The 72,089-nt window shown below is 42.7% G+C and overlaps 1 protein-coding gene and 1 long non-coding RNA gene across 2 annotated transcripts; one reads left to right on the top strand and one right to left on the bottom strand.

Moving 5' to 3' along the window:
- Positions 1 to 27,748: 27,748 nt before the first annotated feature.
- LOC140735388 (uncharacterized) lies at positions 27,749 to 67,752 on the bottom strand. The gene is made up of 3 exons (XR_012100742.1): positions 67,581 to 67,752; positions 28,368 to 28,410; positions 27,749 to 28,128 (listed from the first exon to the last, which is right to left on the bottom strand). It is a non-coding gene; the product is annotated as an uncharacterized lncRNA (long non-coding RNA).
- LOC140735377 (interleukin-1 beta-like) lies at positions 63,397 to 67,752 on the top strand. The gene is made up of 6 exons (XM_073060361.1): positions 63,397 to 63,517; positions 64,302 to 64,368; positions 64,662 to 64,926; positions 65,552 to 65,716; positions 66,398 to 66,531; positions 67,539 to 67,752. The coding sequence occupies exons 1-6, from the start codon at positions 63,402 to 63,404 to the stop codon at positions 67,749 to 67,751; spliced, it is 960 nt and encodes a 319-aa protein (XP_072916462.1). The 5' UTR covers positions 63,397 to 63,401; the 3' UTR covers position 67,752.
- Positions 67,753 to 72,089: the final 4,337 nt, after the last annotated feature.

Raw genomic sequence — 72,089 nt, 5'->3', positions numbered from 1 at the left:
GAGTACAGTCAACATTTCAGGCCAAGACCCATCATCAGGACTGGAAGGAAAACAGATGAGGAGTCAGAGTAAGAAGGTGGGGGAGGGAGGAAGAAACAGAAGGTGATAGGTGAAACTGGGGGGGGGGTGGATGGTGGGGTGAAGTAAAGAGCTAGGAAGTTGATTGGTGAAAGAGCAGGGCTGCAGAAGGGGGAATCTGATAGGGGCGACAGAAGGTCATGGAAGAAAGAAAAGGGAGGGGAGCACCAGAGGGAGGTGATGGACAGGTAAGGAGATAAGGTAAGGGAGGGAAATGGTAACTATCAGACAACTATGCACAATTCAGCTGCTCAGAATTCAAAGATGCCACCAGTGTACAACGTTCCCTCGGTCGACATCTTCCAGATAGCCTATGAAAATGTACTTTACTTCTTTTACCTCTGTTTTTCACCTTAAATGTGTTTCAGGGACGGTTAGGGCCAATGATTTACAGTTTGGAAATCAATTGCGTGATCCAATGCTTTGCTGTCTCCAAGAAGATTCTGGGAAGCCAGTGCATACTCGGATGGCCTTGATGTGAAAAAACTTCGAGATGGCTGCAAGCTGATGTTTGCCTCCATTTTTCTGGTTAAAGTATCCATTAATTGCTGATTAAAGTAGTGAGGGGAAGATTGAGACTTTGAGGCAAATACATAAGGCGAGCAAGAGTTCTGTGCTGACTGCCTTCCTTTTGGTCGCTGCTAGAGAACCTGTGAGCGGCCTATCGCTGTGTGGCTCACTGTGGCAGGCGGGTAGGCCCCTCTGCCCCATATGGTGTCCCTCTCTTTCGATAAACATTGATGATATCAGAGGATGGTACCATGGTTCTGTGTTTATGGATTGGACTATTGCGTTTATGGACTGTTGACTCTTTTAGACTGATGGTTTTTATATCCTGTGTTTTTTATCGCCCGTTCCCTTTCCATTTTGTTGTGTGAGGGGAGAATCTTTTGGGGGTTGATGTTCCATTGTGTTCTATTAGTTTTTTTGTGTGGGGAAGGGATTGTATTGGAGGGGGTCTATGTTCCTGTTTCATTTTGTGCAGGGGGGAAGGGAGGTTTTGGGGGCCGTTTTTTTTGTGTGTTAGGTTTGATGTTTCTCACTGAACAACTTTCATGTTCTTGCTTTGTTTTGTGGCTACCTGGGGAAGACAAATTTCCAAATTGTATATGGATGCATGCTTTGGTAATAAATGAACCCTTGAACCTTTTGAAAGTCTTTGCTGGAGACTATAAGTTCAAACATCGGCAAACAATCCACAGTACCCACTGATAAATGGAGAAGTGGAAAGAGCAGTGCAAACTGTTAAGAGTCTCCTACTGAAGGCAAAATACCCCTATGAAGCACTGCTAGCTTATTGTTCCATACCTCTTGCAAATGGCTACAGTCCATCAGCGCTGTCAATGAACTGGAGACCAAGAACAAGCCTGCCTGTTCGTCCTTCCCTTCTCCAAACTCACTTACCTGACTTAAACAAAGAGAGAAATTTTGAGACAACACAGCGTGAGAAAACAAAGAGCGTGCATGATATCAGACAGACAGGCATACTTTATTGATCCCGAGGGAAATTGGGTTTCGTTACAGTCGCACCAACCAAGTATAGTGTAGAGATATAGCAATATAAAACCATAAATAACTAAATAATGATAGGTAAATTATGCCAAGTGGAAATAAGTCCAGGACCAGCCTATTGGTCAGCAAACATGATAGTACTGGCTACCACAGACTCGTAGAACATCCTCAGCATCATCCAGCAGATGTTAAAGGACCTCAGCCTCCTCAGGAAGTACAGACGGCTCTGACCCTTCTTGTAGAATACACAAAGCAAAATCTTTGTCACTGCTCAGGATTGGTGAAGCTGTCTGGTTTTCAGACCAATCCACCAAAGGACCAATAGTCCCACAGCATGCACTATGAATGTTTGTGATCAGAAAGTCACAAGGTGAAATCAGGTGGGACAGGTATGTGCTCGTGTGCCTTCAAAGTCCACGAAAGGTAGAGGAAGAAATACAGTGGCCTGATCCCCACAGCAAGGGACACAGCTGTTCAAGAGTCTCCACCCCCTCCAACACTTCTAGGAATGCATACTCCATAACCTAAAAGCTTAGTGCAAATGACTGAAGAGGCAGAACAATCCTTTCACTTTGCCAGAATGTTCCAGTAGTCTATTCTACCTCCATCAGATTTAGTGTCTCTTTTTCAAAGAGTTCTAATGTTGAAAAAACATTTCACAAAATGACACTTCGAAAAAAAAAGAAATTGATGAAAAAAGAAGGAAAACAAAGAGAGTGGTAGACCATTTAAAATGAAGAGAAAAACAATTATAGCTTTGGCAATTCTTTTTTATGGTTATGTAAGGAGCATAAGTTATGTGCTTTGGGTAAAATTAACTGAATCACTCAATTTCACTGACTATAACTTCAATGCAGTTCTATAGACAAGAAGTACATACCTAGCTTTTTTTCAAGAAGAGGAAATGTTGTAGTAGTTAATGAATTAATCCTATGCCGCTTAGTTAGGAACTCCCACGTGGGAGAAGTTCACATATTGTACAAGCATGTTGTATCAATAAGGTTCAGTTCAACATCCTCCAGCTAGCCTCAGGGTTTCTTTCTGCACTCTCCCTCATCAAGAACACAACAACCAAGAAAGTTACAAGAAGCACAGGTAAGATATCTGGAAAGCAAGAGGAAATTCTGGACTAAACTTGAATCAACAAAGGATGCTCATCTATTGTGGCAGGGCTTCAATGTTATCACCTCTTCTAAAGTAAAATTAAGTGACATAGGCAACAACAGGGCTTCGATTCCAGAATAGCTCAATGCCTTCTTTGCTCGCTTTGACTGCCAAAACATGGAGGAAGTATCACAAACTCCCACAGCCCCTGATGATCCTGTAATTTCATTCTCTGAGGCCAACGTGTGAGCAGCCTTCAGGAAGGTGAAGCCAAGACAGCAGTGGGCCTAGACAGGATACCTGGCCAAGGACTAAAGACCTGCATGGATCAACTGGCTGGAGTGTTCACTGAGATCTTTAACTCCTGCTTTGGCAGTCTGAGGTACCCACCTGCTTCAAGCAAGCTTCACTTAAACCAGTGCCTAAGAAGAACATGGTAACCTGCCTTAATGACTATCATCCAGTGGCACTTACAATCACAATGATGAAGTGTTTTGAGAGGTGATGAATCATATCAACTGCTGCCCAAGAATTGACTTATATCTGTTCCAATTTGCCTACTGTCACCCCCTCAAAACTAATCAATAAACTTCAAGACCTTGGCCTCAATACCTCCTTGTGCAATTAGATCCTTGATTTCCTCACTGTGGATTGGCAACAACTCTCCACAATCCCCAACAGCACAGATGTGCCACAAGGCTGTGTGCTTAGACCCCTGCTCTACTCACTTTACACTTATGACTGTGTGACTAAGCACAGCTCCAATGCCATATTCAAGTTTGCTGTTGACATTACTGTCGTAGGCCGAATCAAAGGTGGTGATCAATCAATGTATAGGAGGAAGACTGAAAATCTGGTTGAATGGTACCACAACAACATCCAGAACAACTCTATTTCAGCAAGACCAAGGTGCTGATTATTGACTTCAGGAGGAGGAAACTAGAGGTCTATGAGCCAGTCCTCATTGAAGGATCATAGGTGGAGATGGTCATCATCCTCAAATTCCCCAGTGTTATTTTCCTGGAGGATCCATCCTGGGCCCAGCACGTAAGTGCAATTATGAAGAAAGCATGGCAGTGCCTCCACTTAGGAATTTGCGAAGATTTGGTATGATATCTAAAACTTTGATAAACTTCTACAGATATGTGATGGAGAGTATACTGACTGGTTGCGTCACAATCTGGTAGGGAAACATCGATGCCATCAAACATAAAATTCTACAAAACGTAGTAGATATGGCCCAATCCAATACTGGTCAAGCCCACCCACCACTGACCACATATAATGATGTATTGTTGCTGGAAACAGCATCGATCATCAGGGACCCCAAGCACCCAGGCCATGCTCTCCTCTTACTGCTGCCATCAGGAAGAAGGAACAGGAGACTCAGGACTTACACCACCAGGTTCATGACAGTTAGTACCTTCAACCATCAGGCTTTTCAACCAAAGGGGATAATTTCACTCGCCCCATCACTGAGATGTTCCTACAACCTATGGACTTACTTTCAAGGTTTTCTCATCTCATGTTCTTGATATTTACTGCTTTTTATTAATTATTATTATTATTATTATTTCTTTCTTGATATATTTATCAATTTCTTGATATATATATATATTCAGCAGCACAGGAGCGCCGCAGGGGACCGTGCTCTCTCCGGTCCTGTTCACCCTGTACACATCAGACTTCCAATATAACTCGGAGTCCTGCCACGTGCAGAAGTTCGCTGATGACACGGCCATAGTAGGGTGTGTCAGGAATGGACAGGAGGAAGAGTATAGGAAACTGATACAGGACTTTGTGATATGGTGCAACTCAAACTACCTGTGTCTCAATATCACCAAGACCAAGGAGATGGTGGTGGACTTTAGGAGATCTAGGCCTCATATGGAGCCAGTGATCATTAATGGAGAATGTGTGGAACAGGTTAAGACCTACAAGTATCTGGGAGTGCAGTTAGACGAGAAGCTAGACTGGACTGCCAACACAGATGCCTTGTGCAGGAAGGCACAGAGTCGACTGTACTTCCTTAGAAGGTTGGCGTCATTCAATGTTTGTAGTGAGATGCTGAAGATGTTCTATAGGTCAGTTGTGGAGAGCGCCCTCTTCTTTGTGGTGGCGTGTTGGGGAGGCAGCATTAAGAAGAGGGATGCCTCACGTCTTAATAAGCTGGTAAGGAAGGCGGGCTCTGTCGTGGGCAAAGTACTGGAGAGTTTAACATCGGTAGCTGAGCGAAGGGCGCTGAGTAGGCTACGGTCAATTATGGATAACTCTGAACATCCTCTACATAGCACCATCCAGAGACAGAGAAGCAGCTTCAGCGGCAGGTTGCTATCGATGCAATGCTCCTCAGACAGGATGAAGAGATCATTACTCTCCAATGCCATTCGGCTTTACAATTCAACCGCCAGGGGAAAGATATGTTAAAGTGCCGGGGTTATGACTGAGCTTCAGTTACCATTCAATGTATTTTAGTAAACTATTTAAGAACTTTTTAAAAGCTATTTGTTAATGCTTTTTTTTTTGAGAGGGTGATTTTAGATGCATATCATATTTAAACTGAGTTAAGTATTGTATGTAATTAGTTTTTGATACAATAAGTGTATGGGACATTGGAAAAATGTTGAATTTTCCCATGGGGATGAATAAAGTATCTATCTATCTATCTATCTATCTATCTATCTATCTATCTATCTATTTATCTATCTATCTATCTATCTATCCATAGAATGTGGGCTGTTGCACACTAGGTAAATGCCCAAGTTGGTGTGATCTTTCATTGATTCTAATATGGTTATTATTCTATTATGGATTGAGTATGCCCACAAGAAAATGAATCTCAGGGTTGTACATGGTGAGATATATGTACTTTGATAGTAAATTTACTTTGAAGTTTCACCCTTAATCTATGCCTTCTAGTGCTACTTTCACCCAAACTCAGTGGAAAAAGCCTGCTATCCATACCCCTCATCATTTTGTATATCTATCAAATCTTGCCTCATTTTCCTATGTTCCAGGCAGTAAAGACCTAACATATTCAACCTTTCCCTATAACTCCTCAGTCCTGGCGATATCTTTGTAAATTTTATCTGTACTCATTCAATCATATTCATATCGTTCCTGTAGTTATACCATTTGGCCCAACCAGTCTGCACTGCCATTCCCTCATGGCTGATTTATTATCCCTCTCAATCCCATTCTCCTGCCTTCTCCCTGAAACATTTGATGCCCTGACAAATGAAGAAACTATCAACTGTCACTTTGAACATACTTAATGACTTGGTCTCCACAGCTGTCTGATGCAATGAATTTTACAGATTCACCACTCTCTGGCTGATGAAATTCCTTCTCATCTCTGTTCTAAATGGATGTCCCTCTATTCTGAGGCTGGGCCCTCTGGTCCTGAGCTCACCCACTATAGAAAACATTCACTCCACATACACACTCTATACAGACATTTCAATACTTGATAGGTTTCAATGAGATCTCATTCTTCTAAACTCGAGCAAGTACAGGCCCAGAGCTATCAAACGTTCCTCATATGTTAAACTTTTCATTCCAGGAATTATTGTTGTGAACCTCTATATCCATGATGCAACTTTCAAGGAATTAGGAACTTATATTCTCAGCTCCCTCTGTTCTACCACACTGTTCACTGTGCAAAGCCTACCTTGGTTTGTGTTCCCAAAGTGCAACATCTCACACTAATCTGATCCTTCTAATTGAAGGGTAACTATTGATTCTTCATAATGTATCCTCTAAACTCCGTAGTGTCCTTCATTACCATCTCAGTCAAACCTATTGCCCTCTGAACTCTAGATGCCCCTAGAGACATCTCAAACTGCTGCAAGTGCATTTGGCTTCAACACTTAATAACAGTATAAAGTTCAAAGTAAATTTATATCAAGGTACATTTATGTCAGCATATACACCTTGAGATTCATCTTCTTGTACGCATGCTCAATATATCCAGAACAGTATAATAACCTAAATAGAATCAAAGGAAGATTGCACCAACTTGGGTATTCAACCAGTGTGCAAAATAGAACAAACTGCGTAAATACAAAAAGAAAGAAAGAATAAGTAAATAAGCAATAAATATAGAGAACATGAATGAGATGAAGAATCCTTCAATGTGAGTCCATAGGTTGTGGGAACACTTAAATGATGGACAAGTGAAGTTGAGTGAAGTTATCTCTTTTGGTTCAAGAACCTGATATTGAGGGGCAATAACTGTTCCTGAAACTAGTGGTATGAGACCTGAGATTCCTGTATCGCCTTCCTGGTAGCAACAGTGAGAAGAGAGCATAACCTAGGTGGTGGGGGCCCCTGATGATGAATGCTGCTTTCCCGCGACGTTTCATGTAGATGTACTTGATGATGGGGAAGGCTTTACCCATAGAACCATAGAACATTACAGCACAGAAACAGGCCTTGTGGCCCTTCTTGGCTGTGCCGAACCATTTTTCTGCCTCGTCCCATTGACTTGCACCTGGACCCTCCATACCCCTCTCATCCATGTACCTGTCCAAGTTTTTCTTAAATGTTAAAAGTGAGCCTGCATTCACCACTTCAATTGGCAGCTCATTCCACAGTTCCACTACTCTCTGTCTGAAGAAGCTCCCCCTGATGTTCCCTTTAAACTTCTCCCTTTTCACCCTTAACCCATGTCCTCTGTTTTTTTTCTCCCCTAGCCTCAGTGGAAAAAGCCTGCTTGCATTCACTCTATCTATACCCATCATAATTTTATACACCTCTATCAAATCTCCCCTCATTCTTCTATGCTTCAGGGAATAAAGTCCTAACCTATTCAATCTTTCTCTATAACTCAGTTTCTCAAGTCTCAGCAATATCCTTGTAAACCTTCTCTGCACTCTTTCAATCTTATTAATATCCTTCCTGTCATTAGGTGACCAAAACTGCACACAATGCTCCAAATTCGGCCTCACCAATGTCTTATACAACCTCACCATAACATTCCAACTCTTCTACTCAATACTTTGATTTATAAAGGCCAATGTAACAAAAGCTCTCTTTATGACCCTATCTACCTGTGACGCCACTTTTAGGGAATTATGTATCTGTATTCCCAGATCCCTCTGTTCTACCGCACTCCTCAGTGTCCTACTATTTATCTTGTATGTTCTACCTTGGTTTGATACACGTGATGGATTGGGCCTATGCAGTACTTTTTGAAGGATTTTCCATTCAACGGCATTGGTATTTCCATACCAGGCTGTGATGCAGCCAGTCAATATACTCTCCAATACACATCTATCAAAGTTTGTCAAAATTTTAGATGTCATGCCAAATCTTCGCAAACTCCTGAGAAAGTAGAGTCGCTGCTGTGCTTTCTCTCTAATTGATCTCAGCAGTTTTGGGACATCAGGGCAGCTTCTTTGTGCAAAGGATGGCGTGGGTTTGCAATGCAATGCCAGAAATATTGGTTGAGGTGGGCACATTACCAATGTTCGAAAGTTATTAGATTAATACATGAAAAACACAAGAGATTTTGCAGATGCTGGAAATCCAGAGTAACACACACAGAATGCTGGAAGAACTCAACAGGTCTGTTTCAGGCTGATGATGAGTCTTGATGAAGAGTTTTGGCCTGAAACATTGTCTCTTTATTCCTCTCCATAGATGCTGCCCTGATGCTGAGACTCTTCATCAGGACTCCAAGGAAGAGAGTGTGGTGAACTACATATACCTGTCTGGACACGCCCCTCTGGGGACTGCTCCTGTGGCTCCTCCCACAGACCCCTGTATAAAGGCGATTGGAGGCACTGCTCCTCCCTCAGTCTCCAGGATGTCGTATGGTGATCTCTTGCTGCTGACTGCTCTCTTCCAGCGAATAAAAGCTTATATCTCGCCTCACGTCTCCGAGAGTTATTGATGGTGCATCAGGGAGAAGAAGCCAGAATAAAGTGGTGTGGTTTTAGTAATGAGAAGGGCTATAGGCCACATGCAGATACAGAGGACTCACTCACTGGACAACACTGTCAGTATGGTGAGTAAGGCATGCTATGTGACCTAATTACTTTATTAGGTTTAAAGCTGGAGCAGTCTTTATGGGCCGAATGGCCTAATTCTGCTCCTATGTTTTATGATCTTATGGTGAAAGTACTGATGGATTTCTAGGCATCATCAAACATAGAAAATAGAGCAGTACAGCACAGGAACAGGCCCTTCAGCCCACAACGTTGTGCCAAACCAAAACTAATCCCTCCAACCTACACAACATCCATATCCTTCCATCTTCTTCATATTCATGTACCTATCTAAACATTTCTTAAAAGCTTCTTATGAATTTGCCTCTACCATCATACCAGGCAGTGTATTCCAGGCATCCGCCACTCTGAGTGAAAAACTTACCCCTCACATTCCCTTTGAACCTACCCCCTCTCACCTTCAATACCTCTGGTATTAGACATTTCTACCCTTGGAAAAAGATACTCCCTGTCTACTCCATCTATGCCTCTCATAATCTTATAAACCTCTATCAGATCTTCCCTCAGCCTCCACAGCTCCAGAGAAAACAACCCAAGTGTATCCAGCATATCACGATAGTATATGCCCTCTGAACCAGGCATCATCCTGGTAAACCACTTTTGCACCTCTTCAAAGCCTCAACATCTTTCTTATAGTGGGGCAACCAGAACTCTATGCAATACTCCAGATGTGGCCTAACCAGAGTTCTATAAAGTTCTATAACCTTTTGACTTTTGAACTCAAAGCCCCAACTAATAAAGGCAATCATTCCATAAGCTTTCTTAACCACCCTATCGATCTGTCATGGAACTATGAACTTGTACCCCAAGAACTCTCTGCTCAGCAGCAAGGTCTTGCCCTTAACAGTGTACTGTCCTTGTATTTATCCTACCAAGGCGAAACACCTCACATTTATCTGGATTAAACACCATCTGCCATTTCTCTGGCCATATCTGCAACTAATTAATATTGTGCTGCTTTCTTTGCCAGTTTCCTAAATCCATAACTCCACCAATCTTGATACTAACTAATCCACCCATCTACATTTTCATCCTGGTAATTTATATACATCTCAAATAGTAGAGGTCCAAGCATAGATCCCTGTGGAACACCACTAATTACAGACCTCCAGCTCAAATAAGTCCCTTCAACGACTACCCTCTGTTGTCTATGTGCAAGCCAGTTCTGAATCCAGAAGTGAATTCTGAATCCAGAATCCTCATGTGCTCCTTTTGATTTTAACCTCTGAAACATTACATACCTTTCCTTTTTCTTCTTGACTAAATTCATCACCTCTCTGGACATCCAAGGTTCTCTTATCTTTCCATCCCTGTCCTTCCTTCTAACGGGAACATATCTTAACTTTCCTCTGTGCAGTTGATCTTTAAACACCCTTCAGATGTCTGATGTGGACTTGCCAGAAAAAAAGCGTTCCCAATTAACTCTTCTTAGTTCCTGCCTAATGCCCTTGTAATTTGCCCTGCTCCAATTAAGACTCTCCCGCAAGGGCCATACCTATCCTTATCTATAGCTATCCTGAAAGTTAAGAAGTTGTGGTCACTGTTCCCTAACTGCTCACCCACTGAAAGGTCAGTGGCCAAGCTCATTACCCAACACCAGGTCCAGTACAGCCCCTTGTCTTGTTGGACTGTTTACATATTGATTTAAGAAGCCTTCCTGGATATATTTAACAAATTATGCCCCATCTAAACTTCTTGCAATAAGAAGGTCCCAGTTATATTAAGGAAGTTGAAATCCCTGGTATATTAATTACCCATTCCTGACCCCCCTCTCAACAAGGTCTCTGCAATGACCACAATCCATGCTCTAAGTTCATAAATTTTATCCATTTTTTCGTCACCCTAGCTATATAGTAAAATGCAAAGTTCTGAGGCACACACACACATCTATCTATCTATCTATATATATGTGTGTATATATATATATAGATAGATAGATAGCTAGGGTACCTAAGACTTTTGCACAGTATTGCAGTAATTTTATGTATTGCACTGTTCTGCTGCCACACAAAAAAAGAAATTTCATGACATACGTGAGTGATGATAAACCTGATTTTGATATGGGTCTCTGTAGTGGACTGAGTGGGAAGGGGGCAGGGAGAGGGGAATCGTGACTGAGAAGAGGGGAAAGGAGGAAGGGACAGGGAACAGAGTGGGAAGCACCAGGGAGACATTCTGTAATGATCAATAAATCAATTGTTTGGAATCAATTTACCTTGCTTTGTGTCTCAGGGCTGGGTGTGTCTGAACATGTATCAGACCCCACCTGTAGGCACTGCTTCTCTGCCACCCGTTTCTCACCATTCCCAACATTCTTTGTTCCTGCCATATTTACAAACTCACTCTTTGCTCCACATTGACAAAAACACTACTGTACAAAGCTCTTAGGCATCCTGTCATATATGAGTCTAAGACTTTTGCACACTACTGTATCAAATTTATGTGGGCTAGCTATTTGTGTGGTTTGTGGACTTTGAAAACTTGTTTATCTACTACAGCTGTGTGGTGAGGTATTAGGGCCAACATGCTATCTCTTATGACTTCCCCGCAATTACACAAGGTTGATTTAGTCAGCAAAATGTGAATTTTTGGGCGGATGGCCAAAGCAAGTTGGAAGGATAACACATGCTGCAAGTGACGTATTTCCACAGGATGTGGAGAAAACAGGATATTAGAATAACACAACATAAAGAAATGTGGAAAACTCTTTGATTGTGAAACACAGCCACAATAAAGAAAAGCTGTATCTATCATTGTTCTAATTTTCTTTTGAATTTAGTGAATATTACAATTTCACAGGCTCAACTAATAATAAAAGCATGTATATCTCACAGTCACAGAGTTCACAGCACAGAAAAAGGCCCCTTGGCCTATTGGTTCATGCCAACCAAGATGCCAAGATAATCTCATCCTATTTGGCCTATAACCTACTAAACCATTCCAATCCACGTACCTGTCCTTTAAACGTTCTTACTATACCTGTTTCAATCACATCCTCTAACAGCTGATTCCACATAGAAGACCATAAGACATAGAAGCAGAAATAGGCTATTCAGCCCATCAGGTTTTGCTCCACCATTCCATCATGGCATATCAAAGAAATTCCCCCTCATCTTTGTTCTAAAAAGACATTTTTGTATTCTGAGGCTGTGTCCTCATGACCTAGACTCTCCCACAATAGGAAACATCATTTCATGTCCACTCTATCTAGGCCTTTCAATATTCAATAGGTTTCAATGAATTCCCCCCCCCCCCCCGCCATTCTTCTAAACTCCAATGAGTACATGCCCAGTGCCATCAAACATTGCTCATATTTTAACCCTTTCATTCCAGGGATCATTCTTGTGAACCTCCACTGGACCCTCTCCAATGCCAGCACATCCGTTCTTAGATAAAGGGCCCAAAATTCCTGAGAATACTCCAAGTGTGGTCTAAACAATGCCTTCTAAAGCCTCATCATTACATCCTTGTTTTTATATTCCAGGCAACACACACACACAAAGTGCTGGGGGAACTCAGCAAGTCAGGTAACATCTATGGAAATGAATGAACAAGTCAATGATGAGACTCTTCAGGACAGAAAAGGGAGGAGGAAGATGCCAGTATCAAAAGGTAGGGAAGGGGAAGAAGACTAGTTGGAAGGTGATAGGTCAAGCCAGGTGGGTCAAAAAGGTAAAGGGCTATCCACTTCTAGTCCACTTGAAATGAATGCTAACATTATATTTGCCTTTCTTGCCACCTAATCAACCTTCAAGCTAATCTTTATCTTTAAAAGGATAGATTGTGAAGTCAAGAGTTTGTCATTAACATACAACTGGCCCATTTAAGAGTCTTATAACAGTGTAAATAGAAGCTATCCTTGAGACTGGTAGTGTGCATTTTCAAGCTTATGTATCTTCCATCACATTTATGATTTATTTATTTATCCATCTATTGATTTATCTATCTATCTATCTATCTGTCTGTCTATCTATTTTTCTAGAGATACAGTGTGGAATAGGCCTTTTTGGGGGTTTTGAGCCACGCTGCCTAGCAACCCCCAAAACCATCCCCCCACCTCCCTGATTAACCCTAATCTAATCATGGGACAATTTACAATGATTAATTAATCTCTTAACCACTATGTCTTTTTGAAAGGGTAAAAAGACAGATTGCCTAGGATAAGAGGGGTCTTTGATTATACTCTCTGGTTTTCCAAGGCAGTGAGAAATGTAGGCAGAATCCATGGAAGTGAGGCTGGATCTCATGATGGACTGAGCTGTGTCCATTGCACTCCGCAATTACTTACAGTCTCAGGCACACTAGTTGCCGTATCAATCTGCAATGCATCTGCATAGGATACTTTATGTAAAGATTGGTGAGGATCAATAGGAACAAGCTGAATTTCCTTAGCTTCTTGAAGAATTTGGGACACTCACAGATGTGTGATTCCCAGTTGCGTTGGCCTGTATGATCCAGTGCTCTGCAGGAAGCCGTTATTTATCAACAATAACTTCAGCTGTCTCTACAGCAGTCTCTAGAGTTTACAGAGAATGATGTGAAAAACAAAAAAAAACATCCAGTGAAGAGTAATTACAAGGGCGAAAATGCCTTGTTAATGAGAGAGGTCAGAGAAGAATGGCTAGACTAGTTCAAGCTGACAGGAAGGTGACAGTGACTCAAATAACCAGACTTACAACAGTGCTGTGCAGAAGAGCATCTCTGAACACACAACACATTGAACCATGAAGTTGATGGGCTACAGCAACAGAAGACCATGAATATACACAGTAGCCATTTTGTTAGGTACAGGAGGTACTTAACAAAGTGGCCACTGAGAGTAAGTCTGTTGATACCCTTAATGGCAGCATGAGTAGAAAGGGTGGTGATGAAGGCATTTGGGATGCTTGCCTTATCAGACATGACAGAATCAAGCATCTCTTCTCCAGAATTCCATGACTATGACAATTTCTGTTTATGGAAACAGCAGACATAAGGGGGAATGCATCAAATGCGAAAAGTTGTCATGGTATTGCAAGCAGGTCATTTCAGTCCACAGGTTCTCTTCCTCTTTTAAATATTTCACAAGATGTTGGTGCTCTGTCATGACCAACAATTTTTACCCATCACCGACTGTCCTTGAGAAATGATTTCCTTATAATTACACTTTTGTGCTGTCTTGGGCTCAGCATGTAAGTACAATTGTGAAGAAAGCACAGTGGTACCTCTACTTCCTTAGATTAAGTTGCGAGGATTTGGCATGACGTCTAAAACTTCGACAAACTTCTATATATGTGTAATGGTCAGACTGGCTGCATTACGTCCGGTATGGAAACACCAATGCCCTTGAATGGAAAGTCTTACAAAAAGTCGTGAATATGGTTAAGTCCATCATGAGTAAAGCCCTCCCTATCTCTGAGCACATCTATACAAAATGTTGTCACAGGAAAGCAGCATCCATTATCAGGGGCCCCTCCACCACCCAGGACATGCTCTCATCTTGCTGTTGCCAACAGGAAGAAGGAACAAGAGCCTCAGGACTCACACCACCAGATTCAGGAACAGATATTTCCCACTTGCCCATCATAGAAATGCTCCCACAACCAATACAGATGTTCGTAAAATGTTTTTAATTGAAGATGGCCTAGATTTCAAACTCTGAAATATAATCTCTATGCCAACTCAGAGTTGTTTTCATCAATAAGTGGTTTTCATCAATAAGCTTTCAGAAGCAGAGATGACATTATGTTTTGAAAGTGCACAGCACCATTTACAAATCCTTGGATGATGAGGCAAAGCATGTCTGCCAAAACCCATACTGGAATTTTATAGTAATAGTGCTTTAATTTTGATGAAGTGGGAAGCTTAATACTTTGGAAGTGATTTTATGGATGAATGGATATTATTCTTATCAATATCTCAACATAGTTTTAATTCCTTTTTGCAGATGTTGTGAGTTTAAAAGGGGCATGTGAAGTGGGGCCTTGGTCACATTAAAGGGAGCAATGGGAACAGGGCCTTGATGAGCTTTAAGGGAGCTCAGGAAATGGGTTTTCAATGAGTTTAAAGAGATTTTGGAAATGGGTCCCCAATGAGTTTAAAGGGAGCTCAGGAAACAGGACTCCAATAAGTTTAAAGGGAGCCGGTAAACAGGACTCCAATAAGTTTAAAGGGAGCTCGGTAAACAGGATTCCAATGAGTTTAAAGGAAATTCGGGAAATGGGACTCCAATGAGTTTAAAGGGAGTTTGGAAATGGGTTCCCAATGAGTTTAAAGGGAACTTGGGAAATAGGTTCCAAATGATTTTATCGGAAGCTCAAGAAACAGGACCCAATGAGTTTAAAAAGAGCTTGGGGAATGGGTTCACAATGAGATTAAAGGAAGCTTGTGTAATAGGACCTAATGAGTTCCTAAACAACCAGTCCTGATGAAGGGTCTTGGCCCAAAATGTCAACTCAGCCTAAAACCTTGTTGCTGGGTAGAATTAAGATGATGCCAAAAGACTGCCTCTTCGAGCTCATCTGTGGAAACAGCTTAAATTCCTGTCTTTAATGTCTCTTTCCTCCTTTTCAAGGTGGATGGGGTTCTATAGAGGTTCCTGCCATGCAATGGCACTCAAAACTGCATTTTTTTCCTCATGGTAATGAGTTCCTGTTCTTGGAGCTCTGTGACTGACTGGCTTTTTCTGACATTTTCCAGGTGCAGCATAGAAGATGCCAGGGTGTGGCCCTATGCTGCCCCGTAGATGACCGATTCCAGGCCAGTGCTACTGACTGGGATTTCACTGAGGCGGATGTGCCGATGGAAGTCTCTGAGGTTGGGTGACTGCTCTCTCTCGATGGTGAAGAGAGCTTGCTGCTGATTCTCGAGTTAGAGAATCTTGGAATAAAAAGCAATGCGGCAGACTGTAACATCATTACAGCAACTGATGTTGGTCTCTTCTTTTGTTGTGAAATGGGTGACATCTCTCTATCCCTTGTTAGTGAAAGAGAGATCCTATAGCATGTCAAACTGTCGGGTAAACAATAGGGTTTGTTGACTGCAGATTATGGTCTCTCTTTGGGTGCTTTGCTATTGCTTGGTGGGTGGAAGGCGCTGATGCCTTTTTGCGGAAATGGGTAGTGGGGAGGGGGAAGCTTGATGCCTTGATGTTGCTTGCGCAGGGCAAGAGGGAAGAGGGAGTTTTGTTTTTCTGTCATTCATTCTTTTGGGGTTTTTTGTGGTTTCTCTTTATGGATGTCTCTGAAGACTAAGTATTTCAGGTTGTATACTGTAGACATTCTCTGATAATAAACTGAACTATTTGAACCATTTATACTTACGACTATGAGATTAAGCACAGCTCCAATGCCATACTCAAATTTGCTGATGACACCACCGTCACTGACCGAATCAAAGGTGGTGATGAATCAGCATATAGGATGGCAATCGAAAATCTGGCCAAGAGGTGCCACAACAACAACCTCTCACTCAATGTCAGCAACCAAGGAGCTAATTATTGACTTCAGGAGGAGAAAACTGGAGGTTTATGAGCCAGTCCTCATGGGGGGGAATCAGTGGTAGATCGGGTTAGCAACTTTAAATCCCTTAGTGTTGTAATTTCAGTGGATCTGTCCTGGATCCTGCACCTACATGCAATTACGAAGAAAGCATGGCAGCTCCTCTACTTCTTTAGAAATTTGTGAAGATTCAGCATGATATCTAAAACTTTGTCAAACATCTATGAATACGCGGTGGAGAGAATATTGGCTGGTTGCATCAGTAGTGGATAGGGCCATCACATGAAAAGTCCTCTCCACCATTGAGCACATCTGTTAGGATCACTGTCATGGGAAAACAGCATTCATCATCAATGATCCCCGACACCTAGTCCATGCCTGCTTCTGCCATAATGAAGGTGGTACAGGAGCCTCAAAACCTGAACCACCAGGTTTGGGAGCAGTTATTACACCTCAACTATTAGGCTCTTGACCAGTGGGGGTAACTTCACTCACCCCATCACTGAACTGTTCCCACAACATATGGACTCACTTTCAAGGATTCTTAATCTCATGTTCTTGATATTTATTGTTTATTTATTTATTACTATTACTCTTTTTCTTTCTTTTGCACAGTTTATTGTCTTTTGTACATTGGTAGTTTGTCTGTCCTGTTGGATGTGGTCTTTCATTGATTCTATTACGTTTCTTGGATTTACTGTGTATGCCCACAAGAAAAGAAATCTCATGTTTGTATATGGTAACATATATGTACATTGATAATAAATTTACTTTGAACTTTGACTATTTATTCACTTCCATAGATGCTGCTAACCTGTTGAGTTCCTCCAGCATTTTGTGTGTGTTGTCCCAGTGAGTTTAAAGGGAGCTCAGGAACAGGTCATCAATTAATTTAAAGAGAACTTGGGAAATGGGATCTCAATGAGTTTAACAGGACCCAGAGGAACATTGTCCGGTGAGCCAGATGCCAAAGTATCAGGACACTTGAACATTTAGGCTCCAGACTGGTGTAGTCACAACATAAGTACCATGTAGTGACCGTGTGCAATGTGAGACTAGCCAGTTCCTCTTAATAGTTATTGGCAGTAACATCACCAAACCTACCATCATCAATAGAATTTAACCAGACCACTGACATCAATACTATGATGTACATTCAGTGACCACTTTATTAGGTACCTCCCATATCTAATAAAGTGGCCACTGAGCAATGCACACAAAATGCTGGAGAAATTCAACGGGCCAAGCAGCATCTATGGAAAAGAGTACAGTTGACTCTTCAGGCCGAAACCCTTCAGCAGAAAAAGTTTTTTTTTCTCCAGACCTGCTGAAGGGTTTCGGCCTGAAACATCGATCATAGTCATTTCCATGCTGCCTGGCCTGCTGAGTTCTTCTAGCATTTTGTGTATGTTGCTTGGATTTCCAGCATTTGCAGGTTTTCTCTTGTTTGATAGTGGCAACCGAGTCTATGTCTGTGGCCTTCAGCTGCTGTAGCCCATCCACTTCAAGGTTCAACATGTGTGTTCAGAGATGCTCTTTTGCACACCATTGTTGTAATGTGCGGTTATTTGAGTTACTGTCGACTTCCTGTCAGCTTGAACCAGTCTGGTCATTCTCCTCTGGCCCCTCTCATTAACAGGATGTTTTCCCCCACAGAGCTGCTGCTCGCTTGATGATTTTTTTGTTTTTTTTTCACCATTCTCTGTAAACTCTGGAAACTGTTGTGCATGAAAATCCAGGAGGTCATCAGTTTCTGAGATATTCAAGCCACACTGTTTGGCACCAATAATCATTCCACTTAGATCACATTTCTTCCCCATTCTGATGTTGGTCTGAACAACAATTGAACCTCCTGACCATGTCTGCATGCTTTTATTCACTGTGTTGCTGCTGCATGATTGGCTGATTAGATATCTGCATTAATGAGCAGGTGTACAGGTGTACAACACCTCAATGCTTCAATTTAATATCAGAGAATGTGTACAGTATACAAACCGAAATTTTTACTCTTCACAGACATCCATGAAACAGAAAAAACCCCAAAAAATGAATGGCAGGAACATCAGAACCCCAAAGCACCCCACACACACACACACACACACAAAAGCAGCAGCAAAGGCATCAATGCCTTCCCTCCCCCTCCCACTACTTGCTCCAGCCCACCAGCCCACTCCGGATGTCCACTGAGCAATTTTAATGAACAGAATGGTAACAAGTAAACATCCCTCTCCAGAGCCATACGTCTTTCAAGAGTCATAATATGGTGGAACAACAAGTCTCTCTCCCCTCTCTTATCGGTAGCAGATGTTCTGGCATGTTTTTGTTCCATCTCTTTCTCTCTCATTAGCAGCGTGGTAACAGTAACAGTTTGTAATTCTCCCGGGGGGGGGTGGGGGGGGGGGAACATGGGCAACTCTGTACCCTTCTGCCCATCAGAGTTGTTCATCCTTTGTAACACAGTCTCCTGCCCTGCTTCAGTCAGCAACATCGATGAGGAACTGGGTCGTCCACAGGTCAACACCCCAAAGGTGTGCTTCAATTTAATTGTTTGCTTCAATGGCATTTTGGCCTTTAGCAAATTGTGCACAAAACACATAAAGGTCCCTATGAAAACTACTAATCCCTAATCTCTCAGTCTTTAACAGATATTCTACTTTTCTGCAGTGTGCATCCATGTGGGTGACTTTTCTTTTTTTCCAAATTATATTCGGATCCCCTTGAATTCTCTTTACATCTGCCTCTGTATTATCAATCCCATCTTGTTTAAAAGTACATAAAACATACTAAGAGCAGGATTAGGCCATCTGGCCCATCAAGACTGCTCCATCATTCATTCATGGCTGATCAACCTCGTTCTCCTGCCTTCTCCCTATTAACTTCTGCACCCTTACTAATCAAGAATCTGTCAACCTCCACTTCAAATCTACCCAATGGTGAAAGTTATAAAGAATGATGTTTTCTCTTTGTCCATTCAAAGTTGGAGGAGCTGCATTTCTGATTAGATATGGAACTCTGGCAAAGTCAGAAAATGTTGGAACTGCTCACTAAGCCATCAACCAAAATGATTAACTCTCTGTCTTCAAAGATGCCACCTGATCCACTGAATATATTCAGCATTGTCTTGTTTTTAATTTTACATTTTCTGTACTTGCAATAATTTGTGCTTATATTATTGTTAAATAGGGGATCCCTGTCTTCCTTCAGAAAGTTGGAAGTAATCTTATGACATATTTTAGAAGAACCTCCAAGATTATCACAACCACGTTGTAGGCTTTGGAGTCTTATGTGCCTCAATGACCTGGAGAGCTATGTTGCCTGGAGTCAGGGCCTTGTGCTTTGGCTCTTGGTAGGGTCACCCAAGCCAAACAGGTCAAAGGGGAGAGGCCAAACTAAGAGTGGTCCACCAGTCCTCCAGGTTCAGGGGTTCAGCTCAGAGCTAACAACCCTGACTGATTGATGCACCATCAATAACTCTCGGAGACGGGAGGCAAACGATAGGCTTTTATTAGCTGCAAGAGACCACGATTAGCAGCAAGAGACCACCACACAACATCCTGGAGACTGGGGGAGGAGCAGTGCCTCCAATCGCCTTTATACAGGGGTCTGTGGGAGGAGCCACAGGAGCAGTCAGCAGAGGGGCGTGTCCAGACAGGTATATGTAGTTCACTACACTGATAAAAAAATAAGTTATGGAAACAGCAAAGAAGAATCCTGTATGGACAGACAGAGATGGAGGACGTTCGATACTGTCCTAAACACCAGCATAATGGACAATTGGGAAGAAGGCTCCAGAGGTGCAAAACTGAGTTCCCTAATAGATATTCATCTCAAGTCATCATGGGAAGAGCACTGATTTACTTATCATTACTAAATTGTCATCAACAGGGCATTTCTGAAAACAAATTGGTTTAAGTTGCAATGGTAACTAATTGAAGAATGTTTTCAAGGTCACTGTGAAGTGACTTTGATCAAACCGTAATATCATCAGCAAATTTGGGTATATGACATCTGACCTCTTCAGCCAAATTGTTGATACTGAATTGACCTTATTACTTACATGCTTCATTTACATGAGGAGTAAACATCTTTACATTATGTCTCCATCTAAACATGCAATGTGCAATTATAGTAATTTATAACAAATATTAAGTACAACAGGATCGTCAATATATGATCACATGACCAAGATTGCGGTGCGACGCAGTTTGCAGCAGCCACTCCAGAGCTGATATCTGTTATTTGTCAAGCGGGATGCCGTGCACAATCCTAATCTGATGAAAAACAGACGTGGGAGCATGGAGGAACACCTGGAAATCTCCAGGAAGGCCTTCTTCATTGCTGTTGTGAGGTCCAGGTCTCTGCAGAGTAGAACAGGTCCCCAGTCCTTGGAGTCACGTTGGCGGGGGCGTCGTAGTGCACTTGGCAGAGGATGGTGCTCAGAGAGGCTGTGCCAGAGGGGATGGTCAGAGGCTCAGAGGTTCGATGGACTCAGAGTCTGCTGCAGTCGGGGCGCTGTGTGCTGCTTCTGCGAGGCTGGGTCCGATGGAGCTTTCATTGTGTGCTGCGTCTGCGAGGCTGAGTCCGGTGCCGCAGAAGTTCATAGTGGGGGTACTCCCTTCTGCTGACTGCGTGGGATGACGAGTCTATCGGGACCCTGAGGACATGGAAACTGTGTGGTGGTTTCTTTTGAACTTATAGTCTTTTAACATCTTTGGACTATTTTTACTGTGCCCATGGTCTGTTTTTTTTAATCAATTACCGGTATGCTATTGTCTGCACTGTCGTAACTATATGTTAACTATAACTATATGTAACTATGTGCTTTTGTGTAGGTCTTGTAGGTTTAGTTTTTGGTTTGTTGGGTGGTAGAGTTGGTCTCTTGACCTGGTGTGTCTGGGTGGTCTTGTTTTGTCTGGTGGGTTTGAAACTCCTTTCCGGGGAATGCGCTAAGATGGTAGCGCGATCTTAATACGCAGCAGCCCCTCCAGACTCTGGATTTGGGGATTACCAAACGTTATATGGATTTTCTGGTGTAGTCTGTTTTGTCTAATGCTTTTGTGATATCATTCTGGAGGAACGTTGTTTCATTTTTTAACTGCATTGCATTTGTGGTTTCTAAATGACAATAAACTGAAACTGAACTGAATATAACAGAAATACAGTTGCGTCAGCATGATTTAAGTAGACTGATGTTCTGGGGGCAAAAACTGTCCCGGAGCCTGTTGGTCCTGGATTTTACGCTGCAGTACTGTTTCCTGGATGGCAGCAGCTGGAAACCTTCAACCTAAGCACCAGTCTCTATGGTTCTTAACTAAACACAGTCTGTCAAGACTATCAAGCTAAGAATGATCACTTATTCCTACTATTTTACCCTCTTTATGACAACATATCTCAAACTATATTTACATAACCAACCCAATACCATTGTGACCAACTTCCTATTTCCTGTGTTATTAAAAGTCTTCCAAAAATCCAATTACCTCATATCCATTTATTCATCTTTATGTATTCTGAGTCACACTCGGAGAATTCTAGCAGATTAGTCAAACATGATTCACCTTTCATAAATCCATGTTCAATCCTACTCTTCTTTTCTAAGTGTTCTGCTATTACATCTTTCACTACAAATTCAAGCAACTTAGAATATACTTTGATAATAAATTTACTTTGAACCTCAAACAATTATCTTACCATTTATTTCCAGTAGTTGCATATTTTCTTTCTCTCTTTAAGGTGATGGGGACATGTTTCCACCCCATAGAAGTCTATGATCCACAGAAAGTCTGCATTCTGTTCCTGAACCTCACCCCCTCTAAATGTCCTGATCTTCAGTCTCTCAATCTCTTCATACTAACCCTGGCATTATCATTAACCCCACCAATAAAGGCAGTGCTGTGGTAGTCTGGCACATTGACCTTAACCTTTGCAGAGGCCAGGTGCCAACTTTTGGCCATCTCTTCGGAAATATAACAAGAACTAGTGGCCAATATGATGTCATCTCCCGCACTATTGCCATGGAACATCTGGACAGCGAAGGTGCATTCATCAGGATGCTCTTTATTGATTACAGCTCAGCATTCAAAACCATTATCCCCTTGTGAGGTTGATGTTCTGGAGCATGTTGATACTAAGGGAGAGGAGGTGTTGGAGTTGTTAAAATACATTAGGACGGTTAAGTCCCCGGGGCCTGACGGAATATTCCCCAGGCTGCTCCACGAGGCAAGGGAAGAGATTGCTGGGCCTCTGGCTAGGATCTTTATGTCCTTGTTGCCCACGGGAATGGTACTGGAGGATTGGAGGGTGTCAGGGTCCGATCTGGAAACGCGTTCTGGATTTTGATCCGGTCCGGGGGCTCCGGACTCCGGGTCCTGCAGTTGTCCCTCCCGTCACCCGTGATCTAGTTAGGACCCTCCTGGTTCAAGGAGACACACCTGTAACTCATTGAGCTGCAGGTGTTTATAAGGGGCCTTGGGACTGGGACCAGACGGGTGGTCGTTTTGTTCTGTTTCCCCGCTGGCTTCGAACTCGTCTCTGCATTCTGTTATCCCGCCCGGGCTCAGACCTATTCTTCATCAGGCTTCTCTGCCCGTACCAGTACTGCCAGGTTGCTCCGCTCCCCCACCTTTCTTCCCATGCGCTGGTCCCGCTTCTCCACTCGTTTGTTTTTCGCGCGGTCGCGCTGTCTGCCGGCCGTTTCCGAATTTCCCGTTGTCATGGCTGTTGTGTTGGTTGACCTGGACCTATGCCCGTTCCTATCCCTTGCCTCTGTCGGGTGCGTTTGGCTGACCTGCCGCGGCCCGGCGGGGGTTCTGCCTGTTCCCATCCCTTGCCTCCGTCGGGTGGCTCCAGCCGATGGGCCGTGGCCCAGCGGGGTTCTGCCGATTCCTATCCCTTGCCTCCGTCGGGCAGCTCCGGCCGACCCGCTGTCGCCCGGCGGGGGTTCTGCCCCCTCCTTCTCTTCCACCCGAACTCTGGGATAGTGCCCGCACCCACCTAGGGGTCCGCGTCATGCCCAGGCCACTGGTGTTTCCACCTGGGAGGCGCCCCTACCCAGGATACATGCGGCTCGCCCAGGGAGGGCTCTTCGCTAGCCTATCGCCACCTAGACCTGTCTGTCTGCCTGCCTGAACCTTGGGGACCTGCCTGCCTGAACCTTGGGGACCTGCCTGCCTGGAATTCGGGAGCCGCTCCGCTCCGCCTGCCTGAACTCTCTGCCTGAACCCCAGCTACCCTCAAGTGCCATGGCATCCCCATCCTGTCCTCCCCCTAGTACTTCAGTGCCTGCATCCTGTGTTTGGGTCCATCCGGCCCCTCTTGACAGAACGACCACACCACGCATGGACCCAGCGGCACAGGCACTGGAGGCTAGTTCCCGTTACCCTGAGGTCCTCTCTGCTTTGGATATCCCTCCCCACCCACCCGTACCGTTCCTGGCCCTCCAGTCCCTCTTTGGTCGCCAGGAGGCTCCCTTGGGGGGGGGGGGGTACTGTCAGGGTCCAATCCAGAACCGTGTTCCGGGTTTTGATCCGGTCCGGGGGCTCCGGACTCCGGGTCCTGCAGTTGTCCCTCCCGTCACCCGTGATCTAGTTAGGACCCTCCTGGTTCAAGGAGACACACCTGTAACTCATTGAGCTGCAGGTGTTTATAAGGGGCCTTGGGACTGGGACCAGACGGGTGGTTGTTTTGTTCTGTTTCCCCGCTGGCTTCGAACTCGTCTCTGCATTCTGTTATCTCGCCCGGGCTCAGACCCATTCTTCATCAGGCTTCTCTGCCCGTACCAGTACTGCCAGGTTGCTCCGCTCCCCCACCTTTCTTCCCATGCGCTGGTCCCGCTTCTCCACTCGTTTGTTTTTCGCGCGGTCGCGCTGTCTGCCGGCCGTTTCCGAATTTCTCGTTGTCATGGCTGTTGTGTTGGTCGACCTGGACCTATGCCTGTTCCTACCCCTTGCCCCTGTCGGGCACGTCTGGCCGACCTGCCGTGGCCCGGAGTGGTTCTGCCTGTTCCTATCCCTTGCCTACGTCGGGCAGCTCCGGCCGATGGGCCGTGACCTGGCGGGGGTTCTGCCTGTTCCTATCCCTTGCCTACGTCGGGCAGCTCTGGCCGATGGGCCGAGGCCTGGCGGGGGTTCTACCGGTTCCTATCCCTTGCCTCTATCGGGCGGCTCCGGCCAACCCACCGTCGCCCGGCGGGGGTTCTGCCCCCTCCTTCTCTTCCGCCCGAACTCTGGGATAGTGCCCGCACCCGCCTAGGGGTCCGCGTCATGCCCAGGCCTCCGGTGTTTCCACCTGGGAGGCGCCCCTACCTGGGATACATGCGGCTCGCCCAGGGAGGGCTCTCCGCTAGCCTATCGCCACCTAGACCTGTCTGTCTGCCTGAACCTCGAGGACCTGCCTGCCTGGACTTCGGGAGCCGCTCCGCTCCGCCTGCCTGAACTCTATCTGCCTGAACCCCAGCTGCCCTTAAGTGCCATGGCATCCCCATCCTATCCTCCCCCTAGTACTTCAGTGCCTGCGTCCTGCATTTGGGTCCATTCGGCCCCTCTTGACGGAGGTGAATGTTGTCCCCTTGTTCAAAAGGGATAATCTGGGTAATTATAGACCAGTGAGCCTTGCGTCTGTGGTGGGAAAGCTGTTGGAAAAGGTTCTTAGAGATAGGATCTATGGACATTTAGAGAATCATGGTCTGATCAGGGACAGTCAGCATGGCTTTGTGAAGGGCAGATCGTGCCTAACAAGCCTGATAGGAGTTCTTTGAGGAGGTGACCAGGCATATAGATGAGGGTAGTGTAGTGGATGTGATCTACATGGATTTTAGTAAGGCATTTGACAAGGTTCCACACAGTAGGCTTATTCAGAAGGTTAGCAGGCATGGGATCCAGGGAAGTTTGGCCAGGAAAAAGAAAAAGAAAAAAGTGAGTAAGCATTCAGCATGGACTAGAAGGGCTGAGATGGTCTGTTTCCATGCTATAATTGTTATATGGCTAAAACTAATCAATAAGCTTCAAGACTTTGTCCTCAATACCTCCTTGTGCAATTGGATCCTTGATTTCTTCACTTGCAGACCCAGTCAGTTCGGATTGCCAACGACATATCCTCTACAATTTCTATCAGCACAACTGCACCACAAGGCTGTGTGCTTATCCCCCTGCTTTACGTGCTTTACACCTGTGACTGTGTGGCTAAGTACAGCTCCAAAGCCATATTCAAGTCTGCTGATAACATGACTGTCGCTAGCCAAATCAAAGATGGTGACAAATCAGCGTATAAGAGGGAGACTGAAAATCTGGCTGAGTAGTGTCACATCAACCTTTTACTCAATGAAGTTGATTAACAAGGAGCTGATTATTGACATCAGGAAGAGGAAGCTTGTGGACCACAAGTCAGTTCTCGCTGGGAGAATCAGAGATGGAAAGGATCAGCAACTTTAAATTCCTTGGTGTTATCACTTTGGAGGACCTGTCCTGTGTCCACCACATAAGGCAATTACAAAGAAAGTATGGCAGCACCTCTACTTAAGAGTTGGCAAAGATTCAATGTGACATCTAAAACTTTGACTAACTTCTATAGATGTGAGGTACTGAGTATATTAACTGGCTGCATCACAGCCTAGGAAGGAATAACCAATGCCTTTGAATGGAAAATCCTACGAAAAGTAGTGGATACTGCCCAGTTGATCACAAGTAAATTCCTCCCACCATTGAGCACATCTACATGAAGCACTGTCTCAGGAAAGCACCGCCCATCATCAGGAACCACGACCACCCAGGTCATGCTCTCTTTACACTGCTTCCATCAGGAAGGAGGTACAGGAGCCTCAGGACCCATACCAGCAGGTTCAGGAACAGATTATTGAAATGTTCTGACAATCTATGGACTCACCTTCAAAGACTCCATCTTATGTTCTTGATAGTTATTGCTTGTTTGTTTCTTTCTTTGCTTTTGTATTTGCACAGATTGTTGTGTTTTGCACACTGGTTGAACACCCAGTTGGTGCAGTCTTTCATTGATTCTTTTATGGTTGTTCTTCTGTTATGGATCAATTGAGTGTGCCCACAAGAAAATGAATTTCAGGGTTGTTTATGCTGACATATATGTACTTTGATAATAAATTTACTTTGAACTTTTATTACTGGTTTAATCTCCTCCAAGAACTTCCCTCCACTGGCAGCAACATGATAGTCCCCCACCCCTGGCCTGTGCACTTCTATCTGCTCCCCAAAATCCACAGGAAGGTAGGGCCAGTGTCTCTACCTGTTTGTGTCCTACCACAGCCATATCTTCATACCTCAATTTAAACAAGATATTCTGGAAATACAAAACAACACAGATGAAATGCTAGAGGAACTCAGCAAGTCAGGCAGTTGATAATTGATATTTCAGGCTGAGACGTTGGCCGTTTAATCCTCTCCATAGATACTGCCTGACTTGCTGAGTTCCTGCAACACTTTATGCGTGTTGCCCTTCCTACGTCATGGTCACAGTAAAGCAACCAGCATAAACAAAGACCACGCACACCCAGGCATTCTCATCAGGCAGAAGATACAAAAGCCTGAAAGCAAGTACCATCAGGCTCACGGACAGCTCTATCCCACTGCTATCAGTCCCCTGAACAGACCTCTTATGCTGTGAGAGTATTTTTGGGGTTAGGACATACAGCAAATAATTTCAGGCACCAAATTTCAGATCTGAATATGAACTGAAGATTAAATTTAAAAAGCATCTATGGAAAAAGGGTTCCTAATGCTGTGAAAACAGCAGTTGATTGAAGGACCAGACATTGTTGATTAACATTGTCTGGAGCATGGGCGTGAAGAAGGAGGTGTGAAAGTTATACGGAATTCAAATCAAGCATTGTAGATAAATTGAGTTGTCCTCTGATTTTCAGCATATAAAGTGTCATGTAACGTTTTGTCAATTAAAGAGACTACTTCATATCTACCAGCTACGTCTGTCTGGCGCTCTTGTTCACGTGTCATCATAACTATAAAGTGGACTCATCCTCAGAATCTACTCGTTAGGATATTGCACTTTACTATTTATCTGCACACTGCTCTTGGTCAGTAGCTTTTACACTTCTTGTGATTTTTGGTTTACCTTGTTCTAGGTAAAGGAACAGCACACACAAGATGCTGGAGGAACTCAGCAGGCCAGGCAGCATCTATGGAAAAGAGTACAGTCGATTTTTCAGGCTGAAACGCTTTGGCAGGACTTGGGTAAAGAACTCGGGATTCTCAATTCAAGATCCAAATGTACTTGTCGAATGTACATTAAAATATTTTGTGAAATGTAGTGAAAATATAGTGAAAAGGGTGTGTTGGGGCAGCCTGCAAGTGTTGCCAAACATTCTGACGCCAACATATCACACCCACCATGATCAGCAGAACAACAGAACACAGCAAAATGGAGCAAAACAAGCACCGTTCTCTCTCTCTCTCTCTCTCACACTCACACACACACTTTGGATTCAGACTTGCAAATGTTGGATACATTAACATAATCAATGACAAGGATACTTTAAAATTGGAACCATGTGAAAATAAGCATATTTTAATTGATGAAGGGTATTTGACCAAAAATATAGACTTTATTTCACTACCTGTTGTTGCTGCCAGATATACTGAAAGCTCCTGGTAATTTTTGTTAGTGTTTTAAGTTAGCTCTGCACATGACAAGCCACATTTTGGGCCAATCTGCAACATCTTTCCTGATACCAATGTACTGAGAACCACAATTTCACTTATAGTAAGCCTGTATTGACTTTGTACTTAATTGGAAGTTTCGGAGGTGCTTAATTAGTTCAGTTTATTGTCACAGAAAGCCCTGGAACAATACCACCAAAAACACTTATGAAAGTGGTCTCTTCTTTCTTTTTCTTCCTTCGCTTTACGTTTTGCACTGCCAGAAGCGTGACGTCCAGTATCTCTGGATCTCTGGCTCATTGCTATCTGCAATGGAAAAAACTTGATGAAATATGCATTTAAAAACAAATAGTTTATGTTACAAAAGCTAAGTAGTGGTATCAACAAAGACTAGTGAATAATAACAAATTTATGTGACTGTTGTGGCTCTGAGCGCGTGTGGATCACATGCACTCAGCAACCAACTAAGAATAGTGTTCTGGAAATTATCTGTTTAGTTGCTTATTGAAACTCATTTCAATTGGGAAACACAGGTTGAAACTTACAGTCTAATCTGATCTTGTATGTTCCTGAGCTGGTTCGAACTACCTAAAATCAGGGGAAAAAATGAGGAATCATGAACTGGGTCACATGAAACTGTTGAGTCGCACATCCCTTGTCACAGGCTCACCGCGGTGGCGCACCCTCCAGCGGCGTAACATTGCACGCTGCAGCGGCTTGGGAGCTTGGGAGATAGCACAAAGGTCACCATGACACAGCAAGGAGCCAACATACGCCTGCACACACATACCACACAGCACGCAGCTCCCCCAACATGAAAACAACAGTGTTGCCAGATCGTCGTGAAAATAAGGTGAGATGCCGATTTCACCAGACTGCAGCTTGCAAGCATTCAGTGCGGGGCCCTCGAAAATGCGGGGCCTGTAGCATATGCTACTTTTGCTACTAGGTTCATCTGGCATTGGATGAATCAACATACAGGATGGAGATTGATAATTTGGCTAAGTGGTGTAATAACAACAACCTCTCTCTCAATGTCAATAAAACCAAGGATTTGATTATAGTTTACAGGAGAGGGAAACCAGAAGCCCATAAGCCAGTAATCACTGGAGGATCAGAGGTGGAGAGGGTCAGCAACTTTAAATTCTTGGGTGTCACTATCTCAGAGGGCCTGTCCTGAACCCATCATATAAATATTATTGCAAAGAAAGCACAACAGCACTTCTACTTCCTCAGGAGTCTGCGGACATTTGGCATGTCATCAAAAACCTTGGAAAACTTCTATAGATATGTGGTGGAAAGTGTGGTGACTGACTGCATTATGGCCTGGTATGGGAACACCAATGCCTTTGAGTGGAAAAACCTACAAAAGGTATTGGATTCATCCAACACATCACGGGTAACATCCTCCCAACTATTGAGCACATCTACATGAAACATTGCCATAGAAAAGCAGCATTCAATATCAAAGATCCTCACCACCCAAGCCATGCTCTTTCATGCTGCTGCCATCATGTAGAAGATACAGGAGCCTCAGAACTTGCACCACCACGTTCAAAAACAGTTACTACCCCTCAACCATCAGGCTCTTGAACAAAAGGAGATAACTACACTCATTCTATTTCTGGTGTTCCCACAACCAATGATCTCACGTTAAAGACTTTTGCTTGTTAGTTCATGCTCACGTTATTTATTGCTATTTATTTACACTTGCATTTGCGCAGTTTGTTGTTACATAGAATAGTACAGCACATTACAGGCCCTTCAGCCCACAATGTTGTGCAGACCCTCAAACCCTGCCTCCCATATGACCCACCCACCTTAAATTCCTCCATATACCTGTCTAGTAGTCTCTTAAACTTCACTAGTATATCTGCCTCCACCACTGACTCAGGCAGTGCATTCCATGCACCAACCACTCTCTGAGTAAAAAAACCTTCCTCTAATATCCCCCTTGAACTTGCCTCCCCTTACCTTAAAGCCATGTCCTCTTGTACTGAGCAGTGGTGCCCTGGGGAAGAGGTGCTGGCTGTCCACTCTATCTATTCCTCTTAATATCTTGTACACCTCTATCATGTCTCCTCTCATCCTCCTTCTCTCCAAAGAGTAAAGCCCTAGCTCCCTTAATCTCTGATCATAATCCATATTCTCTAAACCAAGCAGCATCCTGGTAAACCTCCTCTGTACCCTTTCCAATGCTTCCACATCCTTCCTATAGTGAGGCGACCAGAACTGGACACAATACTCCAAGTGTGGCCTAACCAGAGTTCTATAGAGCATCATTGTGGCAGAAGAGGTCGACATGTCAGAATGGAATGGGGATTGGAAATAAAATAGTTGGCCATCGAGAAATTCTGCTTTTTGCAGATGAAGCAAAGCTCCTTGACAGAGCAGTTCCCCAATCCATATTGGGTCTCTCCAATGTAGAGAAGACTGTATTGATAGTACTGGATACAGTCATGACCCCAACAGGTTTGCAGGTGAAGTGTTGCCTCATCTAGAAGGACTGTTTGAGGCCCAGAATGGAGGTGAGGGAGGAGGTGAATGGGCAGGTGTTGCCCTTGCAGGGATAAGTGTCAGCAAGGAGATTCATGGGGAAGAATGAATGGAGAACAGAATTACAGAGGGAAAGATCCCTGCAGAAAGTGGAAAGTGGAGATAAAGATGTGTTCGGTGGTAGGGTCCCATTGAAGATGTCAGAAGTTGTGGAAAATAAGTTGTTGGATGCAGAGGTTCATGGAGTAGTAGGTGAGAACAAGAGGAACTCTATCACTGTTAAGGCGGCGGAAAGATGGGTGAGTGTGGATGTCCAGGAAATGTAGGCGGTGTGGGCAACATCAATGGCAGAGGAAGGAATATCTCGTTCTTTGAAGAAGGAGGAGGAAATCGTCATCCTGGCCACAGAAGCAGCAGAGATGAAGGAACTGAGAAAAGGGAACAGCATTTTTACTGTAGCTGCGTGGGAAGAGGTATAGTCAAAATAGCCAGAGAAATCAGTAGGTTTATGAAAGATGTGGTAGACAGTTTGGCTTGAGATGGAGACAGAGAGATTGATAAAGGGAAGAGAGATTGTCAGAAATGGACCAAGTGAACTTAAGGGCAGAGTGGAAGTTGGAGACAAAAGTTGATGAAATTGACGAGCTCAGCATGGATGCATGAACCAGCACCAATGCTGTTATCAAAGTAGTGCAGAAAGAGTTGGGGAGCATTACCAGGGAAAGCTTGGAGCATGGACTATTACACACAGCTAATGAAAAGAAAGGCATAGCTGGGGCCCATGAGGGGGCCCACAGCTACACCTTGAGTTTGGAAAGAGTGGGAGGGGCCAAAAGAGAAATTGTTCCAGTTCCATCAGATGGAGGAGGGTGGTGGTGGAGGGGAACTGGTCAGGTCTGTTGTCGAGAAAGAAGTGGTGAGTTTTAAGGCTTTCTTGGTGGGAGGTAGAAGAGTACAGGGACTAAACATCCATGGTGAAAATGAGGTGATCAGGGCCAAGGAATTGAAAGTTGTTAAGGAGATCAAGAGTCTCTAGAGTTAACACAGAACTGTACAAAAAAACAAAAAAAAAAATCCAGTACGTGGCAGTTCTGTAGATGAAAATGCCTTGTTAATGAGAGAGGTCAGAGACCAATGGACAGAGTGGTTCAAGCTGACAAGAAGGTAACAGTAACTCAAACCATGCATTACAACAGCATCTCTGATCACACAATACATCAGAATTAAAATCAGGTTTAATATCATTGACATATGTCATGGAATCTTTTGTATCACGGCAGCAGTACATTGCAATACATAAAATAAACTATAAATTACAATAGGAAGTATACATATAAAAGTTTAAAATAAATAAGTAGTGCAAAAAGGAGGGGATAAAATATTGAGGTAATGTTCATGAGTTCACTGTCTGTTGAGAAATCTGATGGTGGAGGAGAAGAAGCTATTCCTGAAACATTGAGTGTGTGCCTTCAGGGTTCATGTTCCTCCTCCTTGCTGGTAGCAATGAGAACTGGGAAATGGATGGGCTACAATGGGTTCTACTCCTGTACCTAATGCAGTGGCCATTAAGTGTAGTTCATTGTTACCCAAAATGCAAATAGTGGTTATTATGTACGCACAAAAACGTATTGGTTAATTTTTCTGAGTTCTGTTTCAACACCGTAGTCCTGTTCCAACTTGACACTGCATTCCAGTTATGCAATACAGATGTTAATAAATATTACACAACTTACTAGATCAAGTTATATCTCAACATAGCTGCAGTTTTGTAACTTGCTGAAGTTATAAATTGCCGTCACAGTTTCCACAGCTCCCTATTGTACATGCTTCCTGTCAATTCTGGCACTGAAACTGAAATTCAATTGAATTCATATTCTCTGCATTCTGCAGAAGGGCAAGAAAAAAACTCTGGCTGATGTATCCTAGTCAGGTAGAAAATGCCTGTGTTTGATTAACTTAAACACATTATTGGAGATGAAGACCTGTTCGAATTTGATCAATCTCTGCATTGGTCCATTATGTTTGAATGCAGCAGCAAACTACAATATAGTGCTTTTTTAACCATTTTAACCTATGATGGATTGTAATCATCACGGGTAAAGTCCTCCCACCATACAGCGCTTCTACATGAAATGATGTTGCAGGAAAGCAACATCCATCATCAGGGACCCCCACCACCCTGAATATGCTCTCTCTCGCTGCTAACATCAGGAAGAAGGTATAGAAGTCTCAGGACTCACACCACCAAGTTTAGGAACAGATACTACTCCTCTACTATCAGGCTCTTGAACTAAAGGGGATAACTTCACTCAATTTCACTTGCCCCATCACTGAAATGTTCCCACAACCAATGGACTCACTTTCAAGGACTCTTCATCTCATGTTCTCAATATTTATTGCTTATTTAATTATTATTATTATTTCTTTCTTTTTGTATTGGCACAGTTTGTTGTCTTTTGCACGCTGGTTGAATACCCATGCTAGTGTAGTCTTTCATTGATTCTGTTATAGTTATTATTCTATAGTTACATGGAATATTCCCGGAAGAAAATGAATCTCAGGATTGTATATGGTGACATATATGTAGTTTGATAATAAATTTACTTTGGACTTGTAACTATAAAATGTAGCCACCAATCTGAGTCCTTGGATTATCAATGAAATTAGATTTGTTTGGCAGTGGGGTGAAAAGCCTCCACACCATTGAGCACAATTACATAAAGCACTGCTACAAGAAAGCAGTATTCATCATCAAGGACCCTCACCTCCAGGCTATGCCCTCTTCTTGTTACCACCACTGTGTAGGACGTACAGGAGCCTTAGGTCCAACACCACTAGGTTCAGGAAAGCTATTACCCTACAACCATCAGGCTCCTGAACCAGCGTGGATAGCTTGGACAGCCTGGATCCTAGACTTCCTAACTGGGAGACCTCAGTCAGTTCGGATCAGAAGCAGCATCTCCAACACCATCAGTTTGAGCATGGGGGCTCCACAGGGCTGTGCACTCAGTCCACTGCTGTTCACTCTGCTGACCCATGACTGTGCTGCAACACACAGCTCGAACCACATCATCAAGTTCGCCGATGACATGACCATGGTGGGCATCATCAGCAAGAATGACAAGTCAGCATACAGAGAGGAGGTGCAGCGGCTAACAGACTGGTGCAGAGCCAACAACCTGTCTCTGAAAGTGAACAAAACAAAAGAGGTGATTGTTGACTTCAGCAAGGCACAGAGCGACCACTCTCCGCTGAACATCCACGGCTCCTTGGTAGAGATCATTAACAGCACCAAATTTCCTGGCGGAGAATCTCACCTGGTCGCTCAACACCAGCTCCATAGCAAATAAAGCCCAGCAGCGTCTCTACCTTCTGTGAAGGTTGAGGAAAGTCCATCTTCCACCCACCATCCACATCACATTCTACAGAGATTGTATTGAGAGCATCCTGAGCAGCTGCATCACTGCCTCATTCAGAAATTGCACCATCTCGGATTGCAAGACCCTGCAGCGAATAATGAGGTCAGCTGAGAAGATCATCAGGGTCTCTCTTCCCGCCATTACAGACATTTACACCACACACTGCATCCACAAAGCAAACAGGATTATAAAGGACCAGGCCACAAACTTATCAAATCACCCCTGATGAGTTATTAACTTCAAACTTTCTGCATAATCACGCAAAGAGTTGAACTGCATGTGCATGTAACGAGAGCTGTATAACTCGTCTCCCGGTATGCTCCATGACCGCTGGACTAAGTGTGTAAATGTAGGAAGGGTCTATGTTGAAAAATAAATGGCTAAGTTTTCTAAAATTGACTTCTTCTACCTTAGGCCACGAACTTATCAATGTCCCTCATATAAATACATAGCAATAAATAGTGAGAGCATGAAATAACAAGATAAAGAGTCCTTAAAGTGAAATCATTGGTTGTGGGAACATCTCAATAGGATGAGTGTAGTTAACGCTTCTTGTTCAAGAGCCTGATGATTGAGGAGAGTAACTGTTCTTGAACCTGGTGGTGTGAGTCCTGAAGCTCTTCTACATTCTACCTGATGGCAGCAGCGAGAAGAGAGCATGAGCTGGGTGGTGAGGATCTTTGATGATGGATGCTGCTTTCCTATGACAGTGTTTCATGCAGATGTCAAGCTGGTATATGGTAACTTTGATAATAAATTTACTTTAACTTTCGATTCAGAAAGGAAAACATGGAGCAGAAAGTGAAATGAATAAAATTAGTATGAGATTTTGGGAGCCTGAACAAAGCAAGGTCAGAAAAGAGAACAGAAAGCAGCCAGGCTGTGCATTGTCATGTATAACTATATGCAAGGCTGATAGTGATTGAGGGTCAGGTACACAAATCAAAGTAAAATATCTGAATGATTACTGAAATGCTGCCCAAAGTGAGGCAGGGTGGCAGCTTAATATTCCTCATCACAGGTTTTCAACTGAAACAACAGCTTTAAAAAGTTAAAGTGGTATTATAATAATCACAATTACATTATGTCAAAAGGATCATCAAATTTGGTCATTTGGGTTGACCTATAGAACAATAAAAAGGGCAATTGCACTACTTGATAGAAAATAGAGGATACAGAATTTCTAAACTTAAAGGGAGGTACTGCCAATTCCAAAGCCCCTGGGATGACAGGGTACTACCCTCCATCAGCTTGAAGTATCCAGAATACTATCGTCTCTATTCATCATCATCATCATCTCTGACCTACAAACCTGCCCTGCAAGTGTTACAGTTTAAGCAAAACCTCAATTTTAAATTATTTCTCAAACTTCTGGTAATTAACCCCCTTCACCATTTCCTATTCCTGTTTCCCTCTCTCAACCTATCTCCTTACCTGCCCATCACCTCCCTTTGATGTTCCTCCTCTTTTATCTTTCTTCCATGGTCTTCTATCCTCTCCTATCAGATTCCCCCTCCTCCAGCCCTTTATCTCTGTCACCAATCAACTTCTCAGATCTTTACTTCACCCCCAACCTCTCTCCCGGTTTCACCTATCACCTACCATCTTGTACTTCTTCCTCCCCTCCCTCCACCTTCTTAATCTGACTTCTCATCTTTCTTTCCAGTCCTGATGAAGGGTCTGAAACGTCAACTGTTTACTCCTTTCCGCGGATGCTGCCTGGCCTTCCGAGTTCCTCCAGCATTTTGTGTGTGTTGCTCTCAATTTTAAATCAATGTCTTTCATTTCAAATTCATTTTTTACCTAATCTCCCTTCTCTCTATTATTTACCAGGCGTACAGCTCTGGAAGTGACCTTCACTACCTTAGGCTGCCAACCTAAAAGTTACAAATTTACTAGCCAGTTTACTACTACAATGTAGAAACACTAAGGCCACTCTGAGATTTGACTTCTCCAGAGACAGTCACAAAAACAACAACAAAGAAAGAACAAAGGTGAACTCTTGTTCTAATTCTTCCCCTCCCCCCTTCATTTTTTCCATTCCCCATTCTGGCTTATCTCTTACACTTTCCCTTCTCCTCACCTGTCCATCTCACTTTGTTGCCCCCCCCCCCACCCCTTTGCTCCCATGGTTCACTATCCTCTCCTATTAGATTCCTTCTTCTTCAGCTCTTTGCCTCTTCCACTTATCCCATCACAGCTCTTCACTTAATCTCCCCTCCCCCACCCACCCACCTTCCCTCTCACCTGGTCTCACTTTTTGCCTGCCAGCTTGTACTCCTCCCCATCCCCCAGCTTCTTTTTCATGTTTCTTCCCCCTTCCCTTCCCGTCTTGATAGAGGGTCTCAGACTAAGACGTCAACTGTTTATTCCTCCCCATAGATACTACCTGATCAGCTGAGTTCCTCCAGTATTTTGTTCTATTGTACTTTAATCTTGTACAAAATGTGTATAATTTTTGTTTATTTTATGCTTTTCTTGTGAATATTGCTTGGTAGTGAGTGTAGCGGTTACTGCAACCACTTTATAGCGCCAGCAATTACCAATCGGAGTCAACACCTGCTGCTGTCTAAAAGGAGTTAGTATATTCTTCCCATGATGGCATAGGTTTCCTCCAGGTGCTCTGGTTTCCCTCCACATTCGTAAGACTTACAAGTTAGGATTAGTAAGTTGTGGACATGCTATATTGTGTACAGTTCTGGTCACCGAATTATAGGAAAGATATCAATAAATTAGAGAGAGTGCAGAGACGATTTACTAGGATGTTACCTGGGTTTCAGCACTTAAGTTACAGAGAAAGGCTGAACAAGTTAGGTCTCTATTCATTGGAGTATAGAAGGTTGAGGGGGGATTTGATCGAGATATTTAAAATTTTGAGAGGGATAGATAGAGTTGACGTGAATAGGCTGTTTCCATTGAGAGTAGGGGAGATTCAAACGAGAGGACATGATTTGAGAGTTAGGGGGCAAAAGTTTAAGGGAAACACGAGGGGGTATTTCTTTACTCAGAGAGTGATAGCTGTGTGGAATGAGCTTCCTGTAGAAGTAGTAGAGGCCAGTTCAGTTGTGTCATTTAAGGTAAAATTGGATAGGTATATGGACAGGAAAGGAGTGGAGGGTTATGGGCTGAGTGCGGGTAGGTGGGACTAGGTGAGATTAAGAGTTCGGCACGGACTAGGAGGGCCGGAATGGCCTGTTTCCGTGCTGTGATTGCTATATGGTTATATGGTTATAGAATTTGCGGATAGTAGCGGAGCGAATGCGATATCAGCGCTCATGAGGTTCTCGGGCACACGAATGGACGGGGATTCGGCTCTGCTGATGACCAAAGAATAAGCACGAGACCGTGTTGCTAGGAGCCGAAGGACAGTAGTCACAAAAAAAACCAATATAACCTATATGGTTATATTGATACTAGAAGCATGGTGACACTTGCGGGCTGCCCAGTACAATCCTCGCTGATTTGTTTTGACACAAACTATGTATTTCACTGGATGTAGTGATGTTTTGATGTACATGTGACAAATAAAGTTAATTTTTAATCTTTATATGATGCTATGTGCATGTGATGCTGCTGCAAGTATTTTTTTTTCTTTTGTACCCATGCATACATGTACCCATATGCATCTTCCTGTACAGTGACAATGACTAAAGTCACTGAAGACTAAAGTCGGGAATTTCCTCCCAGACTTCTCCACCTAATTTTCCTCCTCTAAGACACTTATTAAAATCTACCACCTTGATAAAACTTTACAACATCTGTTCCACTAACTCCTTAAGAAGCTCTATGCTCAGTTGTGGGTTAAAGCAGTCCTGTCAAGTATCTGATATTATTTTACAATAATCAAGAGGTATTACAAATAAAGAGAGAAAGTACTGGAAATGCTTATCAGACTAGTCAGTTTAGGTGGAGAGAAACAAAGTTCATACTACACTCAGTGGCCACACTTATGCGGTACATCTGTAACCCAGTCCGTTAATGCAAGTATCTAATCAGCCATTCAAGTGGCAACAACTCAGTGCATAAAAGCCTGCAGATCTGGTCAAGAGGTTCAGTTGTTGTTCAGACCAAACTTCAGAATGGGGAAGAAATATGATCTAAGTGACTTTGAATGTGGAATTATTGTTGGTGCCAGATGAGGTGGCTTGAGTATCCTAGTGTTATGACCTCGGCCCCCTCCTTTGTGAGAATCGCAAGAGCCCTAGTCAAGGGGGGGGTCAACTGACCCAAGAGAGAAAGAGACGTGCTGAATAGACACAGGAAATGGGAGAGAGAGAGAGACGTGCGGAAGACCACGTTCTCCCGAGAAGCAGAATAAAGGCGACATTGACTATTGTCTCATGGAGACCACGTGAAAAGCCCTCGGGCAAAGTGGGCTGGTTGAGAGAGAGATCGCATCACCTGCAACCTGATTGACACCTGCGATCCCGTGAAGAAGTATAAAGGAGGGTCTGAGGGGGGGACAACCCTCAGACGCACCAAGGAGACACCAAGGAAGCACGATACCGATTCCCATGGGACCGGGAAGCCATTTTGAAGGAAGCCACGTGCATTAGATTCCAAATTTTGAATCTGTGGCTAGAACCAACGGAAGACTGCTTTTAACTAACAACGGGGAAGCCTGCTCCCCTGATTCCAAGGATTTGCTCTGCCAAGTCAACGGGCAAGTGTTTATCCTTTCTAAATCATCTCTCTCTCTCTACAACGTGAAAACCCCAGCGGTTCCCAAAAGGGAAAAGCCTGCAAACTTCTGAGTGACTCTTTATATTTCAATTGGACTCAGTATTACCCCTAGACAACTATAGAGCTTATTTCTGATTGATTATTATTACACCGGTGTTTTAGATTGAGTTTTGACGATGTATATGATCTGAATGTTTTGTATCAACCATACGTTTGTGCCCTTTTTGAATAAAACATTTGAAAATAGTAGCATCCGACTCAGCTGATCCCGCTATCTTTGCTGGTAAGTTACCTGGTTACGAGGTTACGTAACACTAGAAACTGGAATTTTCATGCAGGACAGTCTCTAGTGTTGAGAGAGAGTGGTGCAAAAATCAAAGAAACATCCAGTGAGTAGCAGTCTTGTGGATAGAAACACCTTGTTAATGAGAGCAATCAAGCGAGGATGGCCATACAGGTTCAAGCTGACAGGAAGGTGACAGTAACTCAAATAACTATGTGTTACAACACTGGTGTTTAGCAGATAATTTTTGAGTGCACAACACATTGAACCTTGAAGTGGATGGGCAAAAGCAGCAGAAGAACACAAACATACACTCAGTGGCCACCTTATTAGGTACAGAGGGTATCAAATTAAGTGACCATTGCTTGTATAGGTCTGAAAATGTTAATTCTGTTGTACTCTACAACCTCTGCCTGACCTTCTGTGTATTTCCAGAACTTCCCATTTCATCATACATTTCCAGCAACTTTCACACAATGAATAGAGTTGTTTATGTTGTACAATGTACGACATATCACTATTTAATGCTGAGAAAAACTTCTGTAAAAATTCAAAAGTGGAATTAAAGTAGTCCCCTAACTTCAAATGTAGGATTGGGGAAGAAAATGAGGATGTAAAAGTAACTCCCATTTCCTAAGAATGTTTTTGCAGTGGAGTCACATGGGTTTCGCTTCCTTTTGATCTGTTTGCTGATAAAGTTAACCGCTTGCATCCTACCATCAACGCATAATGATTCATTACACTTGTTGCTTGTTAGATTTGTATGCTAGAGCACAGTCTCCATAATTTCTAGACCAATAGCCTCACAAATCCTCTCTTTGTCTCAAACTGTACCACTTCTTTCAAAACCACTAGAATAATGGCTTCTTGAGATTTAAGATTCAAGATTGTTTATTGTCATTCTTCAGTACACAAGTGTAAGGGAGAACAAAACAATTGTTATTCCAGATCCAATGCAGCAAAAAATACACAATAAATATAAATACATAAGATTACAATAGATAAGATAAACTGTATGTACATAGAGTGACATACAGGAGAGGAGTATCTGTAAAAGTGATTCATAGTTCAAAGTAAATTTATGATCAAGGTGCATATATATTCATAAGACCATAAAACATAGGAGCAGAATTAGGCCATTCAGCCTAATTCCATCATGGCGAATCCCGGATTCCACTCAACCCCATACACGTGCCTTTTCGGCATATTTGTTGATGCCCTGACTGATCGGAAACTATCAACTTCCACCTTAAATATACCCATGGACTTGGCCTCCACTGCAGCCTGTGGCAGAGCTTTCCAGATTCACTATTCTCTGGCAAAAAAAAATCCTCCTTACCTCTGTTCCAAAAGATCGTCCCTTGTTTGAAGCTGTGCCCTTTAGTTCTGGATACCCCCACCACAGGAAATACCATCTCCACATCCACTTCCTTTCAACATTTGGTAGGTTTCAATGAGATCCCCCTGCATTCTTCTAAATTCTAGTGAGTAAAGGCCCAAAACTGCCAAATGCTCCTTATATGTGAATCCCTTTATTCCTGGAATCATCCTTTTGAGCCTCTTCAGGACTCTCTCCAATGACAACACATCCTTTCTGAGATATGGGGCCCAAAACTGTTGCCAATACTCCAAGTGAGGCCTAACTAGTGTCTTATAAAGTCTCAGCATTATCTCCCTGCTTTCATATTCTATCCCCCTTGAAATAAATCTCAACAAATAAAATCTCAAAATCTCAACAAATAAAACTCTAGTTAGGCCACACTTGGAGTACTGTGTCCAGTTCTGGTTGCCTCAGTATAGGAAGGATGTGGAAGCATTGGAAAGGGTACAGAGGAGATTTACCAGGATGCTGCCTGGTTTAGAGAGTATGGATTATGATAAGAGATTAAGGGAGCTAGGGCTTTACTCTTTGGAGAGGAGGAGGATGAGAGGAGACATGATAGAGGTGTACAAGATATTAAGAGGAATAGACAGAGTGGACAGCCAGCGCCTCTTCCCCAGGGCACCACTGCTCAGTACAAGAGGACATGGCTTTAAGGTAAGGGGAGGAAAGTTCAAGGGGGATATTAGAGGAAGGTTTTTCACTCAGAGAGTGGTTGGTGCGTGGAATGCACTGCCTGAGTCAGTGGTGGAGGCAGATACACTAGTGAAGTTTAAGAGATTACTAGACAGGTATATGGAGGGATTTAAGGTGGGGGTTTATATGGGAGGCAGGGTTTGAGGGTCTGCACAATATTGTGGGCTGAAGGGCCTGTAATGTGCTGTACTATTCTATGTTCTATGTTCTATGTTCTATGTTCTAACATTGCATTTGTCTTCTTTACCACAGACTCAACCTGTAAATTAAACTTCTGGGAGTCTTGCACAAGGACTCTTTAAGTCCCTCTGCACTTCTGATGTTTAAACCTTCTCCCCTTTTAGATAATAGTCTGCACTATTGTTCTTTTTACCAAAATGCATTATCATACAATTCCCAAAACTGTTGTTCATCTGCCACTGTTTTGCTCAGTCTTCCAACTTGTCTAAGTCCTGCTGCAATTGCATTGCTTCCTTAGCACCACCTGGCCCTCCACCCATCTTCGCATCATCTACAAAGTTTGTCACAAAGCCATCAAATCCATTATCCAAATCATGGACAGACTGTGAAAATTAGTCGTCCCAATACATCCGTCATCTATTTGTGAAACCTGCAGGCTCATTCTCAGCTCTGTTATTCTGGTACCTGTCCCCCTGCCATTTTAGTTTAAACCATTCCCAACAGCTCTAGTAAACCTGTCTGCAAGAATATTCAAGTGCAACTCATCCCTTTTGTATGGGTCACACCTGCCTCAGAAGAGATCCCAATTATCCAGAAATCTGAATCCCTGCCCCTGCTCCAATTCTTCAGCCACGCATTTATCTGCCACCTCACTCCATTCCTATCCTCACTGTCACATGGCATAGGCAACAACCCCTTGAGGTTCTGCTTGTCACCTTCTTTTCTAACTCCCTGTATTCTGCTTTCAGGACCTCCTCCTTTTTTATACCTATGTCGTTGGTACCAATATATATAATGACTTCTGGCTGCTCACCCTCCCTTTTCAGGATATTGTGAACGCATTCAGAGACATCATGGACCCAGAGGCAAACAACCATCTGCAGAATCATCTATCTGTCCTCCTAACTTCAGAGTCCCCTATTACTGCTGCCACCCTCCACAGTTCCCTACCTTTCCGAGCCACAAGGCCAGACTGCCAGAGGTGTGGCAGCAGTTGCATCCCTCAGGTAGGTTCCTCTTCCACCCGCCCCCCCACCCAACAGTACTCAAAATGGAGTACTTATTGTTGAGGGAACAGCCACAGAAATGCTCTCCACTATCTGACATTATCCCTTCTCTCTCCGTGACAGTCACCCATTTACCTGCCTCCTGAACATTGTGGAGGGAAAATGGGTGGAGGTGTTGAGTAGACTGATGGATGGAAGTAAAGAAACTGTTTTTGAGTCTGGTGATCCTGGCATGGAAGCTGTATAGCCTCGTCTCCAGTGGGAGTGGTGGGGGGGGGGGCTGCAAGGAGGGGATTCATACAGGGGCAACTGAATAACGTAGTAAGCTAAAAAAAAAAGGTGGAATGGGAACAGAACAGTTAGTGTAATGGTGTTACAGTGAAACAACAATCTGTATTTAATTCCCATGCTGTCTGTAAGGAGTCTGTATGTTCTCCCCGTGACCAAGTGTCTTTCCTCTGGGTGCTCCGGTTTCCTCCCACATTCCAAAGATGTACAGGTTAGTAGGTTAAATGGTCACATGGGTGTAATTGGGTGACATAGGCCTGTTGGGACTGTAGGTCCTATTAAAATGCTGTACTGAGACTTTATAAAGCACTGAAGATGCCTCACTTAAGGTATTATGAGCAGTTTTAGGCCCCTTACCTAAGAAAGTATGCACTGACATGGGAGAGGATTCAAAGGAGGTTTACAAAATAATTCTGTGATTGAAAACCTTGTCATATAAGGAATATTTGATGGCTCTGGGCCTCTACTCCCAGGGATTCAGAAGAAATTAAAACCTATCGAATGTTGAAAAGCCTTGATAGTGGGGAAAGTTATGAAATCTACTGGCTTGCTTTTAATATTTAAATGAATCAAAAATTAGCTTTATTTGTCACATGTATTTTTAAACATCGAAACATACAGTGAAATGCATTGCTTTGTTCAATGACCAACATAGTCTGAGGATGTGCTGGGGACAGCCTGCAAATGTCACTATGTTTCTTGCACTGGCATTGCATGCCTACAACTTACTAATGCTCATCCATACATCTTTGGAATGTTGGGAGAAACCAGAGAACCTGGATGAAACTCACATAGTCACAGTGAGAACATGGAAACTCCTTACAAACAGCAGTAGGAAATGAAACCTCGCCTGACATTGGAGAGGAGGTTCACAATTTTGGGATTGAAAGGCCTGTCATATGAAGAGTGTTTGATGGCTCTGGGCCTCTACTCCCTGGAATTCAGAAGAATTGGGGGTGATCTTATTGAAACCTATTGAATGTTGAAATGCTTCAATAGAGTAGATGTGGAGAGTATATTTCCTATGGAGGGGGAGTCTAAGACCAGAGGACACAGCCTCAGATCAGAGAGGCATCCTTTTAGAATGGAGATGAGGAGGAATTTCTTTAGCCAGAGAGTAGTGAATCTATGGAATTCACTGCCACAGGTGGCTGTGGAGACCAAGTCATCAAGACAAAGGTTGATAGATTCTTGATTAGTCAGAGAATGAAGCGATATGGAGAGAAGGCAGAAGTCTGGGGCTGAGAGGGAAAATGGATGAGCCATGAATTGGCGGAACAGATTCAATGGACCAAATGGTGCTCCTATATCTTATGGTCTTTTGTTATCTTTAAGTAAACTCTAGAAGTGGTGTCTTTTTTAATATTGGAAAAGGAGAAGGGGGATCCAATTGCTTTTGGAATCAATAATTTAGGCAAAAGGTACCAATAAAAATATAGATGAAGATGTCAAAGATTATAATTCACACATTGTTACCTGATTTATGTAGAAAATGGCATAGGCAGATGGGGGGTGGGTGGTGAATGCAAGAAAAAAAGGCAATGTTAGAAACATTAGGCAGGTCAGACAGCATCCAAAGAAAGAGGAAGAGCTTATGTGTTAATGTTGTAACTGCCTGAACTGATGAGTGTTTCCAGCATTTTCTGTCTTTTATTTCATTTGACCAGAATCTCTTTTTTTTTAAGAGGTTAAATTATTTCAAGATTGAAGAAGTGGTGCAGACCAGTTCTTTTTTTTAAGCCACACTGACAGTGACACTGGCACAAGGAGGAAGGACAATATCAGATTGGCCTTCCGTTTTGCCCAGCTTCTGAGCAGCGTGGTCAAGAGATCTTACCGCAAACACAACCTGACCTGCTGAGTGTTTCTAGCACTTCCTGTTCTTTATTTCTGAGTTATATCTGCAATTTTTCTTCATTTTCAAATAAAATGAACAAGGCTCAGTTTCAATGACTCAAAACCCATATTGTCAGTTTTATTTATTTACTTTTTATTATTTATTTGTTTATTTATTTTTATTGATTGAGATACAGCCCTTTGAACCACACTGCTCAGCAACCCACATATTTAACCTAGCCTAATACAGGACAATTTACAATGACCAATTAACCTTCTAAGACTAACCAGTACACCTTTGGACTATGGAAGGAAACCGAAGCGCCTGAAAAAAATTCATCCAGTCATGGGAAGAACGTGCAAACTCCTTACAGACAGCAGTGGGAATTGAACCCGGGATTCTGGTAGTGTAAAGCGTTTTGCAGCTTGACCTCTTTTGCACATGGGTTGTTTGTCAGTCTCTGTGTGTCGCTTACATTGATTTTAATTCATTTCTTTGTTCTACTGTGAATGTCCGCAATAAAATTAATCTCAGAATAGTATAGGTGACACATATGTACTTAGAAAATAAATTTTCTTTGAACTTGAACAGTGAACTTTGACAGTTACTTAAACAAATGAAAGGAAAGGAATAGAACACTGAAATCAAAATACCATCAGACATCGGAGAAGAATTAGGCTATTTGGCCCATTGAGTCTTCTCTACCATTCCATCATGGCTGATTTAAAATTCCTCTCAACCCTGTTCTCCTGTCTGCTTCATGTAACCTCTGATGCCCTTCCAAATCAAGAACCTATCAACCTCAACTTTAAATAGTTTGGTTAAAATTCGGTCAAAGAATATGCAATAGGATTTACAAATGAAGTTAAAACAGACACAAAACAAAAATAGCAATAATTTCAAGAGAAAAATATCAGTAAAATATTAGTGCATTAATAGGTTATGGTGTATACTTTAAAAAAAAAATTATCACACAATGGGTAATGGACACTTACAGCTCTTCGAGCCGTGCCGCACAGCAACCCCTGATTTGACCCCAGTCTAATCACAGGACAATTTATAATGACCAATTAACCTACCAATCCATACCTCTTTGGACAGTGGGAGGAAACCGGAGCAACAGGAGGAAATCCACACGGTCGCGGGGAGAACATACAAACTGCTTACAGACAGCAGTGGGAATTGAGCTTGGGTTGCTGGTACTGTAAAGTGTTGTGCTAACCACTATGCAACTGTGCACATAGCATCTCATAAATCCCGAAGGGAGTGTGGGTTGAGAAGAAAGTGTATTGTTGGAGGATAGTAAAAAAATTGCATCTTCTTCACGTTATTGATACAACATCAGCAATAAAAGATGCAGTGATAGCAAGCACCAACCCTTTCAGATTCATTTATTTATCACAGAAACATCTAAACATACAGTGAAATTCATCATTTGTGTTAACAGCCAACACAACCTAAGATGTGCTGGGGTGACCCGTAAGTTCTGGCACCAACATAGCATGCCCACAATTTTCAGCAGAACACAACAAGCACTGAAGCAACAACAGCAAAACCAGTTTCTGTCCTTCCTCTCTTCCGCAAAGACAGTCCTTCAACAGCAGATCAGGCCTCTGGGTTTCCAGTGGACTCATGGTCGACAGGCCTCCAACTTCCCCAGTGGGCTTCAGACCTGAGGACTCAATGCTTCAGCCACTAAGCTTCGACTTCTGATTGATTTTCAGGCTTTGATCTTCAGTATTGACCCAGGACTAGATGATGACTGGACCCTGAACTTCAGGCCTCAAGCTCTGGACTTGCCAATTTCAAGGCCCCAAACAAGACCCATCAACTTGTGTACCAAGAGGATCACAGGCTCTCGTGCATCCTGGGACCCACCGAGCTGGGGGGAACTCACTGATCCAGTGGGCCTCCAACCCTCAACCTTGCTGGTCCTTGTCCACAGCATTTGCCAGTCCTTCATGCTGCTGGCCTTCAAATGAGAAGCAGAGGCCAGGACTCCTTCGTACTCATTCCCACATGTTGTTAGCCTTCAAGTGCGGAGTGGAGGCATAGACTGTGGATGTTCTTCGTCGCACGTCCAAGTTGCTGACAGTGGTCCAGACTCTACTTGACCTCTAAATCCTCCAGATCCCAATTCCTAAACCTTAGCCTGACCCCTGACTTCCTTCTTATCTCTTATGAATTTAAAAAACACCTGTTAAAAACAATCTAAATCACAAATTTGACAGAGACTGCAGCTTGCGGACATCTGGCGGGAATCAATTATAAGGCATATAGCTGCAATTTAGTCAAGTCTTGGGCATATGGATGTAGTTAAGTCATCCTGTATTTTGCAACTTAGTACGTATGTGAATTTTTTAACAATGTCAAATGAACGAAGGTGTGGTGATTGTTAGTTAAGACATCTTTGTGTGAGAGACTTATAGCAGTTTGCTTACAGGCGAGAGACAGGAAGATGTTGAAATAAGAACTGCCTGAAGCTAGTAATTCAAATGGAAGGGTATGTCACTGGTATATCAAGTATTTATTATAATCCCTTCCTGAACTGTAGCAAACCATATATCATAGATTTCCAGATTGTTGATAGATAAGTAGGATTCTGTGCCAATAATGATAAAAGAAGAGTAATACTGTCATGTCAGGAGGGCATGTGACAAAGAGGGCATTTGCAGGGCATACTACTAGTCACCTGATTTGTAGCCATTGGTAGAAATGCTTTAAGTAGTTTCTGTCACATCACAGAATCCATCATCTGGCTTCTTGCCTCTGGCCTTATGTTCATGTGCCAGATCCAGTTAGAAGTGACCTATGTATTAAAGGTAGGCTTTTAATAATGGTAATTGTTCATTTCTCTCTTGTTGAATGTGATCATTGTCTGGAATTTATGTGGTCTGACTGCTACTGATCAGTCATAGAGTCATAAAGCCCAGAAAGAGGTAATTTGGCCCATTACTTCTGTGCTGACATTAATTACTATATTATACTAATCCCATTAACTAACACTTCGTTCATGGCCTTTTATGTCTTGGTGACTCGAATAGTTGTCTAGATATTTAAGTGTCATTACCTGCCTCTACTACCACCAGCAGTTCATGTTCCTGATTCCAAATACACTCTGGATAGAAAAAATTCTTTCTTAGATCCTCTCTAGACTTCTAACACTAATTCTAAATCTTTGCCCTCTAATTTTAGATGCTTCTTACATGGGGAAAATTTTCCAATGATCTATCCTGTCTATGCCACTCATACTTTAGTGAATTTCAATTAGGATCCCCACTCAGGTTCCTCTGCTCCAAGGAAAACAAACCAAGCCAGTCCAGCCCTTCTTTATAACTTTAAGCCAACAAAAACATCTAATATTTCCTTTTTGACTGACAACATGTTTTAGAACATCCCTCTTTCTGAATTCACCAGCTATAATGTCCCTTTTCATGTGAGTACAGATGAGAAGTCTTCATTAGCGAAGATACTCAAATCACAAAAACTAGGAGCAGGAGTGGACCATCTGGCCCATCAAGCCTGCTCTGCCATTCAATAAGATCATGGCTGATCTGAACATGGACTCACCTCCACCTACCTGACTTTTCCCCATAACCCTTAATTCCTCGACCATGCAAAAAATACATCCAACCTTGTCTTAAATATATTTACTAAGGTAGCCTTCACTGCTTAATTGGGCAGAGAATTCCACAGATTCACCACTCCTTGGGAAAGCTTACTCCCCCGAATCTTGAGGCTACGTACCTTAGCTCTAGCCTCACCTATCAGTGGAAACAACTTTCCTGCCTCTATAATCTCCTCTCATCCTTCTGTATTCTAGTAAATACAGTCCCAGGTGATTCAATCTCTCTTCATAGTCTAACCCCCTCATCTCTGAAATCAAGCTGGTGAACTTCCTCTGCACCGCCTCCAAAGCCAGTATATCTTTCCTCAAATATGGAGACCAGAACTGCATGCAGTTCTCCAGATGTGGCCTCCCCAGTATTCTGTACAGTTGCAGTATAACCTCCCTGCTCTTAAATTCAATCCCTCTAGCAGTGAAGGCCAACATTCCATTTGCTTTCTTGATAGCCTACTGCATCTGCAAATCAACCTCTTGCAATCCATACACAAGCATTCCCAAGTCCTTCTGCACGGCAGCATGCTGCAATCTTTTACCATTTAAATAATAATCTGATCTTCCATTTTTTTCTTCCAAAGTGGATGACCTCGTATTTGCCAACATTGTACTCTATCTGCAAGACCCTTGCCCACTCACTTAATCTAACTATATCTCTTTGCAGACTCTCTGTATCCTCTGCACAATTTGCTTTTCCACTCAATTTAGTGTCATCAGCAAACTTAGATACACTACACATGGTCTCCTCTTCCAGACCATTAATGTATATTGTGAACAGTTGCGAGCCCAACACTGACTCCTGCAGCACACCGCTCACCACTGATTGCCAAACAGAGAAACACCCATATATCCCAACTCTCTGCTTTCTATCAGTTAACCAATGTTCTATCCATGTTAATACATCACACCCAACTCTATGCATCATTATCTGAGGGATAAGTCTTTTATGTGCCACCTTATCAAACGCCTTCTGGAAATCCAAGTAAATAATATCCATCTGTTCCCCTCTATCTGCGTACTTGTTATATCCTCAAAGAGTTCCAGTAATCTGTCAAACAGGACCTGCCTTCGCAGAATCCATGTTGAGTCTCCATGACAGATGGATTTCTTTCTAAATGCCTTGCTATTTCTTCTTTAGTGATAGCTTCAAGTATTTTCCCAACTACAGATGTTAAACTAACTGGCCTATAGTTACCTGCCTTTTACCTACATCCTTTTTTGAACAGTGGCCTGACATTCGCCTTCTTCCAATCCGCCTGGACCTGCCCAGAGTCCAGAAAATGTTGGTAAATTATCATCAAAGCCTCTACAATAACCTCTGCCATTTCTTTCAGTACCCTAGGATGCATTCCAACAGGACCAGGGAACTTGGTTATCTTTAGACCCACAAATTTGCCCAGCACTAGCTCTTTAGCGATAGCTATTGTATCAAGGTCCTCACCTCCCATTGCATCCATATCATCTCTCTTTGGCATGTCCTCCACTGTGAAAACTGAGACAAAAAAGTCATTCAAAGCCTTGGCCATTTACCCATTACCCAATATCAATTCCCCCTTCTCATCCTCCAAGGGACCTACGTTCACTTTAGCCACCCTTTTCTGCTTTGTATAATTATAAAAAGTTTATAATTTTTATAATTTCACTCCCCACTGAAGATCGACGGCTCCTTGGTAGAGATCGTAAAGAGCACCAAATTTCCTGATGGAGAATCTCACCTGGTCCCTCAACACCAGCTCCACAGCAAAGAAAGCCCAGCAGCATCTCTACTTTCTGTGAAGGCTGAGGAAAGTCCATCTCCCATTCCCCATCCTCATCACACTCTACAGGAGTTGTATTGAGAGCATCCTGAGCAGCCATATCATTGCCTGGTTTGGAAATTGCACCACCTCAGATCGCAAGGCCCTGCAGCGGATAGTGAGGTCAGCTGAGAAGATCATCGGGGTCTCTCTTCCCGCCATCATGGACATTTACACTACACGCTGCATCCGCAAAGGAAACAGCATTATGAAAGACCCCATGCACCCCTCATACAATCTCTTCTCCCTCCTGCTGTCTGGGAAAAGGCTCTGAAGCATTCGGGCTTTCACGGCCAGAATATGTAACAGTTTCTTCCCCCAAGCTATCAGACTCCTCAATACCCGAAGCCTGGACTGACACCTTGCCCTATTGTCCTGTTTATTATTTATTTTAATGCCTGCACTGTTCTTGGGCACTTTATGTAGTCCTGTGTAGGGTAGGTCTGTAGTCTAGTGTAGCTTTCTCTGTGTTGTTTTTTTTATGTAGTTCAGTCTAGTTTTTGTACTCTGTCATGTAACACCATGGTCCTGAAAAATGCTGTCTCATTTTTACTATATACTGTACCAGCAGTTATGGTCGAAATGACAATAAAAGTGACTTGACTTGACTTGACTTAAAAGTTTTATAATATGCAACTCAGCAGGTCAGGCAGTATCTATGGAGAGGAATAAACAGTCGACGTTTCAGGCCAAGACCCTTCATCAAGACTGGAAAGCTGGAATGGGTCCTGCTTTAACCCTTCTCTTCTCCTCATTTGTCCATTACCTCCCTTGGGTATCCTCCTCCTTCCCTTTTTCTCCTGGTCCTCTTCTATTAGATTTCTTCTTCAGCCCTTTAACCTTTCCCCTTTTCACCTCCCAACTTCTCACTTCATTCCCCTCTACCCCCATCCACCTACCCTCTCACCTGCTTTCACCAGTCACCCGCCAGTTTGTGCTCCTCCCTCCTTCTTGTTCTGGCTTCTTCCCTCTTCCATTTCAGTCCTGCTGAAGGGTCTTAGCCCGAAACGTTGACTGTTCATTCCTCTTCATAGGTGCTGACTGACCTGCGGAGTTCCTCAGGCATTTTTCATTTGCTGCTTCCCCCAGTACATGATCTTTATTTTCTGACTATCCTTATTCCTTTCCATGGCTACCCTGAAACTTACAGAACTAGGTCACTGTCTGCAAAATTCTCTCCCAGTAGCACCTCAATCACTTGCTTGTATACATTGACTACAACTATGTCCAGTAGTGCCTCCTCTACTGGAAAGGGATAAATAAGATAGAAGTAGAAAAGTTGTTTCCATTGGTAGGTGAGACTAGAACTAGAGGACATTGCCTCAAGGTTCAGTGGAGAAGATTTAGGATGGAGGTAAGGAGAAACTGTTTTTCCCAGAGAGTGGTGAATCTGTAGAATTCTCTGCCCAGGGAAGCAATTGAGGCTTCTTCGCTAAATATATTTAAGAAACAGTTAGATAGATTTTTACATAGTAAGGGAACTAAGGGTTATGGGGAAAAGGCAGGTAGATGGAGTTGAGTTTATGGACAGATCAGCCATGATCTTATCGAATGGCGGGGCAGGCTCGATGGGCTGGATGGCCTACTCCTGTTCCTATTTCTTATGTTCTCTAGTAGATTATCAGTACACTAGTTCAAAATGCCCTCCTGGACACACTTTAAAAATTCCATCCCCTGTATGCCTTTTATGCTGAAGTGATCCCAGTTAATATTGGGGATGCTGAAATCCCCTACTACTATAACATTACTAGAACATCTCATTGTGATGTTTCCACCTCTGTTCTTCTATCTCCTAATGACTACTGGGAGGCTAGGAGTTCACTGTCAGCAAAATGATCATGGATTTTTTATTTTCTAAGCTCTACTCATTAAATCCCAATTGAGATGCAAAGGAACTTGGAAGTCCTCATGCAGGACTGCCTAAAGGTTAATTTACAGGTTGAGTCAGTGGTGAGGAAGGGAAATGCATTGTTAGCATTCATTTCGAGAGGACTAGAATATAAAAGCAAGGATGTAACATTGAGGCTTTATAAAGCACTGTTGAGGCCTCACTTGGAGTATTGTGAGCAGTTTTGGGCCCCTTATCTAGGAAAGGATGTGCTGACATTGGACAGAGTTCAAAGGAGGTTCATGAAAATGATTCTGGGATTGAAAGGCTTGTCATATGAGGAGCTTTTGATGGTTCTAGGCCTGCAATAACTGGAATTCAGAAGAATGAGGGGTGACGTAATTGAAACCTATTGAATGTTGAAAAGCCTCGATAAAGCGGATGTGGGGAGGATGTTTTCTGTGGCGGGGGAATCTAAGACCAGAGGACACAGCCAAAGAATAGAGAGGCCTCCTTTTTGAATGGGGTGAGGAGAAATTTCTTCAGCCAGAGAGCAGTGAATCTGTGAGATATATTTAAGGCAGAGGTTCAGGGTTACTGTATGTAGAAGGGAAAGGTCACATTGATGTTCTTCTTCTTCAGCTGTCCATCTATTTTCGATGATGACTGAGGCCTGGGTAAGGTTGTATGGAAGACCAGCAGTTACCAATGCTGCAAGTCTCCCCTCTCCATGCCACTGATGTTGTCCAAGGGAAGGGCATTTAGGACCCATACAGCTTGGCACTGATGTCGTTGCAGTGCAATGTGTGGTTAAGTGTCTTGCTCAAGGACACAACATGCTGCCTCAGCTAAGGCTCAAATTAGCGACCTTCAGATCACTAGACCGACGCCTTAACCACTCGGCCATGTGCCACACATTGATGTTAGAGTGGGTTAAAAGGTCAACTGAAGGGCATATAGTGTAGTGTAATGTTCTATGTTCTAACACTGGGCTCACTTGCCATACTTTTAATTTAGAAGGGGACATTTAAAATGTGCTTCTGATCACCCACCTCAATGAGACCAATGAAACATAATCAAATGCTAGTGTAGGAAAGATTCTCCTCACCGAAGCCGGCTTACTCACCAAAGCCCTAACTCTGAGATCCAGTGAAATAAAATACTGACAATCAAGTTAAGTCTGAGTATTTGTTTCCTCATTGTAAGAGGGCATGAGCCACTTCCTTATCTGAACAGTTGTGAATGGAAATGAATATACTTTCGCTGACCTTGACTACTTGTGTGCTGTCACTAAATCTGCAGCTCTGGATCAAGGTCCTGGAATATCATAGCTCCACTCTCACTGTTTCCTAATGGATATGTCTGGAGGGCTTTCTATTCCTATGTGGATACAGGATATCTTCTCACCTCCTCCAATGACATGTACAGTACAGCATCCCAATATACACTCATTGGCCACTTTATTAGATACACCAGCCTGTTAATGCAAATATCTAATCAGCCAATCATGTGGCAGCAACTCAATGGATAAAAGTATGCAGACACATTCAAGAGGTTCAGTTGCTGTTCAGACCAAACATGAGAATGGGGAAGAAATGTGTTTTGATCACTGGTGCCAGACAGTTTGTATATCTCAGAAACTGAGACTTCCACACACATTCTCTAGAGTTTACAGAGGAATGGAGCAAGAAACAAAAAAAAACCCAGTGAGTCATAGTTCTGTGGGAGAAAATGCCTTGTTAAAGTGAAGTGTCATTGGACAATGGCCAGACTGGTTCATGCTGACAGAGAAGCTGGAGTCCATAATTAAGGGTGAGGTATTAGAGTACTTGAAAACACATAATAAAATAGGCCAAAGTCAGTGGTTTCCTTAAGAGGAAATTTTGCCTGGCAAATCTGTTAGAATTCTTTGAGGAAATAACAAGCAAGATAGGTAAAGGAAAGTCAGTAGATGTTGTTTATGTGGATTTTCAGAAGGCCTTTGATAAAGTACCATATAAGAGGCTGCTTAACAAGATAAAAGCTCATGGTGTTACAAGAAAGATACTAGCATAAATAAAGGATTAGCTGGTTGCCAGGAGGCAAAAAGTTTGAATTAAGGGTATATTTGCTAATGATGTTCCACAGGGGTCAATGTTGGGTCCGCTATTTATTTTATATGTTTATATATATTTTTTAATGATCTGGATGTTGGAATTGATGGCTTTGTGTTCAAATTTGTGGACAATACAAAGGAAGGTAGAAGGGCAAGAAGTGAGGAAGCAGGGAGTCTGCAGAAGGACTTAAGGCAGCTAGGAAGAATGCGCAAAGAAGTGGCAGATGGAAAATAGTGGAAGGAAGTGTATGGTCATGCACTTTGATGAAAGGAATAAAGGCAAAGACTATTTTCTAAATGGGGAGGAATTTCAGAAATCAGAAATGCAAAGGGACTTGGATTCCTCGTGTAGGATTCCCTAAAGGTTAACTTGCAGGTTGAGTCAGTGATAAGGAAGGTGAATGCAATGTTAACGTGCATTTCGAGAGGACTAGAATAAAAAAGGAAGGGTGTTATACTGAGGCTTTATAAGGCATTGGTCAGACTGCACTTGGAGTATTGTCAACAACTTTGAGACCCCCAGTCAGGGTCACGTGAAGCCATGGGAGCAGGTGATGGATGGTTTTATGAGCAGCCGGTGCAGATCACAAGTTCTGGTTATGTGACCACTGATGCCAGGCAGACAATTTCTGAAAAATATTGATAATCTCTGGAGTCATCTTCCTTGTAAAGCCATTACCCAGAAGAAGGCAATGGCAAACCATTTCTGTGGGAAAATTTGCCAAAAACAATCATAATCACCATAATTGCCTACATCATACAACATGGGATATAATGATGATGATATTATCTTTAAAAAGGTATTCTGGCACTGGAGAGGGTCTGGAGGAGGTTCATGAGAATAATTCCTAGAATGAAAGGGTTAAGATATGAGGAATGTTTGATGGCACTAGGCCTCTATTCACTGAAGTTTAGAAGAATAAGGGGGGGAAATCTACCCGAAATCTACATTGAAATCTACCTGATATGGAAAGGCTAGATAGAGCGGATATGGAGAGCATGTTTCCTATAGTTGGGGAGCCTAGGACCAGAGGGCACAGAAGGACATCCATTTAGAACAGCGATGAGGAGAAATTTAGCCATAACATAGTGAATCTGTGGAATTCATTGCCACATATGGCTGTAGAGGCCTAGTCATTAGGTACATTTAAAGTGGAGATTGATAAGTTCTTGATTTGCCAGGGCATCAAAGGTTATGGGGAGAAGGCAAGAGAATGGGGTTGAGAGAGAGAATAAATCAGCCATATTGGAATGGCGGATCAGACTTGATGGGCTAAAGGACCTAATTCTGCTCCTTTATCTTATCATCTAAGCTGATTGGTGGTGTAGTGGCATCCACACTGGACTTTGAGGCGAGTGGTCCCAGGTTTGAACCTGGCCAACTCCTTGCACGCTTTTCATTTGTGCTGGGTTGTGTGTCGAGCTAGCAACTCAGCCTTGTAAAAAACAGACAAATGCTAAAGAAATGGCAAGGTGCCGCCTGATGCGCCACAAGGCGCAGAAAGGAACAACAACGTCTTATCATCTAAGGTGACTGTAACTCAAACAACCATGAATTACAACAGTGATGTGCAGAAGAGCATTGCTGAATACACAGCATGTTGAACCATGAAGTGATGGGCTACAGCAGCAGAAGACCATGAACATACACTCAGTAGCCACTTCATTAGGTACTGGTGGCACCTGATAAAGTGGCCACTGAGTGCAGTTGTGATCCATGTTTTTCCAGGTTCCACAATTTTCACACTTTCCAAAATCATCCTCAGTTGCATAGCTTCTGACAGGCCTTTTCCCAGTTCAGCCTATCTCTTTTAACAGATTTCAGCTAGTTTTAATCAGTACCAGCCTTCATCAATATGCATCCATTTTGTAAGCAGTCTAGTCTGACATTGGCTACATAAGAAGCAAATCAATTATGATTGAGAATATCAAAGTTCAAATTACATTTATTGTCAAAGTATGTATACATTATACAGTCTTGAGATCCAAAAAATAAAGACCTAACTTGTTCAACCTTTCTCTGTAATTTAGGTGCTGACTAGGTGAGAGTAAGTGTTTGACACGGACTAGAAGGGCCAAGATAGCCTGTTTCCTTGCTGTAATTGTTATATGGTTATATATATGGTTACATGCAGTCACAAAACAAAGAAACCCAAAGGAACCCATAAGAAGTAGACTGGCAAACACCCAATGTGTAGAGGGGAAAATCACAAATCGTGCACAGCATAAATGAGTACTCAGACACGAAGATCGGAGCAGGCCACAGCCTCAGCTTAGTGCATAGTGGAATACACATCGTGGAACAGCGAGCAGAACTCTTGCCTCTGGTTCTGACACCCTGCCTTTCAATCCACCTGGCCCGGTGTTTAAATCACAGTATCAGTTTGAGATCTTTTTAAACCACCTTTCTCGACAATACTACAGCTTCTCTAAACAAGTTCCTGAGTACATAACAGTTCCTATCATATAAAACATAAAGCTGAACTATAATTATCTTGGCAAACAGTACAGGTTAAATTCCAAGAACAAACAAATCAACAATGTTTGTTAAGGCTGTAAAGAGCAGCGAACAGTGCATGGTAAATCAATAAATAGTAATCAGAGGAGTATCGATGAAGTAAGATGCACTGGGGTGAAGTAAAATCATATCCTTGCTTCTATGTCTCTTTTTCTTAAACATGACAAACTACTTTGATTTCAGTCAACTGTAAACATAGACCATAATGACCTAGCAACTCAAGATAAGTAACAGGGAAAGTGTGGGCCCAAGACCATAGGAAACTAATACAAAAAAGCCAAATTATAAGCAAATGAGGAAGCGTTGTGTGTGTGGGAGTGGCATAATATAGCATAATCTGAAAGTTCCATATCTGCAGCTTATAGATATTGTAATTTGTACTGGAACAAATTTCCAAACGGCAAAACCTCTTCCTTATTTCAAATTTTGCTCTGGTTTCAGTTCCTCCTTCACACAGCACTTGGAAGTTTCAATCCCTGTGGTCTTGATCCATTCTGCATAATTAACACACAGCAAGATCTTTGGTCAGATTCTTTCATGTTAGTTTCTTACCTTAGACTAATGATATCTGGGAGAAAATGACTGATTTTATTTGCATATTGGATATTCTAGTACCCTTGCATCTTTTGGTTCAGTGTGTCTTCATGGCCACTTCACGGAAAATTTAAAAACTCCTTTTATGCATATAAGCTCAGCAGCCACTTTAAAAGGTACCTTCTGTACCTGATAATGTGGCCATTGAGTGTATGTTCGTGTTCTTCTGCTGCTGTGGCCCATCCACCAAGGTTCAATATATTGGGCGATCAGAAACGGCCTTCAGCGCGCCACTGTTGTAATACGTGGCTATTTGAGTTACTGTCACCTTCCTGTCAGCTTGGCTGTTCTCCTCTGACCTCTCTCATTAACAAGGCATTTTCACCCATAGAACTGTGGCTCACTGGATGGTTTGTTTTCTTTCTCACACCATTCTCTGTAAACTCTAGAGACTCTTTTGCATGAAAATCACAGGAGATCAGCAGTGTCTGAGATATTCAAACCACTCCATCTGGCACCAACAATCATTCCACGGTCAAAGTCACTTAGGTCACATTTCTTCCCCATTCTGTTGTTTGGTCTGAACAACTGAACCTCTTGACCATGTCTGCATGCTTTTATGCATTGAGTTGCTGCACATGATTGGCTGATTAGATATTTGCATTAATGAGCAGGCGTACAGGTATAGATAATAAAGTAGCCATTGAGTGTCAACTTTAGCCATGCCATGCTGGTTTCTTCAGTATGCAGCAGAGTGCCTGACACCCTGGTTTAATCCTGACCTCTGATACTGTCCTTCAGAAGTTTGCATATTCTCATACCCTCACTGTTAGGTACCAAAGAATTGATTGTGGACTTCAGGAAGCAAAGATGGGAGAACGCACTCCAGTGCTCATCGAGGGGTCAGCAGTGGAAAGGGTGCACAGCTTCAAATTTGACAAGACCATGCTGCCTGGGAAACTGAAGCACTGGTGCTTAAAGTTTGGACTTCTACCCCAGGTGATGTGGCCTCTCACTATCTATGAGCTCCCACTAACAAATACGAAGAAGCTCGAGCAAACCATCATGTCATTCATAAAGAAGAGGCTAAGTGTCCAAAGGTGTATCAGTAACATCAGTCTCTATGGTAAAGGAGTCTTTGAACTACCTTTCATTGGCCTTAAAGAGGAATTCAAGTATTCTAAGGTGCATCTGCTGATGGCAGTCAAAGACTCTCATGACAAGACCATCAGTAACGCTGCACGGACCTTATCAACTGGGCGAAAATGGATCCCAGCTGATGCAGTGCAGCAAGCAACAACAGCCGCACAGAGACATGTTGGACAAGTCCAACAGGGCAGGGGTGGCTTTGGTCTGGCAGCAAGTGGACCCATCTGGCACAAGGCCATGATTCCAGACCAAAGGAGGATGGTTGTTGAGGAAGTGCAGCGACAGGAAGAGTCAGATAGAAGTGCAAATGTTGTCTTCTTGGCGAAGCAGGGGCAAAGGATGTGGTGGGAAAGCATTGAGAGGAGGAAAATCAGCTGGAAGATCATATGGGAGATGGAACAGGCAGACTTAGCTTTCTTCTCAGAGCTACATATGATGTGCTTCCCTCTCAATAAAACCTCCACCAGTGGTTTGGTGAGGATCCAACATGTTCCCTGTGCCCTATTCCAGCAACCCTCAAGCATATCCTGGCAAGCTGCAAAACCAGCCTCACACAAGGCAGATAAACATGGTGTCACAACCAAGTCTTAAAGAGTCTGACAGCGGCAAACAAGACCAAGAGGGTAGCAACCAGCTTCTTGCCCCTAGAGTGACTAATGCCCGGACATCAACAGCATTCGTCCAGGAGGGAGAGAAAAGACCAACTGATCTCCCTCCTTAGCCAGAAACAGGACAGATTAACATGGCCAGTGACTGGAAAATGCTGGTGGATGTCAAAAAACAACTCAGCTTTCCACCTGACATTGCTGCCACCAACCTTAGGCCAGATTTGGTTCTCTGGTCCAATTCACTACAGGTTGTCTACATCATGGAACTCACAGCCCCGTGGGAGGATTCAGTGGCTGAAGCATATGAGCAGAAGAGGCTACGCTATGCAGATCTAGTAGCTGAAGCTCAGTGACAGGCTGGAAAACCAAAGTTTGTCTTGTGGAAGTGGATTGTAGGGGTTTTATAGCCACAGCCACCATCAAATTACTGAAGGAGCTAAGGATCCATGGTCAGACTTGACAGCAAACCATCAGACTCGCATCAGAGGTGGTGGAAAAAAGCAGTCACTGGCTTTGGATCAAGAGAAAAGACCTCTCCTGGGCTCCAGGATAGCATCAAGAGAGTGGGAAGACACACAACAGTGGTGACTCTGATATGCTAGAAGTCATTGTCGAGCCCTCTGGAGATGTAGTGGCTAATCAAAGAAACATTGAGGAAGGAGGATGCACACTTAAAAACTGTGTGTTGCTCTGTGCAACTCCCAACATCAAGGCAGTATTGAGCAAGTGCTCATGACCCATTGGCATGAGAGGCATTGACATCTTATCCTGTGTTTCTTGATTTTGATTAACTGGACCTGTCAGGGCAGCTGACGACAAGGGAAACACTTTGTGACAGCATGGGAAGACAGCTGACAGGAGGGAATCGACCCCAATGGGGCTGTCATGGACTAGCTACCCATGGCAGAGGTTCTCAATGCTGTTTCAGCATGTTGGAGACACCTGTTAATGGCTATGAAAAAGCAACAAAGGAAGATACCTCTAGAGTGGGGGCACAAGATGGCTCAATGACTGATAACACAGCTACAGACCTAGGAATGGAGACTACCATGAATAAAGAGAGCACTGCACAAGAGACCACCAAAACACCAGCAGCAATAGTGGGTCACAAGCATCAGGAGTGCATCTGTGGGTGGGAGAAAGTAACATCAGAAAAGTGGTTGAAGTTCCATTAAGGGAGGAAAGGATGCTTGAGGGAGCAGGGACAGGGACCTCACATTGACCAGTACTTCTTGCAAAATCAATCAACTAAGTCAAGTGAAGCACAGAGACCGGACACAAACCAAAGTTTGCAGAGCACCAGCACCCCTGACGCTGAGGAGGTTAGCAGAGAAATCCCAGCTGAGGGAACCACCCAACCACCAACACCTCCTAAAGAGGGAAAGATTTCAGGGCATAGCCCGCTTGTGAATTGGCCCAAAACTGCTGATAAGAAAGACTGGGAACCCATCAACAACAACTTGATGAAAATTTTGGAGCAATTAAAGTGAACAACAGAAAAAAAGTTGGATGCAATGGGAGATATCATCTACTGCTATGAGGAAGAGCAGCTTGGAGTCAGCACAAGGAAGACTGAAAAAACATCACTGTCAGCAATAAAGACCAGGAGACAACAGGAGATTAAACAACTGGTTCAAGAAAGGAGATAGCTGAGGAAACAGTGGAAGAAGGCCCCAGATAGTGAAAGGAAAGGGCTCAACCAACTTCAAGTGGACATCAAGAGCCAGCTGACAAGGTTGCAAAGAGCTCAGAACCCAAGGATCTTGTACGGAAAGAAAGAACAAACAAGAACACAGTTCTACAAAGAACCTTTTAAGTTCATTAAAGGTCTCTTCACACTGGAAAAAAAGTGAAACTTTGAAAACATCAAAGCAAGAACTGGAAAAGTACTTGGAAAAGATTCATCTGACATCCCGCCAATTCAACCCCCCCCCCCCACCCCACCTACCACCTGGATTTTGACCCGACAAAATAGAGAGAAGTGGAGAAGGCAGTCTGACGGGTAAGAGTGACATCTGCTCCTGGGCTGAATGGAGTAGCATATGGGCTTTATAAGAACGCTCCAGACATCTTGTGGTTTCTCTGGTGGCTCATGAGGGTAGTGAGGCAGAGACAAATAATATGAAAGGTGTGGTAAAGGACTGGCAGTGTTCTGATTAACTGGTGTGTAATTAAAAATTGATCTTCTCATGTATTCCAGGGTTGTTTCCCTGCTGACATAGTTGATAAAGACAGCATGCTACTACCTTGTGCAGAGCCGTCCTGTTGGTGCTGAGTACATTAATCTCAACAGGATAACAGATTAGAAAGGGGAAAAAATTTAAGAGGCTTCTGTTCCCACTCAAGGTGCACCAATCCTTGCAAGGAAGGATGACAGCTGGCCATAAGACATAGACAGAAACAGAATTAGGCAATTCAGCCCATTGCATCACCTCTACCACTCCATCATGGCTGATTTATTATCCCTATCAATCGCATTTTCCTGGCTTCTCCCCATAACCTTTGATGCCTTTACTAATCAAGAACCTATCAACCTCTGGTATAAATATACCCAATGATGTGGCCTCCACGGCCATCTGTAGCAATAAATCCCAGATTCACCATCCTCTGGCTAAAGAAATTCCCCCTCATCTCTGTTCCAAATGTCCTTGTATTCTGAGGCTTTGAATTCTGATCCTAGGCTCCCCACTGTAGAATACATCCTCTCCACATCTAGTCCATCTATGCTTTTCAATATTCAATAGATTTCAATAAGATCTCACCTCATTCTTCTGAACTCCAGTGAGTACAGTTCTGTGCGAAAGTTTTACACACATGTATAAAGCTGGGGTGTTTAAGACTTATGCACAGTAATGTGGTAATTTTATGTACTGCATTGTACTGCTGCCACAAAAAAAAATTTCATGACTTGTGGTGATAAACCTGATTCTGATGTGGGTCTCTACTCTGGACTGAGCGTGGGAAGGGGACAGAGAGAGGGGAATTATAGTTAGGAAAAGGGGAAGGGAGGAGAGCAAGAGCAGGAGGCACCAGAGACACATTCTATAATGATCAATAAACCAATTGTTTGGAATCAAATGACCTTGACTGGTGTCTCAGGGCTGGGCACGTGTCTGCACCTGCATCACCCCCCACCCTGCTCCTGGTACTCTGCTTCTGCCACACCTCTCCTGTGGTGCTGCACCCTCAACATTTCAAACAGTTTTTGCTCCCACCAAATTTACAAACTCACCCCAGTTATATATATGTGCTTTAGACTTTTGCACAGTACTGCACACCAAATGCTCCTCATCCGTTATCACTAATCTGTACATAGAGTACAATTGACCATAGGCATTCTGGTATGCATTGAGAGCTGCAATATTTCTTGCTGTTACTGACCTTAGTGAGCTGACGTATTACAATTTCCTGAAACTTTCCCACAAGATGAGAGTGGTTTACGTTACTCAGTTTTGTCTCACATAAAAAACATCTCTGATGAAAGTTTGGCATGCAAATACTGGGAGTAAGTCCAAAGCTGATTATCAATATTAATCCCTTTGTGTAAAATGACTTTGAAAGAATAAATGGGTGTGGACATTTGTTTGTGTTTCTGAAAATGGAATCACATCTGTTAAAAAGTAAAATATCTTTCTGAGCTTTGAAAACATGAATGAGCACCTGAGGGAATATTATGTGTTAACATATTTGACTCAACAGTTCAGCTCCACCTTCTGTTAACCTGCACATCCGTTCTTTTGTTTTATCTTCAGAGTTAGACTATAGGGAAGGAAAAGGGAATTATATGACATCATTTGAGGTTTCACCCACATGAAAGAATGTTATGGTAGTCACATTTGACTATTCTTTCACCATAACATTGCATATTTGCATATCTTCCTTCAAAATTTTACCAAATTTTCAATTGAAAGTTTTGTTATTGTATTTACTTCCACCATCCTTTTGGAAAATGCTTTTGGATCCAAAGAAACTTTGATTAAATACTTTCATGGATAAAATAATGTTTCCACTTTTCTGATCTGCTGACCAGATCATCTACACCTTGTTGCAGTATAAACCTTTCCTCTAGAAATCAATTTTTCTATCATGTGCAAATTAATTGATCATAACTATCTATTTAAACCATGTATATTGTAAAAAGCAAAGCAATGTGTTCTGAACTCTGTAGACCCCTACAGTGAACATCACAAAATCAGCAATCTTTATCTTCGTGTCCTGCCATTTAACAAATTTTAAATTTAATTTCCCTCTCCCCTTTAATAGCATGGGCTTTACATTACAGACCAATCTAGTATTCAACGACTTTTGACGATATCAAGGGGCATCACTGTTACTTCTGGAATTCAACTCTTTAAAGTGACTGATGATTAGTTTCAGTCATGCTTCAGACTTTAGGAAGAGGCTGAGGTTGATTGCTGTCTTGGCACTAAAGTCTAATAGTAATTATAAATGCTTGGAGGATGGGAATATCTATTGAATAGCCTCCTCAGACCACTTAATACATAATCTCCATTTTTGATCACAATAGCAGTGACTTTGATCTGATTTGTGTTTCCACCTCATGAAGCATCAATTCCACTATACACAATTATCCATAGCACATCTTGATATATTGATCTGCAGCCTTTGGCTTTGAGATAGTCTATAAACACAAAATAGATCGCTTCACTAACTGGAGATCTGGAAAGAGATGATTTAGTGCTTGCCAGATGAGTGCACAGGAGGAAATTTTGTTCTGGCTAATGTCTGTAAGTAGTTTGTATGTTCTCTTCATGAACGTGTGGGTTTCCACTGGGTCTCTGGTTTCCTCTCACAAAGACATACAGCTAGGGTTGTGGGCAGTCGACAATTCAGGCCGAGAACCTTCAGCAAGAGTTTGTACTCTTTTCCACGGATGCTGCCTGGCCTGCTGAGTTTCTCCAGCATTTTGTGTGAGTGGTTTAGATTTCCAGCATCTACAGATTTTCTCCTGTATGCCACCAGAGCTTAATTTTGGGAAGATCTGCAAGCTGAGGAAGTGGGCATATAATTCACCAAATAAGAGTGCAACTATAAAATTTCCAAACACCGTGGCACACCCAAGAGGAGGAGCATGCGAGGTCAGTGAGCTTTAAATAAGGAACAAGGGCTGTTCGTCAGCAGAACAACTTTAGAAACTCATGCAGAAATATCCTGACAACCTGAGACAGTCAGACACAACTTCAGAGAGCTTCGCCATTATGAGGACAGAGACTGGATCAGTAAAAATTCCAATGGCTGAGAGTGAATCCCGGAGGTGAGCCCATGGTTTTCTCTATTGTAATTTTGTTTAGCATTTAAAACCTACAGTACCTAAGCAATCACACTGGTGCCCCATTTTGAATAGTGTATATATTCCCAGCTAATAAATATGTCTGACCAGAGCTCAAACCAAACCAAAATAATGATATTTTTATTATAAAAAATGAGAATACAGTTTGGAGAAATTGCCCAGCCTTAATCATCAGTGCAGTAGTTTAAAGTGAAGGGGAAATACAGCATTGGTTAAATGTCTGCCATACGCTATTTATAATTAAACTTGCCTGCCACTTATAATCAGATTTGTTAACTGTGGCAATGTTCATAGTTTCTAAGGTTTTCTTAGAATAAATTTTCTAATTTACAAATAAAGGTCAGTGCATCCTGCCTGATCCCAGAAATATTATTTTGTAAGTGTGTGAAAGCCAGCTGCAGACAAGTGAATGTGGAGTAGGGTTATATCTGACTGGCCCCACTTCCATTGCCTAGGATTCATAGCGAGACATAACTATTTCAGTAACTTTGAGATTTTCATGTATGAAAATAAATAAATAGTTGACGTTACGGCCAAGACTGGAAAGTAAGGGGGAAGATGCCAAAGAAAGGTTGGGTGATGCTGCCTGAGCTGCTGAGCTCCTCCAGAATTTTGTGTGTGTTGCTCTGGATTTCCAGTAACTACATAATCTCTTGTGTTTGTCATTTTCTTGTGCGGTACATAAAGTACTAAAGGTGGTTTTACCTTTTTCCATCTAAACTGACCGAGACAATTCTTTCATCTGTAGATCCTTAAATTACCGGCACAACAGTGACTGTCATATTACATCTCCTACTTCTTGTCCCCGGGTCAAGGTAAGAATTATATAGATGATACCAGAACAGGTTTTGGGGAAGATACTTTTGTTAAAATTATTGCAAGTTTGAATTAATAAATATATAATTGCCACGAGGTATCAAAATCACAATATAAAAGCATGATCAGAATTACTTTTTATTTGTGAGGTTTCAAGTCTGATGTTTATCCCACGAATCCTAGGATAGACTTCTCCCTGGTTATCAATTGTTCCGTACCCTAGCGAACAGCCCCTCTAAAATCACTGTGAAAGCTGAATTGGGGGATTTATTGGTGGTTTCTCATTATGCAGAGCCCGTTTCAAAAAACATCATCAATGGGGCTGAGCGCTGCCCGTCACCATTCAGACAGTTACAACTTGAAGATCACAGGGAGGTCCTCGTCCATTAGCACGGACGGCTCTGCAAAGCTGACGCTGGAGAAAGCCATCATGTTGACCCTTGCTGTTGAAAGATTCAAGAAGATGTTGCAGCAGCCATGCAGAGACAGCTGGGGCTGTGAAAGTACTTGCTTTGAAGATACTGACTTGCTTGGTAACTTCAATGCACTTGTAGAAGGTGAGCTGATCTTTCCTTTCAGTATTGTTACTCTGTTTGTCGTGATTAGTTACAATTGGAAGCAGTGGTTCCAATGTGAAGGCCTGCAATCTGCTCCTGATGCCAGTGGTTCTGCTGACACTGAGCCTTCACTGCTGCTCATTCAGTGTCATGGGACAAAGAATGAGAGGTGACCTGACAGAGATGTACAAGATGATAAGATAGACGGTGGACAGCCAGAAACTTTTCATAGGGCAGAAAAGGCTAATATACAAGGTTGCATAATTTTAAGGTGATCAGAGAAAAGTACAGGAGGAATGTCAGAGGTAAGCTCTTTATGAAAGTGTGGTGGGTACATGGAACACACTGCCAACTGTGGTGGCACAGGCAGATACACTAGGACCATTTAAGAACATCTAAGATAGACATGAATGATATATTAAAAAGAGGAGAGTTATGCAGGAGAGAAGGGTTGGATTGATCTTAGACTAGGTTAAAAGGACATCACAATTTCATGGGCTGAAGGGCTGAAATGGTGCTGTAATGGTCTACATTTAACAGGGAACAGTTGAGTCCGGGATTTAATTTATGTTTAATCTCTGTTAATATACCATGATCAATAACTTAATCTTATTTGTGCCAACAGAAGCCATCACCTACACCAACTATGAAGATGCTGAAGTGGTGCCCAGCTCCTACAGGTTCATGAAGACTGAGTGTCAGCAGGTGAGGGATGAACAAGACAAATGCCTGAGGTTATCAGAGAACCTCCAACTCCTGGCCATGTTCTTGCAGCAGCCATCAGACGAAGGTGGGTAAACTTTATGCTTCCACTTTTCTGTTGTACTTAACATACGGAAAGATTGGCAGAAGTATCTAAATCTTCAAGGTGTTATGACAAATGGGAAGGAACATTGCACAAAAGAGGAAATCTCTTCAATTCCTTTTCACATGTCGCTCTCATACCTTTAACTCCCTAAACATGTGCTGCCTTCAGGCTGTGACATTTTATTTAACACTGTCATCAGTATGCTTCTCCAGCTGAAATAGCAACATAGAGCTAAGCAAAGTTATGAATGAATCATGGGTAGGAATGGGAGTCCGAATAGTTGTCCCGCACCAATGTGTCATGCTCCATTCATGGCCTCAGTTTACTTAGATCCAATGAATGGCTTGGTTATAACTCCAAATAAACTAGCTACCAAATTGTAACACTTTTATTGATTATTAACACTTTTACAGAACTAGAGGCCACAGTTTAAGAATAAGGGGTAGGCCATTTAGGACAGAGATGCGGAAAAACTTTTTCATCCAGAGAGTGGTGGATATGTGGAATGCTCTGTCCCAGAAAGCAGTGGAAGCCAAGTCTCTGGATGCATTCAAGAGAGAGTTAGATAGAGCTCTTATAGATTGACTATTGTCTACTGTCTATTGATATGAGCATATATATGTTTTGATGACTGTGCTAAAATAACCCTCCTTTGGTTGACAGTAACGCTGAATGTGAGGTACTACAAGGCAACTGCCAATGAAGTAAATTACCTGCCAGTTGTTCTGGGAATAAACAATCAGAATATGTTCCTCTCGTGCTCAGGGCCACCGGACAATCCCAGGATGCGGGTGGAGGTAAGAAATCATGTATGCACGTGGTTAACTGACTGGTACACAGTCTCATGTATTGTCATCTGGAGAATCTGCCTCTGCTTCCACCTTTTCCTTGACCCTTCTACAAATCGTATGTGACTGAATTTGATCCACTTTTCAAAATGTCTCCCTTACACTGGCTTTGTTAGCCTATATCCAGCATTTTTTAAGGTTCCAGAACCTCAGGGAGAAACCTTCCAACACCTTTCACCATATCTAAATTCCTCCTGAAGAATTTCCTTTCCACGGTACTGGCCACTTTCCAGTTTGGATGTGTGTTTGCTCCACGTGCTCCACTTTCCTCCATACCCAAAGATGTGCAGGTTAACTGTCCCCTGCTGGTTACCCACGGTGTTGCTGCATAGCAGGAAAATCAAAGTGAATTGATGGCAAGGAACAGAACAAAGAATAAATTATTGGAAAAATGAGTAAAATGGCACAATCAAAAGCTAGCATTGAGAAGATAGACTGAAAGCTCTCTCTCTCTCTATCGAAAAAAATACATTTTCTACAGAGCTGATCATTGAAACTGAAAGCTCTTGACTGGAGAGTGATTTCACAACTAAATCCTCACTTAACACACTAATCTGTGTGGTCAGTGGTCAGTACTCTGTACTTTAGTCCCCAATCCTGCAATGTTGAGATCCATGTCCCCTCCCTAATTCAGGTCAGCCATCTCAGAACAGTTTCAAAACTGAATTGTTAGCAATTTACATATTATAGATAATTAAGCGATGAGAAGTTTAAACAGAGCAAAACATACCATTGCTCTCCAAATTGGAACTTCTCACAAACACTTTGAATGCTGAAAGGATTGGCAAGGTTAAAGCTGTCTTTACAAACATGCAGCTGGCACAAATCCCATCCCAGCAACACATGCTCAGCACCTGCTATGTAGAAGCCAACCTGTCCTGAGTAATATTATTTACAGTTTTTGTCATTTAAAATGTAACTGTACTTAAGTTTGTTTCTGTCATTTATTTGCTTAGAAATGGGATCAGAATTTGCAAAATATCAGTAGTGCCACTGACCTGCTTCGCTTCGTGTTCTTCAAGAAGGCTTCAAGTGCAGGCCATTACTTTGAGTTTGAGTCGGCTCTGTACCGTGGGTGGTACATCAGCACATCCTACAGGAACAAGCTGCCGGTTGAAATGGACGTAAAGGAACACCACAAGAGAATCACGATCTTCACAGCTAAATGAGGCATTTTAAGTCTCTATACTGTTCAGAACTCAAATCAGAAATTGTTGGTTTAGAGAGTATGTATGTACTAAGTACAGAGTATCTCTTATATGATTAATAGTTTATAGAACTATCTTCTGATTACTGAGGTGTACAGGCAGCAATATTTGCTTGCTCGTATCTTTTATCATTTGGAGTTATTTATTGGTGAACAAAGTGTGCTGAGTTTTGGAATTCATAAGTATAATATTTCAATATTTATTGTTATTATTTAAATTATTGTTGTACTGGAGGAGAAACCTTCTCATTGATTGATGAAATATATTATTTTCAAATAACAAGTCCCCCTCTTCATTTCTCATATTTCCTTAATATTCTCAGATTCAGACTGATTTATTGTATGTAGATTAAAATACGTGGTATCCGTTAAGCACCAACACACCAAGTTACACCTAATGACAAGCTGGGCAGCCCCCAAGTGTCGTCATACATTCCAGCACAAACATAGCATGCCCACAAGCCACTTCCTTCCATCCTTTACACACACTCACACACAGTCCTCCAGACTTTCAGGCTTTGGTTTTCAGTATCAACCCCATGATTTGACAATGTTGGTAACTCAAACAAAAGCTTTGTACTCTGGATGCTGATGACGGGACCCCGAACTCAGGCCTCAAACTGCGGACTCACAGATGTTCGGACTGTATAGACTTCAGGACTTTTAACTCTGGACTTGCCAACTCTCATATCTTAGAGGTCACCGACCTTCATACCTCCTACCCACATGGACCTCTGATCTGGCTGATCTGGATCTGGGGAGGGGGAGGGGTTTGGTGGGCTTGCTAGTATGGAAGTCCCATCTCTCACTGGCAAATGATGCTTTAGTATTTCCACAGCCACTTGTTTATTTTTGTCCCCTTTAATTAGCTGCTGGCTACGTTTCTTATCATTGCCTTGAGCTTTTGACCTTGGGTGGCCCAGCTCATTTTACAGAGCATAAAGGAAGCATGGTTAAAGTTAATCACCAGAGTAATGAAGGAAAGGACAAGACAATTTATAACTAGAGAACAATAAGTTAATAGCTAACATACCTTGCAGTGATGTTAGTTAAATGCAGCCAACCATCATAAATGCAATGTTTTGGTTGTCTATCCAAGGTACATCTTTGCATATCAAACCAAGCAAGTATTCTCCCTCATAGTTATTTACAATGTCAAACCTTGAAAGAGTAAGGTTCCTTAAATAAAGGGGACAATTTCAAAATGTACAAGAACTCAAACTTGAGTGTGTAGTTAACTTTGAAGATTTAGATAGGCCAATGATACAGGTGGACATATTGCCAGTTAAAGTGAACACTTGAACCTGCTGATGCAGTTTAATAGGATGAAAGAGCGGATTCCAGGACATCTGGTTAGAAGTTAGTGCACACAGCACCAGCATTGAAAGCACATTGTGTGGAAAATAGGTTTGAAGCAGAGTACAACAGCTTTCTTTGCATCAAAGAGAGAAAAGCAAAAATCTGTAGATTCTTAGAAATATAAATAGAAAATGCTGGAGAGGATCACAAGGTCAGACAGCAGCTATGGGAGGAGAAGCAGAGTTAACAGAGTTTCGTATTGGTGTACCACAAGGCTGTGTGCTTAGCCCCCTGCACTAGTCCCTTTACACTTACAACTGTGAGGCTAAGCACAGCTCCAATACAAGTTTGCTGATAACATCACTATTGTTAACCGAATCAAAGATGGTTACGAATTAGCATATACCTTGGGAGAGAGATTGAAAATCTGGCTGAGTGGTACCACAACAACAACAACCTCTCACTCAATGTCAGTAAGACCAAGGAGCTAATTACTGACTGCAGGAGGAAGTAACTGGAGGTCCATGAGCCAGTTGTCATTGGGGCATCAGAGGCAGAGAGAATCAGAAACTTCAAATTCCTCAGCGTTATCATTTCAGAGGATCCATCCTGGGTCCAGCATGCAAGTGCCATTACAAAGGAAGCACGGCAACACCTCTATTTTCTTAGAAGTTTTTGATGATTCAACATGTCATCTAAAATTATGACAAACTTCTGTAGATCAAGGTGGAGAGTATACTGACTGGTTGCATCTCGGCGTGGGATAGAAATACCAATACCCTTCAATAGAAAAGCTTACAAAAAGTATAAGATACAGCCTAGTCTATCACGGATCATGGATAAAGCCCACCCCGACACTCAGCGTATCGCCATGAAGTGCTGTTGCTGGAAAGCAGCATCCATCAGCAAGGACCCCACCATTCAGGCTATGCCCTCTTCTCACTGTTGCCATCAGGAAGGAGGTACAGGAGCCTCAGGACTCACACCACCAGGTTTAGGAACAGTTATTACCCCTCAACCATCAGGCTCTCGAACGAGAGGGAATAACTTCACTCGATTTCAGGCCACTCTATGGACTTTATAGATTTCGCTCAATCTATGGACTCATTTTCAAGGACTCTTCATCTTGTGTTTTTGATATTTATTGCTTGTTTATTTATTACTATTGTTTGTTTTTGAATTTGCAGTTTTTTGTCTTTTGCATATCGGTTGTTTATCCATCATGTTGCTTGTGGGTTTTCATTGATTCAGTAGTTTTTCTTTGTATTTACTGTGAATGCCCATAAGAAAATGAATCTCATGGTTGTATATAGTAATATATATGTACTTTGAAAATAAACTTACTTTGAACCTTGAGTGGCAGAATGATTGATGCCTTTTGAAGCAGTTGGGAACCTCTGATTGTAACCTTGAGTGGCTGCAGATGGTCTTGAACATTCCAGTCAGCTGGTTGACACAGATTTTCATATGCCTGTTAGGTACACAATCAGGACCTAATGTCTTGCAAGGAGGGTTCATCCTTTTGAAGGAAGTTCTTATGTTGGTTTCTGAGACACCAATCACAGGGTTGCCAGACAATCTGGGGATTTCCACAGATGTGGTCTTATTCTCTCTGACAAAATGTGTATAAAAGGTGTTGCGCTCATCCAGTCATAGCTGTTGTACATCTGATTGTAGCTCCAACTTTACACAGAAATGCCTTTCAATGTCTTTTCATAGGTTGTACAAGGACTTCTTGTAGGGTTCTGGATTGTCAGTCTTGAATGCCATAGATGTAGCAGTCAGCAGACGGTTAATCTCTTGATTCATCCAGGACTTATAGTTTGGGAGGACTTGGTATGTTCTTGAAGGCACACACACATCCATGTAAATTCTGAGGGAAAACTTCTTTCCATTTACAATCAAGGTTTGACCCTGCACATTTTGTATCATCTGCTCTCTCCACAATCTGGCTGAAACTTTTCAGAACTTTGTAAAGTGCTGAAGAATTCAGAGCACCATTCTATCCGAACAACTGTTCAGCAAAGATCAATGATACCAGACAACAGCAGTAACCTTGATCTGATTGTCCATCTATGTAAAGAGGATGCAATTCTACTTGAGACAAAATACAGCTTGATTTATTGGCATTCAGCTACTGGATTTGAGATGGTCAAGAAACACAAAGGAAAGTACGCCAACAGCTGGTGCTCTGGAAAGAAATATTGCAAATGCTCATTGGATTAGTCGCATCTATGAAAGATCTTGTCCTGGAAGAAAAATGAAATGGAACTCGCCGGAATGAGAGAAATACAGTATACCTGGTTTATAACAAGATGAATTTTCTGGTACTGTCTCCAAAACAAAGTGATTCTCAGTTTCAAAATCACCAAAATATCAAATTGCTGTCAAGACATTGTCAACAAGTGTAAAGAGGGGAATTTTATTTTTAATTTTTTTACAACAGAACATCAGTGAAACTTGTCATAGTAGAACTTGTCCTCACTCTAAATAATTTGTCCTTTGGCTCTTCCCACTTCCTTCAAACAAAAGGCGTAGCCATGGACATTCACATGGGTCCCAGCTAAGCCTGTCTGTTTGTCAGCTACATGAAGCAGTCTATGTTCCAAGCCTGCACTGGTGACTGTCCCGCACTTTTCTTACGCTAGCTCGATAAATGCACTGGTGCTGCTTCTTGGACCCATATTGAACTCTTTGATTTCATCCGCTTTGCCTTCAACTTCCACCTTACCCTCAAACTTACCTAGTCCATTTCTGAAATCTCCTTCCCTTTTCTCGATCTCACTGTCTCTATCTCCAGAGACAGCTTATCCACTGATGTCTATTATAAACCCACGGACTCTCACAGCTATCCGGACTACACCTCTTCCCACTGTGTTACTTGTAAAAACGCCATCTCCTTCTCTCTATTCCTCTGTCTACACCACATCTGCTCTCAAGGTAAAGCTTTTCAAGCTAGAATGAAGGAGATGTCCTCCGTTTTCAAAGAAAGAGGGTTTCC

Source organism: Hemitrygon akajei, chromosome 1 (genome assembly GCF_048418815.1).
Source record: "Hemitrygon akajei chromosome 1, sHemAka1.3, whole genome shotgun sequence".
Classification (NCBI taxonomy): domain Eukaryota; kingdom Metazoa; phylum Chordata; class Chondrichthyes; order Myliobatiformes; family Dasyatidae; genus Hemitrygon; species Hemitrygon akajei.
The sequence above is the reverse complement of the archived record's forward strand: the minus strand, read 5'-3'. Positions and strand labels throughout refer to the sequence as shown.

Bases quoted from the DNA above. Each gene is read 5' to 3' on its own strand.
- LOC140735377 (XM_073060361.1), top strand. From the start codon at position 63,402: ATGCAGAAATATCCTGACAACCTGAGACAGTCAGACACAACTTCAGAG. The intron at 64,369-64,661 runs GTAAGAATTATA...CTCATTATGCAG, and splicing joins CTTCTTGTCCCCGGGTCAAG to AGCCCGTTTCAAAAAACATC. The intron at 64,927-65,551 runs GTGAGCTGATCT...TTGTGCCAACAG, and splicing joins CTTCAATGCACTTGTAGAAG to AAGCCATCACCTACACCAAC.